Source organism: Lissotriton vulgaris, chromosome 4_1 (assembly GCF_964263255.1).
Source record: "Lissotriton vulgaris chromosome 4_1, aLisVul1.2, whole genome shotgun sequence".
Classification (NCBI taxonomy): Eukaryota; Metazoa; Chordata; class Amphibia; order Caudata; family Salamandridae; genus Lissotriton; species Lissotriton vulgaris.
The window spans coordinates 828,070,211-828,142,299 of NC_141691.1; positions in this window are offsets into that span (position 1 = coordinate 828,070,211).

Below are 72,089 nucleotides of genomic sequence, written 5' to 3' on the forward strand. Positions count from 1 at the left end.
TACAGCGTCCCGAATATATGTTGTAAAGGCTATGTTTAGAGCTGTATTTTCTGGGCACAGCGAGGTAATTATTGCCTGTCTACAGGTCCGAACTCCCAACCTGTTCCACTCTGCTTTGAGTTTTCGCCTGCGTTGGGGCCTAAGTGTAGGGCATAAGCAGACCACGTGCTCTAGCGTTTCGGTTGTCTTCCCGCACCCTCTACATGTTAGATCTTCCGTAAGTCGCAGCCATGAGGGCAGATCTTTTAAAAATCGCCAAGCTCCCAGTCTAATTGCCAGAAAACTCAGCTTTAAATGCAGTGAGTAGGTACAGGAGAGGTAAGTAGGGAGGGATATGTGCCCATAATAACTCATGACTGCCCATGCCTGGCTGCATTTGCAGAGATGCCCCTTATCCATGATTAGTGAGCACATTCTGACGCTTTTTTTAATGCAACTTTTAAATGCGGTCATGCTAGGGTTAAGGGCCCATAGGTCCCCCGCCGCCATTTTGCGAATAGAGTCAGTAAAGAGACGGCCGTACGAACCCCCGGGGTTTTTCTGGCTGATCTCCAACCAAACTACAGATTCTAAAGTACCTGTAGCTGCTTTTCTGAGTTTATGACAGAAGTTTAGATAGGTGCCAATTGTAGAAGCCTCATAATTTAGTAAGCCTAGTTCTAGCCTGATCTGAGCAGCCGAGGCAGATTTGGGGGGGTGGAGGACTTTTTTGTATATCTTAGTCACAAGTTGGTTCAGGGTTGTATTTAACTTGCCCCTGAATATTTCGATCCCATACGTTAGAGTGGGTCCGGTTTTAGCTCTCAGAATTTCCAATAGGAATGAGAGTGTTGGGAGTGAGGCAAGATGGCAGCCCTCACTACGTCTGTGTGAGGTGCATCGTCGTATCCCCGGGTCGAATTCCCTGCCCACGGTGATTGTTCCTACCTTTCTGGCTCCGGATCAACTGCGGCCTCTCATGGTTTAATCGGCAGCTATTGAAGGAGGCTGCGGTACTTTCAGCGAAGCTTCAGCGATTCCTAGGGGCTCCAGTGGTCAGTTTCAGCGGCTTCAGCTGTACCTTCCACAGGGCCGAGTCGACGCCGGTCCTGATCCCGCCCCAACGCTGCGTTGGACTGGACATACTGGCTGCTGTGCTGACACGCTGTACCGACACGAACAAGCGGAAGAGAAAAGTGGAGAGAGTAGTTTAGCTTGGCTTGGTTGCAGAACTGCTCGAAAAAGGACTTATCCGGGGTAAACTTTGTATTTACGTACCTGGCTTCACTGCTACAGTTGCTACAATTGCTCGCCTGCAATAATTTTTGAAGTCAGAACACTCGAGGTGGTATTTTGAAACACTGCCGAACTAAGGTGAGAGTGGACTATTATTTTAAAGCTTACTGCTGGCTTTATCAAAAAAATAAAAAAAAAATCGATATAAAATCTCTAAACAGGATACAAAGACTTACATTTTACAATTCAATAAGCGTTCTTGTCATACAGCTTTTGGGATGGCGCCAAAGGGAAGGGGAAACGCAAAAAATAAAGGCGGAGGAGTGTCCGGTTGGGACCCCCACAAGGAGTGTGACTGTAGAAGGAAATGATAATGGTGCAAAGACGAGGGGGGCTGCCTCTAAGTCTAAGGGTCCAGAGGTGGACAGTCGCTCGACTCAGGCGGCTATAGATGCTGGAAAGATTAACGCTTTAAGTGCAAAAGTACACTCTCCTTCTCAACCTTTACAGCCACATATACAAATTGGGCAAGGAGCCTTAGGTGATTTACAGACTAATTACAGAGATTCGGCAGCCCACCAGTCTCAAGAGACACCAGCTAAACAAAAAACAGTCGCAGTTGCAGCAATTTTCGATAAGAGGCGGGGAGCCAGGCCGAAAGAAATTATTGAACCAAATACTGAGCTGACTAATGAGTCTAATGTCAGAAGCGATGCAGATAGAGACGGAAGTGAAGTAAACACCTCTGAGACAGTTATGAGTCATGATATAATGGGGGTCGGAGATATGACTTCCCAGCCAAGCACTAAAACTGCAAAAACAGAATTGGATAAAGATCTTGAATCTGAAGCTGAAGGGAAATTCTACTCTATGTCAGACTTAACTACTTTATCTGACAAAGAACAAGAATTGGACAGTGCTAGTAATCTTGGCGATTGGGGAGATCTCCCAGAATATGAAGAAGGGGAGGACCCGGAACAGTTCCAGACCCAGGATACAGTGAGGAAGATGAGGGATATCAGCGAAACATTACAACAAGATCAAGAACAGCCATTCGTTCAGATTAACTTGGATGAAGAGTTGGAAGAGGAGGCAATTACACTTGGTCTCATATATAAGACTATTATGACTCATCGTAATGAGACAAAAATGGAGGGTCTGCGAACGCAAGGTGCGGTGAGGAAACTGCAGAATAATGTACGGCGACTTATAAAAACCTGCGCGGAAGTTACATCACGTGTGGTGGAAGTAGAGGAGAGAATCTCCTCTGTAGAAGACACTTTGGGGAAGCAAAAATCAGCTGTAGAGTCTTTACAGAATGCAAAATCCGATGTAGATTGGAAGGTTACGGATTTAGAAAACCGATCACGACGCAATAACCTGCGAATTTTGGGTATTGCAGAAACAAGAGAGGGGGCAGACCCTAGCAAGTTTGTTGTGCAGCTGTTCAAGGAGGCTTTTCCAGAACTGACTAATTGGAATTGGGAAAGGGAGGTAATTTGGGCACACAGATTTCCGTTTGCAGAACGACAGCGTGCGAGGCACAGACAGGGTGACCAAAATTCATATCCATATTGATTTGTTTGAACAATTATCTGTTGCGAGAAGCCCTTTATGATCTTGCCCGCCCGGGCAAAAAACGTACTGCTATGGGTTGTGAGTTTTTCGTACGCCCGGATTTTTGCCCAACAACTGTAAACGAACGATGGCAAATGCAGAAACTATTCACTCCCTTCCAAGCAGCAGGAGCCCAGGTTTTTCTGCTTAATCCTTCCAAATTAAAGGTTGTCTTCAACGGGCAAACAAGGTACTTTACCTCCAGCCGGTTGGCAAAAGACTACCTATCCGAACTTAAAAAAAAGAAAACAGGCTGAAATAGATGTTTTGTGCTAAAATGGACTAACGAGAGAAGTTGATTTACTTAGATTTGCTTCATAGACAATCTGAATCTGATTCTATAGCGCTTAATGTGCATTAAGCTTTTGAACCGGGGGTGATGGGTAGGGTTAATGCTTTATTTTTTGGTTGTACGTTAAAGAGTGTATCTCTCTTCATAAAAAAATATTGGTTATGTCATTGCATAAACAAAAGGGAGTAGGTCATTTGCTTGTTTAAGAGCCGGTCCCTAGGAGACAATGATGTTAATTGTATTTATTCACATGCTTCGAAAAAGTAATTTCTTTATCATTATTATTTTCATAGATTTTTAAGGATATTTGTTCAAGTATGACTCAATACCGATATTTGCAATTAGAAACAAATTTGGGAAGTGGAGAAAGAGAGTACCATATGGGTGGGGTAGGGAACTCGACGGGGTGGGGAACGGTTGACGCATCTCAACATCACTGAGGACAATGTCCTTAAGCCTCTTTTCTGGGTGGTGGGGGGGGTGTGGGAGGAGGGGGGAGGGAGCTGCTAGGGGTGGTGTGGTGAGGTGGGGGGAGAATGGGGTTGTAAAAAAAACTGAGACCTATCTTGCAGAATTGGCGGTACAAATTACTTATATAATGGCTGAGGGAAATCTCATCTGGGTTCTCCTTTTTTTTCCGGGTTTAGATGGGGGAGGACAAAATAACTATCGGCACTTGGAATATCTGTAGCCTTAATGACACCAAAAAGCGGGCTCTTTTTCGTAAAATTGTTGACTTTATGCATGTAGAAATACTTTGTATACAGGAGACACATATTCCATGGGGGAAGCGGGAATGTTTGAAGTTTCCTGGTTTTGAGTTGGTAGTCTGTTCTAAACAGACATTCATGATCAGAGGGGTCGCTATATATGCAAGGGGCGGCTTCTGTAAATGTTAAAGGTCACTGGCCGATAAAATGGGTAGGTGGGCTATAGTGGAGTTGCGCATTGGTGGGAAATTGTTAACAATCTGTAATGTGTATGGATCGAATTTAGACGATCCTGAAGTATTTGAATACTTGGATGTTGAGCTGGCAGCATGGCCTAATCCACTACTCGTTTGTGGAGATATGAACATTAATATGTCAAGCGATATGGACTTTACGAAGGTTAGTAATTATGTGGGGAGAGAAAACCAAAAGTTTTTAAAGCTCTTCAGGCTCTTCTTCAAGAGCATGGTCTTACTGACTTATGGTATCTGCATAGAAAAACAGAAGATGGCTATACGTTTTACTCCATGCCTCATAAAAAAAATGTCAGGTTAGGTTTTGTTTTTCTGTCTAAACAACTAGCAGCTATTAGCGATATTTTTTGTTTACCATGATTTCTCTCAGACCATAATCCATTGATTGCTCAATGTCCTTGGCCTCGTGCTAGAAAACCACCTAGAGATTGGACCGTTGATAAGAAACTTTTATTTGATGAGGGGTATCGCACACATATTAAAAAATGGGTAGTCCAATTTCTGAATATTAACAGAGGATCTGCTACAGATCAAGTGGTCTGGGACACAATGAAAGCTGGGCTACGTGGGGAGACTAAAAGTTTCTCTTCGTACAGGTGGAAAGTAGAGCAAGAACGGATGCGAAATGGTGCTAGAGAGCTTAGGGATGCTGAGATAGCACTAACTTTAAATATCAAGAGTGGAAACGATACAGCTCCCTGCTTACAAAAGATAGCGATTCTTAGAGCTGCTCTGTTGGAGCCTCTTGGGCAGGATCTCGCCTAAACTTTTTACAATATCGTACAGAAATGTTTGAGTTCGGGGAGAATTCTGGTAGGGTTCTGGCTAAGAGACTACGCCAGCGGAGCATTCAGAGCCAGGTGGTAAAAATTAAAGATGAACATGGAGTGGTACATGAATTACAGGAAAAGGTTAACAATGTCTTCTTGAGATTTTATTCTTCTTATATAATGAAGATACCACTCAGTTTAACACTGAGAGAGCTACCGAAGCTTACTTAGCAGATCTTGAGACTGTCACTATTTCTCCTGAACAGGCTGAGCATCTGGCCTCCCCCATTCAATGGGAGGAGGTAGAGACGGCAGTAAAATCGTTGGCTAATGGCAAGGCCTGTGGACCAGATGTAGTGCCACTGGAGTTTTATAAGATGTTTCTACCTGAAATTGGTCAGTTCTTCTTGGAGGTATTAAGAGCAGCCCAGAGGGGTACGGTCCCAGAATCATGGCAAAATACAACCATAGTTTTGTTTTTAAAAAAAGGCAAACCTGAGTTATTACCATCATCATTTCGGCCTATCTCTCTAATTAATAGCGATTCCAAAGTATATTCAAAAATAATGGCCGGCCGACTTGTACAGGTGATTACCCCCCTGGTCTCAGTATTTCAGCATGGATTTATACCTGGCCGAGATACTGCCGACCATGTTAGACGCTCCATAGCATTATTAGATTGGGCTCAAGTCACTAACTCGCCTCTCGGGTTGATCCTATTGGACGCCGAGAAGGCGTTCTACAGGGTCTCCTGGGGGTTCATGTGGGCCGTCTTGAAGTGGAAGAAATTTCCAAAAGAAGTTATACAGGCAATTTGTGCCATGTATATTTCTCCCAGGGAGCAATTCAGTATTTCTGGCCAGGAGACCCATTCTTTTCCTATTACTAGAGGCACGCGACAGGGGTGTCCCTGTTCTCCCCTGTTGTTTGCTCTGTATATAGATCCCTTCCTTTCTAAGATTATGGCTAGTCAGTGTATAAAACCTATAAGAGTTAGTAATATGTCTTACAGTTTATTAGCGTATGCAGACGATATAGTGGTTATAACTTCCGAAGTTTCGTCTGCTTTTAGTGAACTTAAGCAATTGGCAGGATATTTTGGGGCAGTGTCAGGCTACAAGCTCAATGTTTCAAAGACGCAGGTGGTTCAGACACCTACTATGGCCATCTCAGATGCCCCAGTGGTCCCCGATGCCATGTACTTAGGGGTGCGTATAACCTCTGTAGTGGATAGTATACCTGATTTAAACATCTTACCAGTCATAGACGAAGCCAATAAAAAACTGGAAAGACTAGACAGCCTACATCTTTCCTTATATGGACGATGTAGTGTCATTAAAATGCTAATACTACCTACGTTTTTATATCTATTTAGGACCATTCCCCTTTTGTTTTCTCAAATAAGCTTGGCAAAGGTAGATAGAGTTTGTTATAGATTTTTGTGGGGGTATAGACGCTCACGTAGAGCAGCTAAATGGATGTGTCTTCCCAGACATCGAGGGTGTTGGGCGGTTCCAAATCTTATTATCTATTGTTGGGCAGCAATGTTGCAGGGAATAGGTGTACTGTTATGTGGGGATAAAGCGAGCACGCCAATATGTAACTCTCCCACTATATATGAGATTGGGCTTGGTTCAGCTGCAAAAGGTATTCTACTTGAAGTCCTTGAACCTAGCTACTATAAGAGAACTCGCTTTAAGGTTTTGATAGCAGCATATACCATTTGGCGAAAGATTAGGAGGAAATTAACTATCCCAAATGTGAATTTATAAACACCTTTTAGAGCTTCCCGAATATTTCCCAGCATTTTTCAGGATTACGTTATGTACAGATGGCAAAATAAAGGTATCTATGGGTTTGGTGACATTACCGAGGATGGTGTTATTCTATCATATAGGGAAATAAGGGATACATTTCAGCTATCTCCACGTGATTTCTTTAAGTATCTACAGATCCAAAGTTTTATTCAAAAATATTTGAAGATAAATTCTTGTATTTTGGAGAAAGTGTCTGTTATTGAGCTGATAAAAAAAGAGAAGTAGAATAGGCATTCTGTATCACTCTGTGTTATCAACATTTCCGGATTACTTGACTGCTCAAAACGCCAAGTGGGAAGCAAAATTGGGTATAGCAGGTATTGATTTAAGTTCAGTGATAGAGCTTGCTAATCAGGCTATAGTATCTGGCTCCCTAAAAACTCAAAGCTATATGGCTATGCTGGACTTATATTATACGCCTGCTAAGATTGCAAAATGGGGGGCTATAAAACGTAATATATGGCCACGATGTGGGCTGATAGCAGCAGATGCAATACATATGCTTCATTCCTGCTTATCGCTCCGTACCTTTTTAGACGATATCGAGCACTTTATTAATGTTTAATTTAAGATCCGATGCATAATAACACCAGCACTTGTGATACTCGGGGTCGATGCAGGTAATACATTAGTTGGTGGTAACACCTTCAATGAATCAGCCCTTATATTTATCGCTATGTCACAGGTGCGTCTATGCATTACTTCTCAGTGGCTCTCGCAGGAAGCACCCACATTTATACAGTGGCGGGCAAGATTGTTAGCCATACATTGTTTAGAATTTTCTGCATTTTCTTGTAAAGGGGGGAGACGGCGGCAATTTGCGACCCGAGTCTGGGCGCCTGTGGCCGAATGGATTGGATAAGCAAATAGCGGTGTTTGCAATGCATTTTAGTACTAGTATTTTCTTCATATGTTTCCGATGTGTTTCTCTAAGCCTTAATCGATTGGAATGTTTTTTGCGTAACTATCTGTTTAATTTGATGAATTAATGTTTGTTTCTTTCTGTATGTATCTTGCATAACCAATTCTGTAGCTTAATTGTAAATTCGAACTGTTTAAATGTTTGGTCTCTATAAAAATAATAAAAAAATAGATTAAAAAAAAAGGAATGAGAGTGTTGGACCGGACAGCTCTTTAGCGAGCTTAGCAACAGTATTCATAATAATAGACAATTCAGCCAAATTATATTCAATATGGAGGAAACCAATAACAAAACCATGAAAGCATTTGATAATAAATAATTGGACATGGAGATATAAATAATTACAACTTGATGACGCAATAGGAATTATGAGAAGGAGGTGATAGAAGAGAAGAGTCAGGAGAAAAATGGAAAGAGAAAAGGGAAGAAATGTGTAAAAAAGGAATAAAGGAGACACAAATTTAGAGTATAAACAAGGGAAGATGAAAGAGGAAAAAATGAACAATTGAAAAAGAAGCAAAAGAAAAAGCAAAAGAAGGAAGAAAGATGAGTGATAAAAAAACAAGCAGTTGACAGAAAGCCGAGAGACTTCAGTCAAGAGAGACGGAATAAGCATCCAGAGGAAGGAAAAAGGCATAAGGAGGCGGGGAGCTGCAGAAAGAGGGAAAGACGGCGGAACCGACACAACACAGATAATTGAGACCGGTGGGAGCCAGTCAAGTAAGATAATGGATAAAAAGAGATAGAAGGAAGGGAAGAAAATATATAAGAACCAATCCAGAGGGACCATCCATGAAATAAAAATAACATAGAAGACATCACAACCAAGAAACCAATCAACTAGACAACACTTACCTAATATATGAGGTAATCGTAAACCCTAGAGTCAAAACAAAGGGGCAAGGAACATTAGGGAAATGGATCGGTACAATGTTTAAAATGCTAAAAAAGAAAAAGAAGACACATAAGAATACAAAGTGAAGTAACCACTGAAAAAGTAACAGGTCATAGTTACTAAACAAATAACAACATCTGCAGAACGTAAAACTATAACATCATAAAAGTTGAAAACTGTCAGAACATTGCAATAAGTGCAAAAAAGTCAAAGAACAAAACACAGACAATATAAGAATACAACTTAGGGCCCTCCAAATTCCATCTCGTCTCCTTTCTGTCAAGAAATAAATTATCTTAAGTCCTCAGGACGATCAAAGAAATACAACCTTTCTTTGTAGGTAACTTTAAAGAAGCAGGGATGTACTAGACCGTATCTGCCATTCATGGATCGAAGAGCTGGGCGAAGAGAGAGAAATTCTTTGCGTCGAGCTGCAGTAGCACAAGCCACATCCCGAGAGAAGAAAATTTTTGGGCCAGACCACAACATTTGCTTCCTAGACTTTGCTGATGTGAGGACCATTAAAAGTTCAGTATATTTCAAAAACAGAACAATTATCCCCCTGGGATGTTGTGCTGATGATGATGAAGGGCCAATGCGATGAGCACGCTGTAAATTAAGAGATGTACCCTCTTTGAGACCGACAATCTTAGGAATGTGTGCTTTTCAGAAAGCGAGCATATTGGACCCCTCCTCTCCTTCAGGATACTGTAAATACGGAGATTATTGCATCTATTGCGGTTTTCTAAGTCTTCTGTTAGAGTCTTGTGGAGAGCAATCGCTTTAGACATAGCTGCAACTTGAGGTGTCAGATCCTGGATATCACTGATCCTTTGTTCTACAACAGATTCCAAACTAGACCATTTCTCTTCTAGCTTCTGAAGAGTTGCATTGGTATCAATATCAAAGGGCTTAAGTAGTTTTATCTCTTCTATGATGACTTCGATCATTATGGGTAATGATGACTTGGTGGGAGAATTAGGTTCCTTCTTGTGACGCTTCTGAGGGGCGGCATGATTAGGTTCTCTACCAGAGGAAGATATACCTGCTGGGATGGATCGTTGGCCAAGTGCAGGGGAAGGCTCCATAGAGACAAAAAAACAATAAAGAAAACTGATTTCGAGTGAAAAAGTGCTGCTAGAAGTAGGTGTTTCACAGGAAGGTGGCGCAAAGTGAAAAAGTCAATGTGATAAATCGGTGAAAAATTGTCTACAATACTTAGGCAGAACCAGTTTCGAAACAAAGCCTTCCTTAAAAAAAATTGCAGCAATAAGTAAAAACTTGAAAGAACCACAAGGTGGCAGTGTCGCATCAGTCAGAAAGATATACTGACCATGTTGAAGCTGAAATCTGAAAGCTGACAAAGAAAAAATCGATACAACAACAGGAGTAGTTCTGGGTATCAAATATTCATTCCCTAATAACAAAGGGTGAAGGGAACACTGCTACAAAAGATGGTATGTAGAAGAGTTCTGAAATTCCATTCCCTGAATGAGATGAAAGAGGGCGGAAAGTAGGTGAATATATGCACGTTTTAGAGCTATGACCAGCAAAAGGTGCCCTTTCCAGAAAACCTGAAGTATTTAAATAGCATTGCAGAGAAGCGTTTAAATAGCATTGTAGAGAAGCGTTTGAATAGCATTGCAGAGAAGTGTGACATTTCTCTTCATCGGCGAGGCAAGCATTATCTATTGCGCAAGATGGTGGTCGCGGGCTCCTCAGGAAACACGCCGCATACTTTGAAGAAAAGTTTGCTAGCGAGCTTACCGCGACATGGCAGTATTAGTGGTAGACTCAGTGAGGATTCCGACGTTCACAGCGGGAGTCCAAGCCTTCAGCGTAGCTGCGTACCAGTTGCTTTATTCTCTTTTAGTAAAGTCGGACCGGAGCTGCGTCAGCCCGCCGCCATTCCCGTCAGCGCTCAAGCCACACCCCGTTTGTTTGCATATGTGTATTTGCACTGTGTGCTTTCCTCAGCTTCGTTCTTGTGAGGGGGTTTAAGGTTAAGGTCCACCCGCAAAACCAGGGTGTGTCTGATATGAGATCTGGCCAGCGGGGGCAAAGCACCCACTGGTTCTCTGGCCACCCGAAGCAGCAAATCACTACGTCTGCATATCCCTCCCCCAGTCGGGGCTCAAGTAACGGTCCACAGCAGGGGTGTGTCCACTCTTTGATCCCTGCTTCAATCACCAGACCTCAGCATGGGGATTCTCTTAGTCCTAAACAAAGACAATGAGATGATGTACAGAGCGCTGAAACCTTTCAGACACTCACCCCCAGTAACAGACCTGGGTTGAATCCATCATCGTTCTTTAGCTCACTTAGCCAACTCAGTTCAGACCAAGCTTTATGCAAATCAGTCTTGACCCTGTGCCTCATGGGAACAGTCCAGCCCGAACTGCCAAGCCAGGTCTTCCCTGCATCGGAAACCGGTATCCTGTGACCGGTTTCTGGCTAACACCCTTCATCAGCCAGGCTTGCTTGAATCCAGTGGCAAAGTGAGCAAGGGACCAAAGGCTGGTCATACTCTGCAAACTTAGGGCGAACAAAGCAAACCCAAGGAGAGGATGGACGGAGCACAAAACTTTTCAGACACTCACCCCCAAATTCTCTTAGTCTTCTTAGGTCTCGGTGGTCGGCGGCTCAGGTCTCCTCACTGCCGTGTGGCTGCCTCTCTAACTGGTCGGCTACGCAGTGTGGCTCCTTGCTCCAAGGATTAGTACCATTTTGAAAGATTCAGAAAAGGGGGTGGTGATGGACAGAGTATCTGAATTAAGCAGAACACTCCTACCCAGTCCAAAGATCAGGGCTTGATCCATAACCTTTTTTAAGCTTACTGCAACATCCCAGCTCAGAACCTGGCTACATGCAAATTAGTCTGTCCCTGGCCCAGTGCATCATGGGAACAGGGCAGACCAAACAACCAAGCCAATTCTTATACTGGGAAGGAAACAAGCTTCCGGGGACCGGTTTCTGGCATTTCAGCCGTCTTCGGCCTGGCTTGCTTGAATCCTGATGGTGCAGTGAGCAAGGGACTCACATCTGAGTATACCCTTCCACGCTTATGGTGAACAAAACGATTCAGAAAAGGGGGTGGTGATGGACAGAATATCTGAATTAAGCAGAACACTCCTACCCAGTCCAAAGATCAGGGCTTGATCCATCACCGTTTTTTAGCTCACTGCACCATCCCACCTCAGAACCTGGCTACATGCAAATTAATCTGTCCCTGGCCCAGTGCATCATGGGAACAGGGCAGACCAAACTACCAAGCCAATTCTTATACTGGGAAGGAAACAAGCTTCCGGGGACCGGTTTCTGGCATTTCAGCCATCTTCGGCCCGGCTTGCTTGAATCCTGATGGTGCAGTGAGCAAGGGACTCACATCTGAGTATACCCTTCCACGCTTATGGTGGACAAAACGATTCAGAAAAGGGGGTGGTGATGGACAGAGTATCTGAATTAAGCAGAACACTCCTACCCAGTCCAAAGATCAGGGCTTGATCCAACACCGTTTTTTAGCTCACTGCACCATCCCAGCTCAGAACCTGGCTACATGCAAATTAGTCTGTCCCTGGCCCAGTGCATCATGGGAACAGGGCAGACCAAACTACCAAGCCAATTCTAATACTGGGAAGGGAACAAGCTTCCGGGACCGGTTTCTGGCAGTTCAGCCGTCTTCGGCCCGGCTTGCTTGAATCCTGATGGTGCAGTGAGCAAGGGACTCACATCTGAGTATACCCTTCCACGCTTATGGTGGACAAAACGATTCAGAAAAGGGGGTGGTGATAGACAGAGTATCTGAATTAAGCAGAACACTCCTACCCAGTCCAAAGATCAGGGCTTGATCCATCCCCGTTTTTTAGCTCACTGCATCATGCCAGCTCAGAACCTGGCTACATGCAAATTAGTCTGTCCCTGGCCCAGTGCATCATGGGAACAGGGCAGACCAAACTACCAAGCCAATTCTTATACTGGGAAGGAAACAAGCTTCCGGGGACCGGTTTCTGGCATTTCAGCCGTCTTCGGCCCGGCTTGCTTGAATCCTGATGGTGCAGTGAGCAAGGGACTCACAGCTGCCTCTCTAACTGGTCGGCTACGCAGTGTGGCTCCTTGCTCCAAGGATTGCTGCCATTTTGAAAGGCCTGCGGCCCTGGTAGTCTGGTTGTTTTAATGGGGCCGTGTTCCCAATGGGCTCACTTCTGGGCCATTATGGCAGCCCGTAAAGGGCTGGGGCTTCGGCTATCTTCTCCGGTTAAGGGATTACATCTTGAGAGGGGTCAGGATGGTATCCAACAGCAGCCGACTGGCCGTTCGGAGCACACAAGCACCACTGCTCACTCCATCAGCGTCAGGCCACGCCCCTCCCTTAACTCATTTACCTAACTATTGCTATCAGGCATCTAACTTTTGGAAAGCTATTTGGTCTAAATGGTTAAGGATAACCCAATGTACTATACTATTAACAATTCAGAATGTTTTTCTAGGATCTATATCACCTGATTTTGAATACCTTTCTCCTAATCCTTTATGATTGGATCAATTTATTGCACTCGCTTTTAAAGTCATACTCTCCTGCTGAAAAGATGCTTCCAGGTTAGCTGAATTAACATGGTGGGATTTCATTTGTGACAAAAATAGAATCTCTATTGTCTCATCATTATCTGTACACCATAAAATCAAATCGGACTTATATTGATTGCCTTTCACTACATATTTATCTTTGCACTCACCGTTTTCATAAATTAGTTACCTTCTATCTTTTCACTCCCTTCTTCACTATTCTTTCTGACTTTATCTTCCTACCCAAATCCCTAAACCCTATTTCTACTTTCTCTCTTGCTTCCTTCTCTTCTCTCTTTTTATATACAAATCACCTTCTCTCGCATAGTTTTTATTGTTTCTTACATATTTTATGAATTGTAATATCTCTGATTCACATTATTGTATTCTAATGTTATATCTTTCATTATAATGTTTTTTTCACTCTATATATTCGCAATAAAAACTACTGAACAAAACAGAAGGAACCTCTAAAATAAAATTCTGTTGATGAGTGGCCCGTTTTACTTAAAAATAGAAAGATACGCATTTTATAAGAGAAAAAATATCTTGAACTCTATTTGTAACTGTTCAAGTGGGCAAACGTTTGATATATACATAATACTTTTTCTCCATATCATTTTTTTCTGATATTCTTTTTTTTTAATCTGACATTACATATGGTATTTTTATGGGGGTGATGAATGTGTATAATGTTTAGTTTTTGCTGACTGGTACTTGGCAAGGGTCGAGCAGTGGTGCTGTAAATCATCCAACTAAAATAGTCGCATTAAATGACATTTGGTGTGGGCACCGATCATACTACACCTGCATCAGTCTCCCTGCATGTATCACATAACAAATAAGTCCCTCTAAATTGTGATTTTTGCCAAATCATCTTCAAATCTGTAGTTGCTGAATTGCGGATTTCATTTGGCTACTTTTTTCATTTCCAAATGTACAACTGTGAACGAATGGCCACATCCAAAGTGCAGATTATATTTTATTTTTCAAATGTTTAAATGTTTCAGTGACTGGTTCTGTTTAATGGAAGTGATTACACCTTCTTTAGGATTAGTTTAGCACATTTGTGCTGCGGAACAGATTGTACATTACCTCTCAAACAAATGCTTGCTTGGCTCGCTCTACTGGCTCAGGCAGCTCCTTGCCAGCTACATGGCTTCAGCATGGAAACACTTTTAACCTGATGCTCAGGAAATCCTTGGCCATTCGCTGAATTTCGGAGCCTCAGCTCCTTTTATTCTGGCACAGAGATTTCTAATCTTGTCTTCTACGGTATTTCTTATCATTCTGTTCCCGACCTTGTGAAGTAAGTGAATCTCTGGACAAACTGCGCCACTTTCTCCAGTCAATTCACTAAGGAATATTTATGGGAATAGTGGTGCAGAGCAGCACAACAAGCTACCTTGCTTAGCTGCCCTGCGTCACAGGGAAAGGGCAGGAATGTGCTGTATCCATGCAATATGGCCCATTCCTGATTTTTTTCCCCTGCCCTAGCACCATTTCAACAGCCTAGTGCCAAGGAAGGCATCCTTGCCCCATGGTGCAAGAGTGCCTGTTTTGTAGCAAGATTGGATCTCATTTACAAGAATTGACTCATCGCTGCATTGTGTTAGCGATGCATTAAAAAGACTTGTGATTCGCGACGTAATTTTTAAGCGCCATGGCAGTGCTGCATTTACGGTATAGGGCACTATGGTGTAAAGCACAGGCTGCATCAAAAAAATGTGATGCTGCCATGGCCATGATGTCACTGCGGAAACTGATAAACCGAGAGGAAAACCATCGTAAGGCATCATTTTTAATTGTGTCAATCATAAAAAGAAATGTTTTAAACTACGTTTTGGAGAAAAAAAATTGCCATACTTCACAGACGGCACCCAAGGAGTGGGGAGAAGGGAGCAGAAGGCAGGACAATAACCCCAGCAGAAGCCAGGATGCCCTGACAGATTTCCAGGGGAAGAAGAAATGCAACTTCAGTGAGGAGGAGAATGGCATCTTGATCACTGAAATGACAGAGCACCAACATCAGCTCTTCATCACCTCAAAATTGCCATTACCAATGAAAGAGGTAATTTGACAGTCCATAGTGGCCAAGTTCAACAGTGTGGGACACGTCAAGAGGACAGTCTCTGGCTGTAACAAACGCTGGTAAGAATATAAGCTCAGGATGAAGAAGAAACTGACCAACAACCTGAAGACAGCCATGCAGACCTGAGGAGGGAGCCCAATGCCACAGGAGGAGAGTGATGCCTTAGAGGAGTGGGTGGCAGCTGTCATCCCAGAGGAGATGGTCGCAGGAGTTCTGGGACAGGACACTGCAACCCAAGAGGAACCACAGGACATACAGAGTTAACAAAGGGCAATTTGTGCTAAATTGTCATGTTGTATAGTCAAGCTACCTATGTCCCAACGCTCCACTGTGCTGTGTGCAGGGTAAAGGGCAGGAATATGGTTCAGGAGAGTGATGCCTTAGAGGAGTGGGTGGCAGCTGTCATCCCAGAGGAGATGGTCGCAGGAGTTCTGGGACAGGACACTGCAACCCAAGAGGAACCACAGGACATACAGAGTTAACAAAGGGCAATTTGTGCTAAATTGTCATGTTGTATAGTCAAGCTACCTATGTCCCAACGCTCCACTGTGCTGTGTGCAGGGTAAAGGGCAGGAATATGGTTCAGGTATCGTTAAACATCACTTAAGTGTAAGTCACTACCAAGTTGCATGTGACACAGCTCGGTTCAGTTCCGTCTTGTTTCTCACTTCCATGTGTGAAGTGCAGCACCAGCCCAGGTTCACCTTTTTATACTGATACTTGTAGTGGAACCCACAACATGACTCACCAGAACAACACGTCCCAGAATACAGAGCAAAAAACATGGACTTGAATGACACATCATGCATGGACACATGAACCCTGCCTAACCTGACTGTTACAATGCAGGCCATTTACACCATGAGGCCACTATGTCTAACTTGGGCCATGCACACAAATCTGCACTGTAAAGCAATGGAATGGAATGGGCTTGTCAGAAGAGAAACTGCACACCTGAGGGAGGGCATCAGATGTGGGGCTAATGTAAGATCAACACATTGGTAAATGCCAAGAGTCATGTGTATAGTAAACTGCATGAAACTACATAGCACAAGGTTGCCCAATGTCGGGGTGAGAGCCCAAAGGTGTCAGCTGCCATGGTAGGGACCTGCTGAACTCGTGTCATGAAGTACATCAGCCTGGGTGTGGTGGTGAATGAAAGTGATGCACAGCAGAGAACCATGTGTGTTGAAACAAAAGATGGTGTGTGGCCCTGGTGGGCCCTGGTAGTTCAGTGCAGTGTAGGCACTGACTGAGCACATTGAACTGCCACTGTGCCTGAACGGGGAGATGTTGCATAGCAAGGAGGTGAGAAGGGATGTGTGTACTGCAAGGTAGCCTGACCAAGACACATGCACTGCTGTGTGAGACAGTGCCACACTTTTGTCGCAGTTGGGAAAGGATGACAGAGAGGAGACCATTGTGGAACTACATTCTACATGTAATGGGGCCCTGGGTGAAGATATAGCACATGGCAGGAGGGAATCAGAAGGCAAATCGTCTCAGCATGCCACATATGTCAAAGTGGGTGTATATTAACAGGAATCCGCCAAGGTATAGGAGAAACTAGTTTCCATCACAAAGGACAGTAGCCAGGGTTGGTTGGAGGCTGAGGTGGATTGTCCTGGTTGTGTGGTAAACCTGGGTTGGTACTTGTCACAAATTCCAGCACTAATACCATGAGGGCTAAAGTGTGCCCTATGGCCCTCAAAAACAGCCAGCCATGTCATTCCACTGCATTTGGTCATGCATATTGTTAGTGTTGAAGGCACATGAGAGTCAAGGTATTATCTGGGTTCCATTAATATGTGGCCCTAAGTTGACTGCATGGCCCAAAATAAGGATTGCCAGAGGAGTCATGTACACGTACAAGTGAGGGGACCTGAGTCAACTGACTATCTGTAGAAATATGCAGATTACCAACTCTGGAAATGATGAAATGGGCTATGTGTCGGTGCTAGCAATCAACCTATTTGACTGGCCCAACCCCTCAGAGTTGCTATACAGTGGTCATTGTCCACAAATATGGAGACAACTGTGTCTTCAAGACAACACAACAAGGCAGAGTGCAGTGGTGTAATGTTTAGAAGGCAACTGCAGGATCGTAACTAATTCATGACCAAACCCACATCACTTTCACAGGAGCTGTGGGCTGAGTACAGGTCACAGGGAATGCTGGTACCTTGGGGAGTAGGTGCAATGTGCACAGTAGTTGTGTTAATATGTCAAAACACAACCAGTATAAGCATTATGTAAAAACTAAGCAAATCACCAAGATAGAGGTGGACCTTACATCATATCACATGTGCATGAATGGCAGAGCCAGCGAGGTATGCAACAGTGCTGCAATTTTGTCATGACAAGACAAGTCTTCCTTGTTAAACAGTGGTTGTGTGAACAATGCAGAGATACTGCGATATGAAAGGTAACTAAACTGCAACTTGGCCTCAAACCTATGAGCAACAGATGTCCTAAACAACAATGGTGACCTGAAAGTCAATTAGTTGGAACTCTGAATGTCAACCCGATTATTTATGTCACAATCTAACATAGATCAACATCAAGATATATCTATTGCATTGCAGAGGACGTACCAACAACTCTAGACAAACTGACTGTCCTGGATGACAATCCTACAGACGATGACAGCCTACTAACCCTCGATCAAGAGACACTTCAGCAAATCCTGTACTCCATTCAGACACCATCTCCAGTTGCAAGAAGGGCCGACAGCATCGCCCTGCTTCCAGAGGATCCTCCTATCACCCAACAAAGACCACCAGCGGGCCCACCCTCCGCCCTGGACTCCGAGGACCCCCAAGTAGAATTCCAAAGTCTGGCATTAGGAGCCCAGTGGGGCTGGTAGATGCAGTGCTGGCGGGGATGGAGACCGTGGAAGGCACAGATGGAGCCCGTAGGACACCGCGGAGGCTATAAGAGTTACCTACCCTGTACTCCCCGGCTTGGAACAGTCCCTGGCTGACATCTCTGTTGTCATGAGGCACAGACCTGAACAACTGCCCTGCTAAAGTGGCACCAGTGAGGTTACCAACCAGCTGGGGGTGATCCACAACATCCTTGGAGAAGACACAGGACTCTAACATAGGAACAATGAAATGAACAGAATCCAACTGTACCGCCAACCGTGATGGTGCAGACTGGCGTTAGTGTCAGCAGACTCGTAAACAGTACCTTTTGTTCTTGCCAACCACATTGGTGCGGGCCGGTCATAGAACTATTGCAGTTGCAATGTGAAGCGTAGTAGTGCAGCATGCAGTGCCCTCAAGTCGCGGTGAAGGCAACGGCTCTGTGATTGTCATTCAGTGGCATTGGTGAGACCAGGGCTGCGGTGCGGAGTGAGGCAATGCTCTTTGCAGTGCTGACAGGTCATGGTGCAAGCAACAATGCCGGTTAATGGAAGCTATTTACAAAAAGGGGGTGGTGATGAACAGAGTGTCTGAGTTAAACAGACCACTCTTACCCAGTCCAAAGATCAGGGCTTGATCCATCACCGTTATTTATCTCACTGCCCCATCCCAGCTCAGAACCTGGCTATATGCAAATCAGTCTGTCCCTGGCCCAGTGCATCATGGGAACAGGGCAGACTAAACTACCAAGCCAATTCTTCACCAGAAAGGAAACAAGCTACCGGGGACCGGTTTCTGGCATTCCAGCCTTCTTCGGCCCGGCTTGCTTGAATCCTGATGGAGCAGTGAGAAAGGGACTCATGTCTGAGTATACCCTGCCACACCTATAGTGGCCAAAAACGATTTACAAAAAGGGGGTGGTGATGAACAGAGTGTCTGAGTTAAACAGACCACTCTTACCCAGTCCAAAGATCAGGGCTTGATCCATCACCGTTATTTATCTCACTGCCCCATCCCAGCTCAGAACCTGGCTATATGCAAATCAGTCTGTCCCTGGCCCAGTGCATCATGGGAACAGGGCAGACTAAACTACCAAGCCAATTCTTCACCAGAAAGGAAACAAGCTACCGGGGACCGGTTTCTGGCATTCCAGCCTTCTTCGGCCCGGCTTGCTTGAATCCTGATGGAGCAGTGAGAAAGGGACTCATGTCTGAGTATACCCTGCCACACCTATAGTGGCCAAAAACGATTTACAAAAAGGGGGTGGTGATGAACAGAGTGTCTGAGTTAAACAGACCACTCTTACCCAGTCCAAAGATCAGGGCTTGATCCATCACCGTTATTTATCTCACTGCCCCATCCCAGCTCAGAACCTGGCTATATGCAAATCAGTCTGTCCCTGGCCCAGTGCATCATGGGAACAGGGCAGACTAAACTACCAAGCCAATTCTTCACCAGAAAGGAAACAAGCTACCGGGGACCGGTTTCTGGCATTCCAGCCTTCTTCGGCCCGGCTTGCTTGAATCCTGATGGAGCAGTGAGAAGGGGACTCATGTCTGAGTATACCCTGCCACACCTATAGTGGCCAAAAACGATTTACAAAAAGGGGGTGGTGATGAACAGAGTGTCTGAGTTAAACAGACCACTCCTACCCAGTCCAAAGATCAGGGCTTGATCCATCACCGTTATTTATCTCACTGCCCCATCCCAGCTCAGAACCTGGCTATATGCAAATCAGTCTGTCCCTGGCCCAGTGCATCATGGGAACAGGGCAGACTAAACTACCAAGCCAATTCTTCACCAGAAAGGAAACAAGCTACCGGGGACCGGTTTCTGGCATTCCAGCCTTCTTCGGCCCGGCTTGCTTGCTATAAGAGTTACCTACCCTGTACTCCCCGGCTTGGAACAGTCCCTGGCTGACATCTCTGTTGTCATGAGGCACAGGCCTGAACAACTGCCCTGCTAAAGTGGCACCAGTGAGCTTACCAACCAGCTGGGGGTGATCCACAACATCCTTGGAGAAGACACAGGACTCTAACATAGGAACAATGAAATGAACAGAATCCAACTGTACCGCCAACTGTGATGGTGCAGACTGGCGTTAGTGTCAGCAGACTCGTAAACAGTACCTTTTGTTCTTGCCAACCACATTGGTGCGGGCCGGTCATAGAACTATTGCAGTTGCAATGTGAAGCGTAGTAGTGCAGCATGCAGTGCCCTCAAGTCGCGGTGAAGGCAACGGCTCTGTGATTGTCATTCAGTGGCATTGGTGAGACCAGGGCTGCGGTGCGGAGTGAGGCAATGCTCTTTGCAGTGCTGACAGGTCATGGTGCAAGCAACAATGCCGGTTAATGGAAGCTGGCATAGGTCAGCCCACACTGCGGTGTGGGGTGTGGGCATTTGGCGATGCAGTGCACGCAACAAAATTCGTTTTATTTATTTATATGTTTACTTACCTGTATTTGGCTGTATTCAGTAGTTTTCTACCCCCCACCCTGCCCCTACCCGCCCCACGTCAGGACCCAGCAGCACTCCCACCACGGGCCGCTACTGCTATGCAGTGGCTTCAGGACATGGAACCCGAAGAGGTGGTGGTGACGGTGTTGTCGGCTTTCCCTCTCTGTGGCAACTGAAACCCATGGTTCCAGAGGCGATACCCAGAGGTAAGTGAAGTCTTTGTTGTTTCTGAGACTTCATTAACAGGAGACACGCCCTTGGAGATGTTCAGCAACAAGTGAAGAAAGTTCAGTCCAGTTCTTTCACTGCCTGAGGCAGAAGCAGCAATTGCAGGCCAACGCAGCAAGGCAAGGCGGCAATATGCCTCCTGGCAGTTCTTCCAGCTCTTCTTCTTGGCAGGTTCCTTGATCCATGTGAGTTCTAAAGTTCTGGGGTCTGGGCCCCAATATTTATACTCACTTTCTCTTTGTTCTCTTTGGCAAAAAGTGTCTGTGCTCAGTCCAAACCAGTTTTGGCCCAGCTTCCCGGCAGGAGGTGGAGATAGCATTGTCCAAGGCGGGTCAGACCCATTCAGGTGCAACAAATTCTCCTCCCACTACTCTAAATGTGATCCAGTTCTATTCAGACCTGCCCTGACTCATTCAGGAAAGGTAGGACAAGCCCAAGCTGAATTTGTCTGAGTAGTCAGCAATCACATGCATAAATTACTATTAGCATCACATGTGTCATGTCTAGCCCAAAAAATACATCTATGGAACGTATAATGAACACCAGTCATGAGAAGCATATATTTCCCCGCAATTAAAATGCTAAAATATGCAGGTTTTGGCCTTGTAGGAACAGGAAATGGCATTGTCTGGCCTCGTAAACGTAGACTCATTTGCATATGTGGAAAGATCATGAATGATGATGTTGTGTACCCACGGATTGGTACACATGGTCCCTATAGGTACATCCTAGGGATTGTCATGCAACATGCAAGAGGGTAACATCTTTGGACAAACAACAAAGTGTAATGAGTAGCAAGTACACATATTGTTTCTCAGCCTGCTTCACTGGTATAGCACATGCACAAGGCCATACACATTGCACCAGAGATTGACTCTGTCCCAGGTAGCTGAAACATAGCCAGAGTGTGGCTAGCTACCTTCAGTTTAACATACCTGATGGACAATTCTTCAAGTTTGACACATGGATATACCTGGAACACTTTAACATAGATTATGTAATGAAATTCAACCCATATCATGTGGTTATTTCTATACCCAAGGATCTGTCCATACATTTCTGTACTGATTGTTTCCTAGATGCATATCAAATCATACTTAATCCATGTGATGAGTGTGTGCATGCATGCTGTACATCTCATATATTTGAGTGTATTGTGCTGTATCTTGCAGGGGTAATTTTTGTGAAAAGGTTCAATGTTGACAATTCCTGGGAGGAACTGTATGGGTAACAGCAGCAGTTACCTATACAGTAAATGGCCTGTATGCTGACCATGTCAGTGCATACATGCCTGTGGTACTCAACACATTTGACTCATTCCTCACATAACACTGCAATGGTATGGACATGCGTATAATATAGGGCATTGGGTATATGAGGTCCTGAGTCAGGCATGTAACTGCAATGGCATGTGTCAACTAGTGACATGTCCCACATCGACTCATAACTATTCAGTCTTAACTGAGGTAGGAATCATCAAGTCCTGCGTGGACCTGTCACACAATATTGACCAACGTTTTCTATGTGCAGACATACAGGCAGATTGAAGTACATTTCTCCAATTCTATGTGCACATTGGTTGCTGTGACATCATCATTTATGTCACCATGCCATTTTTCATTCCTCCTATGTTGTCCCATCCAACATGTCACTGATATCTAGTATTCTGAGGGATGCACAGGTATCCATGATGCGGGATGACATTTGCCACATATTATGACAAATGAGGGCTAAAGGGTGTACCCAAGTAAGTAATAGGTATGGACAATGGACTTACACACTAACTGCAGCAAATGGGAATATGTAACTTGCTTGCTGGTTTTGTTATCATGAATAGTGCATTTTAAATATGGTACATCACAAATACAAATGCAGCATCTATACTACTAAGGATTCATGTTTTGGTATGCCGACCATGCTCACATGGTTATACAAGTCCATTGGAGTCCAAACCTTGGCTGAATGCTAAACTACAGGTACATGAATGGATGCCAAAACAATTTGTTGTTTGAATGCTATTGATGTCGGATATTTCTTCAATTATTTAGACGATACCAATTTTGGAAGTGTGGAGCAAGTTATTCTGCAGGCATGTGCATGTTATGATGTAAACACACAATATGATGACCAATAAATTGGCTGTTCACTGTGCACATGTCAACAATAGATGTGCTGTTGACAATTGGTAGCGTTGTCGGGGAGATATGTTACACCCTAACCACACCAGTGTCCTGCTCAAATTTGGACTTGGGCAAGCATATTGTGTCAGGAAAATCACAGCCTTTCCCATGCAACATTTCTGTCACATATTTCAGGTAGCATGTTGTCACTTTCTGTCCATATTATGGGTGAGAAAGATATTTGAACCAATGATCATCAGTTGATTTTGTGGCAGGTGATGGTACATGTGCCATAAACATCCACTTCATAGCTGGCACAACATTTGCACAGCAGATACTGAGCCACCCATCATGTGGGCCTGCATTCATTGCAAAACATTTCACATAACAATGTGGCCCTGTCAATTGCACATGCAACTTTTTCCAACTTCTGTTGCGAATCTAATGTAAGGTAAAGCTTGTTTCAACAGACTGATGATACCCCTTACACATCTCATTGCAACCAATTTACGAGAGCACACACAATCCTTACGGAGCACATAAACAGATGACAATCAGTGGTAGCACTGGGATATCTGAAGGTCACGACTTCACCATGGGTGTATGGGTTTGGTCTACCTCCAAGACAAAAAGATGGTACACTGCTCTGTTAATCCTGAACATGTACTCTGTGTACATATGAAGCACGGTACATTGACTTTCAAAATGCCTGGTATTGTCTGTATGTTGGACTTGTAGCAAAGTTGGATTATCCTAATGCTGTACATATGTAAGCCATTTTGCAGTGAATTCAGATAACACCAGGCACATCACATATCAGGTGCACAAGTAGATACAAGGTGCAAAACCAGCTTAACTTTCTACATGGTGTAAGGGTGCCTGACTTAGATGGCTATATGAACAGTCTAAAATGACTGACCACCCTCTGCATAGTATGATAATGCTGGGGCCGTCTCAAGTAAATACATGTTCGTAACAATGCTGTACACATCAGACAGTAACTATGCCCTTTTGTCTTTTTTACCACCCTCCTTACATGTGGCTAGTGCACTATGAATACAAATTGATCATTCAAGGCCTGTACAGGCTCATAAAGGATTTATTTTAAAATGTTGTAATATAAAAGTATGTGTGAACATCATGGGGGTAAACCAAACAACCTATGCAACCTGTGGCCTGATGACGTGTGAATGTGCTCCCCTGCAACATAAATGGCGGGTGGCTCCTGCATTTTGGAGTCAGTAATGACCTGGCAGGCTGGAGGACAATACTCCCTGCACAGTGCCGATTGGGTGCCACAGCACCTTTGGCATCCCTGCGATGTATGGTATGTTATGGCTATTGTAATACCTCTGTGAACAGGACCCTGTGGCATGGCCTGTTTATTCAAGTGTCATGCAATATGAACCCATATATGTAGCGACAGGGTAATTTTAGTCTATTTTCAGACTGGTTGTGACTATAATTTACAACCATTTCAGTCCTAGTTGCATTTGCGTTCATTTGTAGGGCTTAACTATGTGCTTTGACAGGGTTTAGTGCCTTTTCCGTTTTCTCGGGCCTGCAGGCCCGAAAGCTAGAGAGAAGCCATTTTGTATCTCTGCCTCGGCTGTCCGAGGCGCTTGCAGGGTAAAGGTAATGTTTAGAATTCATTCTGTTGTTCGCTAGAGAGGAACCGGTCAAGACTGGCCCTTATCGAAGGAATGTGTTTGTCTCCCCGGCTCTAGACGCAATACGCAGGTGGCCACTGCGGAGGGCGAAGGGGGCCGGGGACTGGTACAGGAATTCGGTGGGAGTCGGCCTAATGCCGGAATTTTCCATAGAGAAAGTGAGCTCTATATTATCAAGAAGCGAGTAGAGTAGAGAGAGAGAGCAACTTGTGGAGAAGACCGAAGAAGTTTGTCTGAAGGCTGGTGCATAGAGATTGATACCATCAGCTAATCGAAATCCTGAAGTGAAGAAGGAGAGTGATTGAAAGTCCTGTAGTGACATCATACAGGAGTGGCAGAGACTAAGACCAGAAGAGGGTTCGAGTGTACTGGAACCATGGCAGTGTAGACGAGGCATAGAGGTGCAGACGTGTATTCGTGAGCCATAGAGGGAGAGCAGAGTCCCAAGCGCATAGAAGAGAACGCAAGAGAGAGGGATCAGCTCCGCTGCTGAGATGGAAAGACACACGTCTAAGGTGAGGCATTCTAAGCCTAGTGTAGAATGCATTTAACTATTCATCTTTATTCCCCTTTTTAGGTTATAGGTATCAACTAACTTAGTTTATTTGCCTTTTGCTCATTCTGTCATGTTTGATTGTAGAATAAAGATTTAATGACCAATATCTTTGAATGTTGTTTTCATGAATGAGATTAACCTTTCCTTTTAACCAGGTGCTGATATACAGAAGGATGGGATATGTCCTCCTACAAAGGTAACTGATGATTGGGGGAGAGTGTGGACTTCATTTGGAAAATAACTCTTAAACTTAAAGGTGAACCCCTATTAGTTATCTCCATTAGTGTAGATCGTCGGGTGACGTTAAAGATATCGTCGGGTGACGTTAAAGAGATCGTCGGGTGACGTTAAAGATATCGTCAGGTGACGTTATAGAGATCGTTGGGTGACGTTAAAGATATCGTCGGGTGACGTTAAAGATATCGTCGGGTGACGTTAAAGATATCGTCGGGTGACGTTAAAGAGATCGTCGGGAGACTTTAAAGAATATAACACGAGGTAAATATAGGATAAGATATGGAACCCATTAGGTATTAGTGATATGTTTAACTATACAGGCATATAACTAGCTTCTTTTCACTTTCTCAGGTGAGTATTCTAGATGTCTTGTAAATAGTGTCCTGAGAAGAAGAGTGTCGTTACGTGACGACTGGGTTAGCCAGGTTGGTGAGCTGCCTGTCATGAGAATCCGGTCGTTACAATATACATATCTGGGCCTTCCTGAAGAAAAGGCCACTTAAAGATGTGTATGAAAGTCACACAGATACAAGCTCATAGCATATAGGAATTTACCAGTAGGTCTACCAACTTCAATCCTGAGGTGATGGAGGAGCACTGCCTCCCGGCTGACAGCATCTGCTCATCAGTGCTTCAGTTGATGTGCTGTCCTCTGGACATTGTAGATCTGAAAAAGCTGGAAGTACACCTTCTCCAAACGCTCCCGCCTTTCACATGTAGGACATCCTTGGCTCACCCTACCTCTACTGCTGATCATGTTTGTCAGGTACTGCACAAACAGCCACAGTAGGCCCCAAACTCCTCGCTGACATGTTCTTGAATCTGGCCCTGCCTGACAAATCACTGCCAACACTAGCCAACCTAAACCTAAAAAACACAAAAACTATCCATCCCCCTACCCCTAAAACTACTATCCCTTAAATGAGCAAACACCCAACAATACAGTGGACAAAACTTCACAAAATACAATTACAACACACAAATTACAGTTTAGGTACATAACAGGGACAGCAGAAACATCAACAGAACCAAATAACAGACCAAATCGCAAGAACTTTCCTACTAAAGCATCATGTTACCTACTAAAGTGTCACTTTTTCTACTGCAGCATCACGTTTCATAATAGAACGTCATATTTCCAATTAAAGTGTAACATTACCTACTAAAGTGTCACCTTTAAAACTGAAGCATATAGTTTCTAAAGTGAACCTTTCTGATTAAAACGTCACCTTTGAATCAATCAATAAACCTTTATTTGGCTGCAAATCAACCATAAAATATTACATTTTAAAAACATTTCATACAATTAATATACTCACATTTATGTTAAAATATTGTTTTAAGCAAAATAAAATCATTTACCCACCATGTTCCGAAGGCGCATCGCGGTGGAAATGTATTTATAATCATTAGGCAAATAAATTAATCTTTTAAGAGGAGCAAATATTGTAACACAGACCTGCACCTTCTTATATTTGAAAATCTTAACAGTGGTTTTAAAAAAGCATGTCTAGGAATAGTATAGAGTCCACAGAAAAACATAAAATGTAAAGGGCTCTGTGCTGATTCTGAGTCACAATGTCACAAATCCAATTTTGGGTCACAATGTGCATCACAAGGATAGGAAACCAATAGGTGGGCAATACCAATCCTGAATCTTATAAGATAAAACATCTTAGGGTGATTAAAAAAGAAAGAGAGATAGGGTTCAGTACCTAAAGAACAAACCAGCAATGCGTGTTCGACAACTCTTTTCTTGCTACATTCTGTACGATCTTTGAGTTCATAGCTATATGTCATAAACATTCTTTTCAATTTGACTCTTGGAATTTTGACTATATTACCAGGAGTGTCAATACAGTCTGATAGCCCCAACTTCCCTAGTAGCTTGTGTATATACATAATCCAGGGAATTTTCTTGACACAGTCCAGTTGTGGTAAATATTTGATTTACCGTCCTAATTTCTATGCAGGTAAGTACTTAATCAATAATAACTCAATCGGAAAGAAAGAGGCAGAGTCCGTGGTGTTAGAGTTCTTAGGGGTTTTATTCCTTAAAAAGGAATGGTCAGACCGGATATCATGTTCCTACCACCACTGGGGTGTAGGAAGGGATAGAGCAATATTTTATTGACAATACATAGCTTATATACTTAAGTCACATTATAGAAACCAATACAGTAGGCGTAACAGCTGAGAGAAACAAGATAACAGCATCCACGTGTTAGTAATACGTAATTAGAAGGCGTGAACTGGGCGTGAACACAGAGGTGTGTGCTAGAAACGTCACAGATAGGTGTCACAAGTGGGTGGCAACAAAGCAGAATCTTGTAATGTCAGCAGAAATCTGAGGCCTGGATGCGCGCGCAGCTGCATGACGTATGATTGACGTGAAACCGGAGGGTGCAGGGGACTTGACATTTACACTGACGGAAAAGAGACAGAAGTCTGGCATGTCAGATCAACTCGTACCTCTATCATATCTGATATCTGATGTTTGGGAACCATATTATCTAGAGGGAAAGGTCTCTGGGGCAGAAGCTATTCTATACTGACTGTGAGTGCGTGTATAAGCGCCTAAGTGTCTGCATGAGATGTGAGGGGCATGGGCCTTCCATGGTAACAGAGGCTATGAATTACTTGCACGGAGACAGTGAGGCCGGGCCCTTTGCTCTGCAGCTGGGGGAATGTTTACTTAAACTAGTAGGCAGGAATGCATTTTCGAGGAGCGGAACAGATAATTCGAAGGTTGAATACAGTGTTGGCAGGCAGCAGGCTGAGCTAAGCGCCGTTAGCCGCACAGGGAGTAAGGCAGAGGTCACGGGTACAGAGACAGCCTGGGCTGAGGCTTTCAGAGTCAGAAGGCAGGAAAAAGGCTTGATGGCAGAATTCAGGGCCTACTTCGCCAGAGCTGAAAAACGTGTAAAGTACACCACAAAAAGACGTTGGCATAGCATACTTAGAAACGGAATATTCAACCCATTCAGGGTGGGTCTGAAAGAGGACATGTTAACGTTGGACGCAAATGTATTTGCGTCTTCATAGCTGGCACAGGAGGGAAGTTACATGCACTTTAAGCTGGTACATGGAGACGGTGGGGTACACGTTAGGGAACATTACTTGACCATAAAATTTATATTTCCTCATTCCCTCCTTGTTCCCTACGGACCCTTCATGATATATCGATCCTCATGAATCGATCAGTCTGTTCTTGTAACATCATTTGCTCTTCTTTCTTCCTTTCACGTTTTGAGAGAAAACTGGAATGTTCAATGCACGATGTGGCACACAGTCCACAAATCGCTGGCCACACTGTAGGCACAGGCAGCAACTGAATAATATGACAAGGGCAATGCCTAGGAAGGATAGGATCTTCCATCCCCAAGCGGTCAACGTTGTCCAGAACCAACCGGACCAAGTCCAGGTGCCTGGATTCTGATGTATCAGATTTGCAATTTTATGAAGACGTGTAATAGCTTGGTATACCGTCGGCGCGTTTTCTGGGATGAAAACACAGCAACTTGACCCGATGACCTTCCAAGCTCCGCCTCTATCTGCCAGGATGACGTCAATAACAAGACGATTCTGAAGAACAACAACCCGCATGGCGGACTGCTCCTCTGTTAAGTTACCTAGGGCGGAGGCAGTTTCATTCACTACAGCTTCAAGTGTTCTAGTTAATCTGTGGATTAGTTTACTATTTTGGACGGGGCCTGTGAAGAAAAAGAATCCTTTATTGAAATCTGTGTATTGCTCCCATGCTGTTTCAGTATAGTCGACAATCGGGAGATCTCTTCGTAGTCTATTCTGTACTAGATTTGTATTTCTGTGATAATCAGGAGGAGCTAGAAAAACAGGTGGCAGAAGGAATGCAATGTAACAGGTACCATCCCAATCTGGAGGTAAGCGTATGTATGCGGTATGGCCACAAACAAAGTAGGAATGACGGGTAGCTCTAAAGGAAGATTTGCCTTGGTCACTGAATTCGACCACAGTAGTACATTTGCTATGACCTAAGTGTACTGAACCCTTCTTACTGACACATAAATCACCAGTGACTGGTAATACTGACATAGCAGGGAGAACTGGTGCAGCTTCGGATTCGACAGTAAGAATCATAAGGTTAATTGTATAGTTACCTAATCCATAAACTTCATTTTCTAGATCAGTTCCTATTCTAATGGGAAGTCCCTTCTTGTCAGGGTAACAGGCATTAAGCAGAACTAAGTTCAAGTTTCCCCAAACCCAGCTCCCTTTAAAAACAGCAATATCAGGATTTAAGGAATTAATTATTCTAAACCATGCACCACAGGAGCCATTGTGAGTGAACGGGTACGGGAAGAGGGGCAGAACTCCCTTGTATTTCTGGTAGGGAGGGAGTCGGCCACATATCCAACAGTTTGTAGCATTGTTAGTCTGATGGGAGTGATGTAACATACTAATGAATGTGTTGTTGCGCAGCGCAAGTCTGTAAGATAGTTCGTGGGGAGGTAATTCACTAAAAGAATGTTCGGCAGTGACATTGTAAGCAGATTGTTCATGCTTGAAGATAGGGTAATATATGGGAAGCAATATACTTGCTACAATAATCAGAAGACTTAGAAAAAACATAATCAATAATGTCACTATACAGTGACTACGGAGTGATTTGCAATATGTACGTTTCTTGAGTTGTCTCTCTCTCTCTCTATCTCGATCTAGGGGATACATGTCAGAAACTATTTAACCGATTCACCTAGGGGAGGACTTAAACAATTAAACTGTCTGACTTGCTAGATCGAAGTTTCATGCGGTACTCCTCTTGGGGAGTTTTCTCTTGTTTCGTAACTTTAAAGTCTTTAGTATCGAGGCAGTCTTTGGAGGGGGTGGACGAGTCTGTTTCTGGCAGCAGTTCGTTACATTTTTTTATATGGCTCGTATGGATCCACCCCTTTCGTCCTTCCACCTTGATAGCGGTCCGAGTTGTAAGAAGGACGGTCTTCGGTTCTTTCCAGCGGGGCTCCAGCGGACTTTTCCTGTCGAAGTTCCTAATTAGCACCGTATCGCCGGGACGGACATCATGTGGCTTTACATCTGTGTTGTCAGGAAAGGCTGCGGCAACCTGTGAACGACATGATTGGAGTGCAGACATCAAGGAGGCAAGGTAATCTGTCAGCATATTACAATCAACATCGGTAATTTTCTTAGGTATGGGCGTCCCCCACATATTTGGTGGTCTGCCAAAGACCACTTCATACGGGGATAGTCCTGATCTCGAATGGGCGACCATTCTCATGTAGAACAGTGCAACGGGCAGGGCGACTATCCAGTCGACCCCTTTCTCTTTACAGATTTTAGCAAGGCGGGTCTTTAGTGTCTGGTTATGCCTTTCTACAAGGCCAGCGGCTTCGGGATGTCGGACACAATGGAATCTCCACTGATATCCTAGCAGCAGGGAAACCTGTTTCATGAGTTCGGATGAGAATGGCTGTCCGTTATCTGAGTACACGACACGAGGCAAGCCGTATCGTGGGAAGAATTCTCGAACCAGCTGCCTGGCAGTGGTCGGAGCAGTGTAATCTGGGACTGGATATGCTTCGGTCCAACGGGAAAGTGCACAAACAATTACGAGGACATATTTGAATCCTCGACAACGGTTCATCTGGATATAATCCATCTGGAGGACTTCAAAAGGGTGATCGGGAGGATGAAATCCACCTTGCTCTACAGGGACGCTTTTACCTGGATTGAACTGACAACAGATCATGCAGGTACGCACTTTCTGTTTCGCTGCTGCTCGTAAGTGTTTGTTGTACCAGAGATTCTGTAAGCTGTCTAACATCGCTTTCTCTCCTAGATGTGCTGGACTATGTGCTGTATTGATTATGACTTGAACCATAGAGTCGGGGAGAAACCATGTAGATTTTCCCTTCGTCATCCAACCTTGATCTGTCTTGATCCCTCCTAGTTCAGTCCATTTCTTTATTTCATCTGTAGTAGCATGTGTCTGAATATCGATTACATCTAGTGTGGGATCCCTAACTGTCATACAATGTGTCGGTACTATTGTCTTTGTCACGTCAGTTGTCTGGATGTGAGTCAATGCTGTATGTTTTGCTGTTTGGTCTGCCAGGTCGTTACCCTGGGAAACGGAGTCTGTAACTTTAGTATGTGCTTTACACTTCATGATAGATATGCCTGAAGGCAGATGTATTGCTTCTAACAGTGCTTGAATGAGGGGACCGTGTTGGATCTTGGCACCGTGAGAGGTCAAGAAACCTCGTTCTTGCCATAACACTCCGAAGTCGTGTACGACTCCGAACGCATAACGGGAATCAGTGTATATGTTAACATTTCTGTTCTTGGCTAGTATACAGGCTCGGGTCAGAGCGATGAGCTCTGCCGCTTGAGCAGACAGTGTATCAATACGATACGTTTCTTTTACTTCAGTTTCAGTGGTCACTGCATACGCGGCCACTAATTCTCCTGTACTTGTTCTCATACATGAACCATCCACGTAAAGTGTCAGGTCTGGATTTGTCAATGGAACATCTGTCAAGTCTCGTCGGGGCTTTGTTACTGCATTAATGATCTCTATACAATCATGCGGGGCTGGATCTGTCATAATCGAAGGTAACAATGTTGCGGGGTTTAGAATGCTGCAGCGTCTGATTTCTATGTGTGGCTGGAATAGCGTTAATTCATAACCCGTCAGTCGTGCTATAGTCAAGTGTTGTGTCTGACGTCTGTTTAAAAGAACCTCTACAGAGTGTGGAACTTGAACTGTTAATTGATGTCCTAAAACAATTGAGTCGCTCTGTCTGATTGCTAGTGCTGTTGCTGCTACTGACTTCAAGCACACAGGGAGTGCCTGGGCTACTGAATCCAATGTACTTGAAAAATAAGCGCAAGGCTTATGTGAACCTGCTTGATCCTGAGTGAGGACAGACAATGCTGTACCATCACGTTCTGTAACAAAAAGTGTAAAAGGTTTGCTGTAACATGGTGTCGCTAAAACTGGTGCTTGGCATAAAGCTTTCTTTAATTCCTCAAAGGCCTGTGTATGTTCCTGAGTCCAGGGAAGGACAGTCGAAGTCGCTGCCTCCTGTGTTGTCAACTGAATGAGTGGTTTAGCTAGAAATGCATACTGAGGAATCCATTGTCTGCAGTACGAGGTGAGGCCTATAAAGGCTCGCACTTCCTTTTGTGTCTGGGGTTGTGGCATATTTACAATTAACTGGATACGGTCAGGAGTGAGCTGTCTCCCCACTTTGGACAGCAAGTGACCCAAGTACACAACTTGCTGAACACAGAATTGTAGCTTCGAAGGAGACACCTTGTGTCCCTTGTCGGCCAGAAAATGTAAAACTGTCAATGATGCTTGTTCACATTCGGGTTCACTTCGTGCAGTGATCAGCAGATCATCGACGTATTGCAGTAAAGCAGTGTTAACTGGCATTTGAATACAATCAAGTTGTCTTTTCAGTGCTTGACTATAGATGCTGGGGCTTTCTGTGAATCCTTGAGGTGCGCGTGAAAATTTGAAACTTCGTCCATTTAAACTGAATCCAAAGAGATATTGGCTCTCCGGATCAATAGGCACACTAAAGAAGGCGTTCTTGAGGTCAATTACAGTAAAGAACGTTGCTTCTGAATCAATGGCAGTCAATAGGGATGAGATGTCGGGAACCACAGGGTACTGTGGAACGATGCATTTATTCAGTTCTCGTAAATCAATCACCAGCCGATATACTGGCGGTGCATTGGGATCAGTACGTTTAAGAATCGGAATGATAGGGGAGTTACAGATATTGGAATCGGTCTCTACGACCACTCCTTGGGCAATGAGCTCTTCAATGATTTCCAGTAAAGCCACTACAGCATCGGGTGGTAACTTGTATTGTCTGATTCGTGGTAAAACAACACCTGGCTTCAGTGTAACACGGTATGGTGTAATGTGCATGCAGCCTACATCGGTTGGGCCTTGTGCCCACAAGTGATCCGGTACATTTTTCAATCTGACATCAAACTCTCGTAATACATAGTGACCCTTGAAATCTCGCAAAAAGAGTCTAACTCCTTCCGGAGAACAACATATCACTGCTCCTAGAGCCTTCAGTGTCTTTATTCCCAACAGGTTTTCTGGGCATGATTTCGTGAGTAACAGGTCTGTAACACGTGATAATGGACCCACAGCCAGGGGGACGGGTTGCGATACCTCATTTACAATAGGCTGTCCTGAAAAACCAAGGGAAACATTCTGTGAGCCTGAGAGGGGTGCCCCTGGGACTTCATCATGGCTGATTGTTGTGCGACTTGCCCCTGTGTCAATTAAGAACTTTCTGTCTTTTCCCAATACTTGACTGTGTACATAAGGACTCTCTTGATCTACAGGAATCTCAATAAGAGGCAAGCCAACCTCCCTCTCTAGGCTGTTTCATGTGTATCGTGGATAATCGGGGTAATCAGATTGGGCATACTGGTACATCTGTTGTGAAACTTGCTGAGTCGCGGCAATGGGCTGTGGCTGTGACTGTGGTACCGCTACTGTCTGTGCTGTATGTGGTGAAACATGCCTAGGCTGTGCATTCTGCATGGGCTGTATATTCTGTGAAGTCTGTTGCTGGGTCTGGTCTTGTCTAGGCGGATGCGGTCTTTCCTTAGTTTTACCTGTTGCTATATTGTGTTTCAGGACTGGGCATTCATGTACGTAGTGACCTGGCTGCTTGCAATAGTTGCATGTCCCTTTAACGGGAGCTGCTGCATTTCCCGTCTGGGCCGTACCCTTTCTCTGCCTGTCGGCTGGAACCGACTGGGCCACTAACATTTTCATTTTCGTGTCTTTCATGCGTTTCTGTTCATGATCCTGTTCTTCTCTGATTCTGTTCTGATGATATTGTAACATCTGTAACATCTGGGATGGCGTATTTGCTTGCCATGTACTTTCAACTTTATATACACGGTTCTTGACTGCTATCAGGGAATTTTCTACTAATTTTGATACAAAAAGATGCGGGTACGACTCGCTACTTGGTTTAAGACCACTATTAATAATGAAACATTTCTCGAATCTTGAATAGAAGTCACTAGTATCTTCGTCGTGTTTCTGTTTACAGGCTGAGATTGCGTCCCAGTCTTCCTTTCTAGTTGTCAGTAATCTTGGCAGAACCTGTACTATTAATCCTGGTAATGCTTTAGTTTTCTCCCCAAGGCCTAGCCCTGGGGTACGAAGTTTTTCCTCGTCTTCTATTTCTGCCCATATAATCTTTTTGTCTCCCACCTCCCATTCTCGTTCCTTAAGTTTCTCGTAGATGCCGGTGGGCAGCAGTACCTTTAACATTTTCATGATATCTGCATATGTGTAATCTCCCATCAGTAACATGTCTTTAAGTTCTCTGTGAAAACCTGCAGGGTCTTTGTCGTGACAGGGTACTAGTTTCTTCATTTCCAATAGTTCTAATTTGGTCAGAGGTGTGTGTACATACACACGTCTCAAGGCATTATCGGTACTCATAACTGGATGTACTTCTCGCAAAGGGTTCTGTCTTTCAAGACGCTCCATATGATACATTTTTCTTTCTGGGGGCGGAGCGGGAACGTATTGTGAGCTTAAGAAAGTGTTATATCTATGACGTTGTTCTAGAATTATTTGTATTAACTTGGTACTTAGGCCTCTCCATCTATCCATGAGTAGTGCTTCTAATGTATCGTGTAAGGGACCTGGATCAGAATGTTGGTTTCTGTATAACGTGAGGAGGTGCTGAATCATATAGGTACCTGCTAATTTCTGCTCGTCTGGGGATAGGTTCAGAAATGTCTGCGCTACTGTGTCATCATTATATATGTTTGGGTTGTCAGCCCATAGTACTGCTGACCGGGCTAGTTCTTGTTCATCCATAGAATTGAGTACATGGTACCCCATTCGTTCTCGAAGTATTTTATCAGTCTCTTGGAACTGATGTTCAGGAGAATTCGGTTTTGATATGCCAGAGAGAAAAACTATCTTGCTTTCTGGACGAATGCCTTTCCTAAGGTAAGTTCCCTTACCTACATACTCTATCGTATCTGTAGTCTTTTCTGGTTCTTCAGGTGCTTCCTCCTCCTCGGAGGAGTCATTCTCTTTTTCTTTTTCGTGTATTTCTATTACTGCTTTTCTTATTTTCTTGTACATGCTTGATATACAATTCTGTCTATCATGCTTTCCTTCAGATATATTTTGGCCCCACCTGTTTAGTGCTTCCATTTCATCCTGTTCTGTCTCAGGTCTATCTCGTTCTCTTATTAAGCAATTTATGAAAAAACGTAATATATATGCTTGAGTGTCAACTTTCTGATGTGCCAGGGCCTCCTTAATACTTTCAGGATCTTCCCCAGTCTGGACAAAATGATATATTCTATCTAGGTGCTCTTTCATTCCTGAGAATAATACTAGGTAATCTGTAGCTTGTCGCAAGCGTATTGATGCTATCAACATTCTATCGTCTTTGCCGGGTACTGGATCGTATCTGCAAACTGGAAGCTGTTCTTTGAGTATGTCGAGACGGGGTGATTGGAGCGTGGGGTGGTTCTGTATGTCCCTAAGCTGTAATCTGTGTGTTGCTGGCGGGGTCTGGTAACCCCCGGTCGCACCTCCTGAGACGGAGGCTTGGGCATTATCCCTCTGTGGAGTCTGTATATGTACTTGAACCTGTCTCTTAGTAGGATCAGGCAGAAACGGATTTGGTATCTTAACCTTAGGTGTGAGAAGTGGTGGAGCTGGAGGAGGAACGACAGGCTGTCGGATGGGGGAACTTTGTTGCGGTAATGGCGGGATATGGTCTGGAGGCGGGTTGCCATCTCCGTCACCGTCAGTAGGCGGGACGTGGGCACGTGGATTGGTGTAAGCGGGTGCTACATCGTTTAGATAGGAATTCAGAAATATGTCCTTAGTAGTCCTGTGATTTACTTTAGTTGGAACCAATGGTGGCGGTAGATCTTTCGGTATTTCTGAAGTGGCTTCAGGCGAACCCTCGGCCACAAGGTACATGCCATTTACAAGATTGTTTCGTGCGCGGTCTACTTGTTCTGATTTTACTCGGATCCCTTCAGTAACTAATTCGTTTTCTCGGGCTTTATCTGACTCTTCTCTATGTCTGTCTTCTCTACGGAGTGCCTTTTCAGCACGTTTATGTGATTCTTTACGCCAAAATTCTATGGCGTCCTTCTGAGATTGTCTGGCTTTCTTTTTCCATAGTGCTTCTTCTACCTTCATGATGCACTCGGCATCCCATGTTCCGGTAACAGGCCATCTGTGTCTCTCGTCTAGATGCTTAGTATAATCGGCCCATATATCTAGATACAATATGGCATCTAAGCCATGCTTGTGGTACATGAAATTTCCAGGAGTGTCCCTAGGGGGGATAGGAATTTCTTCCTCTAGTATCCCTTTCCTAGTTCCTATCTGCTTTAACTTATTGAAAAACGGCATCTTGTTTAGTACAGTACTGAATGCTCAATCCTTGCTACTTAATTCTGAACACAGCTAGTTACATAAAAACACAATAATGCACATTAAAAACAGTCACTCATACCACGACATTTATCACATGAAAGACATTTGAGACATATATGACTACCCCCTTATACTGGATGTACTGCTAAACAGCACAGATACACTGCTAAGAACAGTGCAAGAACTGGAATAACGGATATACTGCTAAACAGTACAGATACACTGTCTAAAACAGTGCAGACCGAATTTGTGTACCCAAACCCGTCTTTACCGGATACATAATAATGCACCCGTCTAGATACGTCCCAGTAATGGTACTCACCGGGAAGCACGGAAACAGAAGGCCTCGGAAAACTCGACTGGACTGGACCGGACTCGACTCGACTCGACACGTGGATACTTCGGAAACTGGTGGGCCTCTTGACACCTCGGACCTTGCTTCTTTCGGCTAGGCTCTGGTCGGGATCCTCCGCACTCCTCACCGCCTCGTCTGGGTGCTGATCGCAGTCTTCGTCACCTCCGTGGGCCAGAGGGAGATACAGGAAATCCTGCCAGTACGCGTAGTTCCGTCTAACTGATGGCAGGGGACAGAGCTTGCAACGCACCAACCGGCGCGTGGGGTGGGGGAGGGGTCCCTATTCGGGCGCCAGAATAATGTGGTAAATATTTGATTTACCGTCCTAATTTCTATGCAGGTAAGTACTTAATCAATAATAACTCAATCGGAAAGAAAGAGGCAGAGTCCGTGGTGTTAGAGTTCTTAGGGGTTTTATTCCTTAAAAAGGAATGGTCAGACCGGATATCATGTTCCTACCACCACTGGGGTGTAGGAAGGGATAGAGCAATATTTTATTGACAATACATAGCTTATATACTTAAGTCACATTATAGAAACCAATACAGTAGGCGTAACAGCTGAGAGAAACAAGATAACAGCATCCACGTGTTAGTAATACGTAATTAGAAGGCGTGAACTGGGCGTGAACACAGAGGTGTGTGCTAGAAACGTCACAGATAGGTGTCACAAGTGGGTGGCAACAAAGCAGAATCTTGTAATGTCAGCAGAAATCTGAGGCCTGGATGCGCGTGCAGCTGCATGACGTATGATTGACGTGAAACCGGAGGGTGCAGGGGACTTGACATTTACACTGACGGAAAAGAGACAGAAGTCTGGCATGTCAGATCAACTCGTACCTCTATCATATCTGATATCTGATGTTTGGGAACCATATTATCTAGAGGGAAAGGTCTCTGGGGCAGAAGCTATTCTATACTGACTGTGAGTGCGTGTATAAGCGCCTAAGTGTCTGCATGAGATGTGAGGGGCATGGGCCTTCCATGGTAACAGAGGCTATGAATTACTTGCACGGAGACAGTGAGGCCGGGCCCTTTGCTCTGCAGCTGGGGGAATGTTTACTTAAACTAGTAGGCAGGAATGCATTTTTGAGGAGCGGAACAGATAATTCGAAGGTTGAATACAGTGTTGGCAGGCAGCAGGCTGAGCTAAGCGCCGTTAGCCGCACAGGGAGTAAGGCAGAGGTCACGGGTACAGAGACAGCCTGGGCTGAGGCTTTCAGAGTCAGAAGGCAGGAAAAAGGCTCGATGGCAGAATTCAGGGCCTACTTCGCCAGAGCTGAAAAACGTGTAAAGTACACCACAAAAAGACGTTGGCATAGCATACTTAGAAACGGAATATTCAACCCATTCAGGGTGGGTCTGAAAGAGGACATGTTAACGTTGGACGCAAATGTATTTGCGTCTTCATAGCTGGCACAGGAGGGAAGTTACATGCACTTTAAGCTGGTACATGGAGACGGTGGGGTACACGTTAGGGAACATTACTTGACCATAAAATTTATATTTCCTCACAGTTTCAAACAATTAGTGATTATAGCACGATTTATGACAGTCTTTTCTTTCACCCAAATACTTCGCCATAACAGAAGTGGTGATAACTGAAGACGTAAAGATAGCAGGGTTACACCTAATTCATTATGACAAATAGTAATGGCAGTACTTTTAGGCACTGTTTGCAACCGTTTCAAAAACATATTTTCTACTCTCTGTAGACCAGCAATGTTACAAAACCCCTAGACACCAGTGCCATAATAGTGATGGCACAGGTGCAAGCCTTATATATGTCTGTAATGACTTTTATAGGCCTGGAGCCTAGTGTTTTTGTGAACCTAAACATAGCCTCAACATTACGATTAAAACCTCCAATTCTGGCCTCCACTAAGTGGGACCATCTATTTTTTTATTAATAAGAATGCCCAAGTAGGAAAAGGTGGGTACACAAAGTAATTTTCCATTATTAATAAAAGCTGTTTTTGTGTTCATGGGAGGTTTGCCCACCACCATAACATGGGATTTAGCACAATTTGTTTTCAGTCCAAGATCACTCATAAAACCATTAAAACTAGTTAAAAGCCTCTGCAACCCCACCCCTGTTCTGGACATTAAAACACAATCATCGGCATATAGAAGTGCTGGACGGAGTCTACAGCTTAACTGAGGTACATTCATATTCCCACCGAGCAAATTCCTCTCCAGGTTGTTGATGTAGAGGCAGAATAAAAAAGGGTCAAGAACGCAACCTTGACAGACCCCGCAATCCATCTTTATTGGGGAGGTGAGCTCGCCGTTAACACCATACCCCACTCTACCTGTTACACCCTGGTGCAATGCTGCCGAGAAGTGGACAATCAATGGGTCTATACCCATAGAGAGCCTCTTCTCCCAGAGTCTTCCCCTCTGCACCCAGTCAAAGGCAGAAGTCAGGTCCATGAACCCCAAAAAAAAGGTTCCTGGCCTGGCTAAGGTGTACTTGGCGGTGACCAAGTGCAGATTCAGACACTGTTCAACAGTGTCAAGGCCTCTCCTGAACCCATATTGAACATATAAGAATGTCCCCATCTCATCTGCCCAAGTCTCTAGCCTTTCTAATATTACCCATCCCATGATTTTACATGTGTAATCAATCAGTGATATGGGGCGGTAACATTTGGGGTCCGATCTATTACCCTTTTTGAAGATAGGACTATTATCACTGTTCTCGAGGATTCTGGGGGACCATGGGAAGCATAACATCTCAGTAAATTGTTCAGGAGAGGCAGACAGAGGGGAATATTGACTAAAACAGATCTGCTGGCATGCCATCAGGTCCTGAGGCCTTATTCTTGACTGTCTGGGATAAGGCTCTCAACACCTCTTCCAATGACGGCGGTGCCAGAGAAATACCCCCAGATTGATAACTAAGCCTCACATCAGCATTATTACAACTCCGGTACAGGCCAGAAAAATGGTCTACCTAATCCTCAGGCATAATTGTTACATTAATATTATCATTGATAGAGCCATTAAAGTAATCTTGATTTACGGTATGCCAAAAAAGTCTGGAATCTCTATTTTGACATGCCATGTGAAGTTGACCCCAAGCTTCTTGCCTAAACTCGGCCTTGCGTTTCTCCAATGCATGTTTGTAATTATGGTGTACGTTTTTTATCTTGACAGTATCTCTGGGTTTTTCTTTTAAGGCTTTAATAAATTTACTGTGATGAAAGGTGCAATTACAGTTGAACTACCGTTGTTTGAATCTTGCTTCCTGGTTATTTTAACATTTGTTGTCTCAGTTATTGACATAAATGATGTTGCAAAGGACTCAAAATGTATATCGTCAGCTAGACAGTCTAAAATTTCTCTTAAATTGACTTCTCTGATCTGCTTCAGGACGTGGTCAGGATTTATAACTGACCATTTCCTAAGTAACTTCTTGTTTCTAACAAGATTCAAAGGGGTATTCTAACAGGATCGTAGTTATCATCAATTATAATTACCAGTTCTAGTGAAAGGGGATAATGTTCATGTTGTGAATGAAGATGAACTCTGAAGCAAGGTAAGTTCAAACGTCTTTATTCTGTCATCCACTCTCCGTACATGACAAGCTGTCAACATTCCACTGTGAACTCCTAACTGGAATGTACCAACAGGTTCCAGGGGGAGGGGGAGGAAGGAAAGTACCAAGGGGAAAGGATGGAGAAAACAGCAGGGTGGAAAAAGGGGAAAGGAGGAAGATTACAACACATCTCCCTGCGGAGGGGGAAAAAAGCGAAAAGATAACAGGGGGGAAACAATACAGGGGAAATAGTAACACGGGAACCCTGGCCAAGGGGGAAGAGGGCACCCAGATAAGGATGGAGAGAAAACCGGGAAGGATTATGATGAAGACACTTTAAGTACAGACTTCATGCAAGACAGATCCGGAGATACAGAGTTGGCAATCGGATGACTTCCCCTGATGGAAGCAAAAGGGGTTACTCCTGTTATCAAATTGGAAGAGGTGTGATGTGCCCAAATGTTTTCTCTTAACATTATATCTACATCCACATTGTTTGTGGAGGAGAGTAGGGTCTGCTTTCTATGGTCACCCCTACTTTTTGCTGTGATTCTCTGATTTTTCGACTTTAGTGTGGCTGTGGGCCTGCTGATTAGACCCACATCCCAACTGTTCTCTCTCTAAATTGATACCATGAACTTTAGGTTCATACCAGATTGGTTACTGGGTCACTCTGGTGAGCCCCTGTATAGTGTACCATAGGTACCCAGGGCACAGGTGTACCCTAGGCCTACCAGGGGCTGCAGCATCTATTGTGCCACCCCTGGTTTGCCTTCCAAATTGACACCACAGGTCTGCTCACACAGCCTGGGTAAGGAGGTGTAATCACCCCTTACTTAGATATAGTATACCTATATCTACTTTTATATATAGACACATATACACCTATAAGCCACTCCTATAGTAGGCCTCAACAATCCTGGAGGCAGAGTGCTTGGTTTTATGTGAGAAGGTGCCCTAGCATGAGCTGAGCCTCTCTGCAGCTTTCGGAACCATCTCCTCATAGCTGTTCTATGATATATCATACCATATACTCTTAAGTGCATTAGAATCCTCACGGTTAATGCTAACTTTGGTTTAGATTGATCAAAACATGTTGTGTAATGTGTCAAACACTTTCGAATACTACCCCCTCCCGCCAATTCTGGTGGTGGGGGTAGCATTCCACCCTTCTAGAGGGAAAAGACATGTACGTTACTGCTTTACCCGGTTAAAGTTAAACAGAGCCTCAGCATCACAAAATGGATGCTGCTGCCACAGACAGGAGTCTGACCTCCTGCTGCTGGATGAAACTCTGGCAGGGGAGGCCTGGACAATAGGTTTCCTGTCCAGGGAGGTGCTGGCACCTCCCCAGACAGGGGTTTTGAGTATTGGGGCAGGGAGGGCTGCATTCAGTGAATGCATCTAGACATTGCCTGGGGCACACAAGGTGCTCCATGCATAGCCCGGTTCAAACCAGTTGCTGGGGCACTCCAGCCCCAGCTCTGGTGCAAAACTGGACAAAGGGAAAGGGGTGTAACCACCCTCTTCTCAGGTCCACCAATAGGAGGGACCTAGTCAGGTAATCCAGCCCCCATCCTTAGTATAAGTATAAGAGCTGTGTCCCAAGGACTTTAGATTATCCTGGAATGAAACTTTGATACAGAACTCTTGGACCTTCGACATTCTATTCTGACTAGAAGATGGAAGACATCTCCCTTGTGGTCAAACAGGCACCAACAGCAACTTCGCCGGTCTGCAGTTTCAAGGTTCCCATTGGAACCCGAAGACTCTGCGACTCAAGAACTGGACTTCCAGTCTTCTCCGACCCCGACCCATTTGTGGTATTGGGTTCTCCAGGCCTACATACTCCGCAGAATACCCTCTACACCATAAAAGATGTTGGCACGGAAACTAGAAAATGCAAAAAACAAGTTTATTAAGACCCCATGGGGTGGTGGTACATTCCTACAACACCCTTCGGTAATGCACAAAGTATCACACCGAACACCGGTGCAAATTCTTCTTTTATACAGTTTTACAGTAATAAAAATGTAGGCGGAATACAATTACAGAGTTTTAGGTACATATATGGTCATTTTTGGAACACAGCCAACTCATGGGAGGAGCTATACCACCACTGGTCAGTTTGGCGAAACATTCCTAAGTGATGATTGTTCAATCTAAACTGCGCATGTGTGAGCTTGACCAATACTAAAAATAGCCTGTTGCTGGGCAAACTCGAGTGGTCAGTGGTACAGAGGAAGGACAAAAGGGCATGCTGACCACGAGGCAGCGCATTCAACTAAAATGGCCGCCGATACATACAAAATGGCTTCCGACAACCATAGGCAAGATAAGGGAAATACGTGTAGCAAAGCTTAACGCTAACCCGATCACCGTCAAATTACGACAGACGACCCTTTTAGCGTTTAGCTGAAGCTACCTCATAGTGGACGTAATCAGGGTACTCATCTTCAATATCGATAGACATAATTTGTGCTACTTCTTTATGAACCATTTGTTCATTTTTAGCAAATGCTCGTTTGGATGGAATACAAACAGAAAGGCACATAGAACACAATACAGGGCCACACTGGATACAGAGGCATACAAAGAATAATATCCCAATTATTACACATAGAATTGTCAGCAACTTCCAACCCCAAGTACTAAGTAGTGACCAAAACCACCCCGAGAATGTCCATGTACCATTATCAGGATGTATCTCAGCAGCAATTTTATGTAATTTAGATATTGCATCATACACAGAAGGTGAATTATCTGGCACGTATACACAACAACTACTTACGATAATACGGCATGCTCCTCCACGATCAGCTAATACTACATCTAATACCATACGGTTTTGGAGCGTTACAATTCTGGTAATCTGAAGCTCCTCTGTTAAGTTTCCTTAAAGCGAAAGCTGTATCATTAGCAACAGCTTCTACAACACGAGTCAACCGTCTTATTTTTCGACTGTTCAATGCAGCTCCAACAAATGAAAAGAGGCCTAAATTAAAATCAACATGTTGTTGTAACGCAGTGTCGGTCTGGTCAATATCTTCAAGGACTAATGCTCTCTTCGCCCTATGCAGTATAAAGTCATGATACAGAATATAGATATTATGATACATAGGTGGGGCAATAAACACTGGGGGTAATACAAAAGATATATAACATGTTCCTAACCATCCTATAGGAAGACGGTAATAGCCTTTATTTCCACATATAAAATACGTATTTCGGGAGGCCACAAATGAAATGCCATTTGGAGTGTCAAAGGTAAGAGTGGTGTTACATTCACTTCTGACTACTGGGATTGTACCTTTATTACGAACACAAAGATCAGCTTTGGTATCGATAACAGTAATCACATGTGAGCTGGACATATTTACATTCCTCTGATTATTATAAACTCGTGGCACTGACACGTTGTCGGGCGGTATTCCTCCCATTCAAACTTAGTTCCTTCAGCTTGCGGATAACCATCTCGATCGTTGAAGCAGATTTTGTTGAGTCGAAAAAGCAGCCCACCTTTCGTTGGCCATCGCAAAGTGAATAAAAGTGTGTACCAGGCATTGCAAGAGCGATTATGGGAGAACGGGAGTGGGATAAGTGGTGTGCCCCCTTTCTTTTGATGTCCAGGCAACATCCCACATACCCAGCAGTTCGAAGTGTTAGTCATATTGTGGGTGTGATGCAGAATCTGAATAAAGCTGTTATTCAAATAAGTCTGTCTATGTCGTTCTTCATGATAAGGCAGAGTAAAATGGAAATGTTCAGATGGAATCGGGGTAGTTGGCAATAAATGTTCTCTTACTGGCACCAAAAGTTCTACTACCCAAGCTGTCACAGCTATTGTCAAAACAAATAGTACTGCACCAAGAATTCTCTTGTCTCGCACTGCAGAAGATGCCATAGTTCAAAGTTCAAAATGTCTCAAAAAACACAACTAAAAAAATAAAAATATGAGTGCTGAGCTCCGGGGTAGCCGTTGGTTTCTTCTCCGAGATTCAAGACGGGAGTCGCTACACTTGGCAGAACAGATCCCCCCCCTTGATATTCCCGGCTTCCGTTTCACAAACCCCAGGGCGGTAACTCAACCAGTCTCGGACAAAAACAACTGCTTATCGTGGTCGTAGGTTGTATCTCTCTCTTCCAGAGACGGTGTGGTCCGGGAAGGCTCCCTCCGATTCGACAGACGTTACAGCTGGGCTCTTCTCCTCATCCAAGATGTCTCGATAATCAGACAGCACAGTTGGGCTCACCAGATCCGGAGAGACACGGCGGCAGTGAGTGGAGTGCACCCACCGCTTCCTGTTGGTGACTCGCACAGCCGTTCGAGTTGCGAGCAACACCTGCTCGGGGCCACGCCACCTCGGCTCCAAGCTGCTTGTTCTCTCAAAGGACCTGATCATCACATGGCCCCCAGGACGAAGATTGTGAGCCTCTCCAATAGAATTGTCGGGGAGCGCTTCTCGAACCTGTTGATGAATAGAAAGTAAATCATTTGTTAATCGTGCCAAATAATCGTTCATCATTATACAAGGCACATCATGTAACAATCGAGGCTTAGAAACTCCCCATATATTCATAGGCCTTCCAAACACCACTTCATAAGGTGTGGGGCCAGTTCGGGAATGGGGCACTGATCTGATAGATAGTAATGCCAAAGGCAGGGCATCCGGCCATTTCAAAGACGTGGATGCCACAATCTTTGCTAACTTCAATTTCAGAGTAGCATTATACCTTTCCACAAGACCTGCTGACTGCGGATGGAATACAGCATGGAATTTCTGCTGAATTCCCAATCCCTTCATCACGTATTCCACAATTTTCCCAACAAAATGAGGACCATTATCACTCCACAAAAATTTGCAAACACCGTATTGAGGGAAGTACTCTTTGAGCAAAACCTTAGCTGTTGTCAGCGCTGTATTATCCTTCGTGGGGAAGGCCTCAATCCATTTACTGAAAGCACACACCACCACTAAGACATACTTAAGGTTATTACAACGCTCAAGCTGGATATAATCTATTTGCAGTACTTCAAACGGTGCAGTAGGTGGAACAAACCCTCCTTTCGGAGTATGCGTCCCTTTTGCAGGATTGTGCTGCAAGCATATCAGACAGGTCTGCACTACTCTTTTGGCCGTATTGGCAATCTCAGGATGCTCCCAAACTCGCGTTAGCAATCGAGTAATTGCAAGAGCTCCAACATGTGCCAATCCATGTGTCATTTGGACCATCGCTTGCAAGTAAGCTGCAGGCAATTTCCATCTTTCCATATCTTTGCTTCACCAGCAACCCTCATCATCCAGAACTCCCTCTGCTGCCCAGGTTGCGTGTTCTGCTTCAGACGCTGATCTCTGAATGCCTAGTATCTCCTCTCTAGCATCGTGCCATCGCTCAGCCTGTGATTTCACTACATACATTGGCGAAGCATTTCGTAACATAGCCGTTTCTCTTGCTATGCTATCTGCAAAAGCGTTACCTTGTCCCACTTTGTCAGTGACCTTTTTATGTGCACTGCATTTGATTATAGCCACTTTCTTTGGACAAAGTAACGCATTCAAAAGATCACGCACTAGTTCTCCATGCATGATGTGTACTCCATGTGAAGTCAAAAACCCACGCTCTCTCCAGAGTAGACCAAAGTCATGCGCTACTCCGAGGGCGTACCGGCTGTGTGTGTAGATGTTCACACATAAGCCAGCACTCAATTCGCAGGCTCTTGTCAAGGCTATTAGTTCCGCTGCTTGGGCCGATTTCTGTGGTATTCGTGCTGCTTCTACCACTGTCTTAAGTGTCGTGATCGCATATGCTGCAGAAGTTGTGCCATCTGGCAGCCTTAAACACGATCCATCAACCCACAGTTCCCCATCCACATCTGGAAGTGGCGTATCCTGTAAGTCGACACAACCCTTTGTTTGTTCTTCGGTCAGGAAAACACAATCATGGTGTTCTTCCTCTTGGTCCTCAGCAACTGGATATGGCAATAAAGTGGCAGGGTTCAGGGTAGCACATCTCTTTAGTGTGATGTGTGGCGCCAACAGTGTGAGCTCATATCCTGTTAAACGTGCACTCGTAAGATACTGAGTTTTTGTTTGGTTTAACAAAGCATCTACCGCATGGGGAACTAACACCAGCATTTTGTGTGACAAAACTATTCCCTCACTCTGACGTATGGCCACTGCTGTTGCTGCAACTGCTCGAAAGCACCCAGGTAATCCTCGTGCCACAGGATCAAGTATTGCCGAAAAGTATGCGCAGGGTCTCTGCTTATCCCCGTGTGTCTGCACTAACACTGACAATGCACACCCATCTTTCTCATGTACGTACAACGTAAAAATCTTCGTGTAATCCGGTGTACCTAACACTGGTGCAGAACAAAGGGCTTGTCTCAATTGTTCAAAAGCAGTCTGACATTCATGTGTCCATTCAAGAGGCATTGGTGTAGTTTTGGACAATAATGCTAACAAAGGTTTTATAATGTGCGAAAACCACATTATCCACTGTCTACAAAAGGACGTTAAACCTATGAAGGCACGCACATCTCTCTGAGTACGGGGGACTGGTGTATCTAAAATTGCTTGAATTCGATCAGATGTTAATGCACGTCCCTCCTTAGACAAAAGATGACCGAGGTAGCTCACCTTTGGTCTACAGTATTGTAGTTTTTTCCTAGACACTTTGTGATTATTCTGAGCAAGAAAAGAGAGCAAAGCAAGAGTACTCTCCTCACACTGTTCATACGTGTCTACAGCTAATAAAATATCATCAACATACTGGATGAGAGCTACTCCGGACTGCAAATCAAAAGAATCAAGCTGTCTTTTTAAAGCCTGGCTATAGATGCTAGGACTTTCTGTATAGCCTTGAGGAACTCGACAAAATCTATAAGATTTATTATTTAATGTGAAACCAAATAGATATCTGCTATCAGGATGGATGGGAATGGAAAAGAAGGCGTTCTTGAGATCTATTACAGAAAACGTGGTAGCAGTGGGTGGAATCAAAGTAAGCAAGGTGGTGATATCAGACACCACCGGGTACTGGGGCACTACAATTTTGTTAATTTCCCTCAAATCAATAATAAATCGATAGACTTTGTCATCAGTATCTTTCTTTAAAATCGGAAGAATCGGGCTGTTACAGACATTGTAGGGAACTTCCTCCACTACTCCTGCGATAATCAAATCCTGAACAATGTGAGTCAAGGCAATTTCACCTTCCCTAGAGATTTTGTATTGTGGTACACGTGGTAAAGACACACCCTCCTTAACAGTTATTCAAAAAGGTGGAATGAGCATCTGTCCCACATCCGTGTCCGATGTAGCCCATAACGTGTGTGGGAGAGAGGCTAATGCTTCAATTTCTTGCATAGTACATAGTCTTCCTACATCCGGATAATTGTCATTCAAAATAACCCGCACTCCTTCAGGAGCGCAACGTATTGTTGCTCAAAAATATTTAAGCAAATCTATGCCCATAATATTGTCTGTGGTATTCGGCGACAATAAAAATGGGCACGGGCCAAAGAATCTATCAATGTAAAACGTAAGAGGTTGTGACAATGGGCTAAGAGAGGGTGTTCCATCGAACCCTATGGATGTAATCATTTCGCCAGACAGGGGAGCACTTGGAACCAAGTTTTTAGGCAGAGCACTACGAGTAGCTCCTGTATCAACCAAAAACTGATCAGTAGAACTCAAAACGCCCGCTGATACATATGGATCTCTTTGATCTACTGCAGTATAAAGTCATGATACAGAATATAAATATTATGATACATAGGTGGGGCAATAAACACTGGGGGTAATACAAAAGATATATAACATGTTCCTAACCATCCTATAGGAAGACGGTAATAGCCTTTATTTCCACATATAAAATACGTATTTCGGGAGGCCACAAATGAAATGCCATTTAGAGTGTCAAAGGTAAGAGTGGTGTTACATTCACTTCTGACTACTGGGATTGTACCTTTATTACGAACACAAAGATCAGCTTTGGTATCGATAACAGTAATCACATGTGAGCTGGACATATTTACATTCCTCTGATTATTATAAACTCGTGGCGCTGACACGTTGTCGGGCGGTATTCCTCCCATTCAAACTTAGTTCCTTCAGCTTGCGGATAACCATCTCGATCGTTGAAGCAGATTTTGTTGAGTCGAAAAAGCAGCCCACCTTTCGTTGGCCATCGCAAAGTGAATAAAAGTGTGTACCAGGCATTGCAAGAGCGATTATGGGAGAACGGGAGTGGGATAAGTGGTGTGCCCCCTTTCTTTTGATGTCCAGGCAACATCCCACATACCCAGCAGTTCGAAGTGTTAGTCATATTGTGGGTGTGATGCAGAATCTGAATAAAGCTGTTATTCAAATAAGTCTGTCTATGTCGTTCTTCATGATAAGGCAGAGTAAAATGGAAATGTTCAGATGGAATCGGGGTAGTTGGCAATAAATGTTCTCTTACTGGCACCAAAAGTTCTACTACCCAAGCTGTCACAGCTATTGTCAAAACAAATAGTACTGCACCAAGAATTCTCTTGTCTCGCACTGCAGAAGATGCCATAGTTCAAAGTTCAAAATGTCTCAAAAAACACAACTAAAAAAATAAAAATATGAGTGCTGAGCTCCGAGGTAGCCGTTGGTTTCTTCTCCGAGATTCAAGACGGGTGTCGCTACACTTGGCAGAACAGATCCCCCCCCTTGATATTCCCGGCTTCCGTTTCACAAACCCCAGGGCGGTAACTCAACCAGTCTCGGACAAAAACAACTGCTTATCGTGGTCGTAGGTTGTATCTCTCTCTTCCAGAGACGGTGTGGTCCGGGAAGGCTCCCTCCGATTCGACAGACGTTACAGCTGGGCTCTTCTCCTCATCCAAGATGTCTCGATAATCAGACAGCACAGTTGGGCTCACCAGATCCGGAGAGACACGGCGGCAGTGAGTGGAGTGCACCCACCGCTTCCTGTTGGTGACTCGCACAGCCGTTCGAGTTGCGAGCAACACCTGCTCGGGGCCACGCCACCTCGGCTCCAAGCTGCTTGTTCTCTCAAAGGACCTGATCATCACATGGCCCCCAGGACGAAGATTGTGAGCCTCTCCAATAGAATTGTCGGGGAGCGCTTCTCGAACCTGTTGATGAATAGAAAGTAAATCATTTGTTAATCGTGCCAAATAATCGTTCATCATTATACAAGGCACATCATGTAACAATCGAGGCTTAGAAACTCCCCATATATTCATAGGCCTTCCAAACACCACTTCATAAGGTGTGAGGCCAGTTCGGGAATGGGGCACTGATCTGATAGATAGTAATGCCAAAGGCAGGGCATCCGGCCATTTCAAAGACGTGGATGCCACAATCTTTGCTAACTTCAATTTCAGAGTAGCATTATACCTTTCCACAAGACCTGCTGACTGCGGATGGAATACAGCATGGAATTTCTGCTGAATTCCCAATCCCTTCATCACGTATTCCACAATTTTCCCAACAAAATGAGGACCATTATCACTCCACAAAAATTTGCAAACACCGTATTGAGGGAAGTACTCTTTGAGCAAAACCTTAGCTGTTGTCAGCGCTGTATTATCCTTCGTGGGGGAGGCCTCAATCCATTTACTGAAAGCACACACCACCACTAAGACATACTTAAGGTTATTACAACGCTCAAGCTGGATATAATCTATTTGCAGTACTTCAAACGGTGCAGTAGGTGGAACAAACCCTCCTTTCGGAGTATGCGTCCCTTTTGCAGGATTGTGCTGCAAGCATATCAGACAGGTCTGCACTACTCTTTTGGCCGTATTGGCAATCTCAGGATGCTCCCAAACTCGCGTTAGCAATCGAGTAATTGCAAGAGCTCCAACATGTGCCAATCCATGTGTCATTTGGACCATCGCTTGCAAGTAAGCTGCAGGCAATTTCCATCTTTCCATATCTTTGCTTCACCAGCAACCCTCATCATCCAGAACTCCCTCTGCTGCCCAGGTTGCGTGTTCTGCTTCAGACGCTGATCTCTGAATGCCTAGTATCTCCTCTCTAGCATCGTGCCATCGCTCAGCCTGTGATTTCACTACATACATTGGCGAAGCATTTCGTAACATAGCCGTTTCTCTTGCTATGCTATCTGCAAAAGCGTTACCTTGTCCCACTTTGTCAGTGACCTTTTTATGTGCAATGCATTTGATTATAGCCACTTTCTTTGGACAAAGTAACGCATTCAAAAGATCACGCACTAGTTCTCCATGCATGATGTGTACTCCATGTGAAGTCAAAAACCCACGCTCTCTCCAGAGTAGACCAAAGTCATGCGCTACTCCGAGGGCGTACCGGCTGTCTGTGTAGATGTTCACACATAAGCCAGCACTCAATTCGCAGGCTCTTGTCAAGGCTATTAGTTCCGCTGCTTGGGCCGATTTCTGTGGTATTCGTGCTGCTTCTACCACTGTCTTAAGTGTCGTGATCGCATATGCTGCAGAAGTTGTGCCATCTGGCAGCCTTAAACACGATCCATCAACCCACAGTTCCCCATCCACATCTGGAAGTGGCGTATCCTGTAAGTCGACACAACCCTTTGTTTGTTCTTCGGTCAGGAAAACACAATCATGGTGTTCTTCCTCTTGGTCCTCAGCAACTGGATATGGCAATAAAGTGGCAGGGTTCAGGGTAGCACATCTCTTTAGTGTGATGTGTGGCGCCAACAGTGTGAGCTCATATCCTGTTAAACGTGCACTCGTAAGATACTGAGTTTTTGTTTGGTTTAACAAAGCATCTACCGCATGGGGAACTAACACCAGCATTTTGTGTGACAAAACTATTCCCTCACTCTGACGTATGGCCACTGCTGTTGCTGCAACTGCTCGAAAGCACCCAGGTAATCCTCGTGCCACAGGATCAAGTATTGCCGAAAAGTATGCGCAGGGTCTCTGCTTATCCCCGTGTGTCTGCACTAACACTGACAATGCACACCCATCTTTCTCATGTACGTACAACGTAAAAATCTTCGTGTAATCCGGTGTACCTAACACTGGTGCAGAACAAAGGGCTTGTCTCAATTGTTCAAAAGCAGTCTGACATTCATGTGTCCATTCAAGAGGCATTGGTGTAGTTTTGGACAATAATGCTAACAAAGGTTTTATAATGTGCGAAAACCGCATTATCCACTGTCTACAAAAGGACGTTAAACCTATGAAGGCACGCACATCTCTCTGAGTACGGGGGACTGGTGTATCTAAAATTGCTTGAATTCGATCAGATGTTAATGCACGTCCCTCCTTAGACAAAAGATGACCGAGGTAGCTCACCTTTGGTCTACAGTATTGTAGTTTTTTCCTAGACACTTTGTGATTATTCTGAGCAAGAAAAGAGAGCAAAGCAAGAGTACTCTCCTCACACTGTTCATACGTGTCTACAGCTAATAAAATATCATCAACATACTGGATGAGAGCTACTCCGGACTGCAAATCAAAAGAATCAAGCTGTCTTTTTAAAGCCTGGCTATAGATGCTAGGACTTTCTGTATAGCCTTGAGGAACTCGACAAAATCTATAAGATTTATTATTTAATGTGAAACCAAATAGATATCTGCTATCAGGATGGATGGGAATGGAAAAGAAGGCGTTCTTGAGATCTATCACAGAAAACGTGGTAGCAGTGGGTGGAATCAAAGTAAGCAAGGTGGTGATATCAGACACCACCGGGTACTGGGGCACTACAATTTTGTTAATTTCCCTCAAATCAATAATAAATCGATAGACTTTGTCATCAGTATCTTTCTTTAAAATCGGAAGAATCGGGCTGTTACAGACATTGTAGGGAACTTCCTCCACTACTCCTGCGATAATCAAATCCTGAACAATGTGAGTCAAGGCAATTTCACCTTCCCTAGAGATTTTGTATTGTGGTACACGTGGTAAAGACACACCCTCCTTAACAGTTATTCAAAAAGGTGGAATGAGCATCTGTCCCACATCCGTGTCCGATGTAGCCCATAACGTGTGTGGGAGAGAGGCTAATGCTTCAATTTCTTGCATAGTACATAGTCTTCCTACATCCGGATAATTGTCATTCAAAATAACCCGCACTCCTTCAGGAGCGCAACGTATTGTTGCTCAAAAATATTTAAGCAAATCTATGCCCATAATATTGTCTGTGGTATTCGGCGACAATAAAAATGGGCACGGGCCAAAGAATCTATCAATGTAAAACGTAAGAGGTTGTGACAATGGGCTAAGAGAGGGTGTTCCATCGAACCCTATGGATGTAATCATTTCGCCAGACAGGGGAGCACTTGGAACCAAGTTTTTAGGCAGAGCACTACGAGTAGCTCCTGTATCAACCAAAAACTGATCAGTAGAACCCAAAACGCCCGCTGATACATATGGATCTCTTTGATCTACTGGCACTTCAACCGATTCCACACCCCATCCTACGCAATCCTATGCATGTACATAGTCCTGAGACTCCGCATTCTCACCCTCCGATGTCTGGTACTGATTCCGTTGATCAAAAGTATTATGATCATCCTGCCAACGACCCCTCGCCTCAAACCTGCCACGATCACTTGCTCCACCTCTTGCTCCCGAATAACTATTCCGTGTCCTTCCACTTCCTCGACCACGCTGATTACATTGTTCACGAATCACCGGACAATCTGAAGCCCAATGTCCAAACTCTTTACAATATGCCCATTGATCCTCAGCAATGTCGGTACGACCATAAGACGTACCATACCCTCCTAGCCTGCCTCTATCATTCCCTCTTGGCTGTGTAGCACGAACCTGAGCCAACATCACCTTCGTCTTTAACTCCTTCGCCTTCTTATCAGTACTTTCTTTAGCCTCTAATTCCTGTCGCTCGTAATACTGAGCCATAGTCAACAAGGATGCAGGGGTCGCCGTGGTCCAGGAACTTTCACTAGTTTTCAAACGTTTGGCAATCTCCGGCAGGAGATGAGCCACATACTTATCAACAAACAAATGCCTACCCGTATCATCCGTTAATAATTGCCCACTGTAATCATGAAACGCTTCTTCGAAACGTGAGAAGAAGTCAGACACCGACTCATCCTGCTTCTGTTTGCAAGAGGCTAACATAGTCCAATCAATCTTTTTAGGGGGAACAAGCGTTTTTAATTTATTCAAAATAGCTGTCGGAAGATCTAGAATTAAATGGCAAGGCTTACATGCAGGCTCTCTTTCTAAATCAGCTTGGGCTATAACTTTCCAATCCGCTCCCAAAATCGCTTGGTCGTCAAACTTACGAATCGCTCTCCACATATCAGGGGGCAATATTAACCCAAAGAAAAGATCGATATCAACTAGTGTCATAACAGATGAAGAAATAGCCCCCTCCACTCCTTCATAGAAAGCTGCCGGATTTTTACGGGGATCGGGTAAAGCATTTTTCAATGCAATAACATCTGCTCTATTCCAAGGCGTATATACCCAATTATATACAAAATAACCCTTTGCATCCCCGGACGATTTATCATCACTTGTACCTTGCCTTTGGGGGGGACATACAAAGGTGCGGCTTCACGCATAGGCATAACATGAACTGTAGAACGCTTATCTGCCCCAAAGATAGAACACTCTTTGGATTGCTCTGTCGACCCCGGCGCAGGCACGTCTGATGCTTTTCGTGCTTCTCGTAATCTGGACGCCTCATCCCGTAGCTGGACCAACCGTCCGAAAAATTCATCCGCATCTGCAATAACAAATAATCCTTTACTCATATTCTCACTATGAACTGATATATCCTTAGGCTCTAAATCAGTTGAATGTTTCCTAAATCGTTCTACAACTTCATCTCCAAAAGCGCTTAAAAAATACAACTGTTCTCGCTCTGACCACTTACTCATTTCATCTTTAATCTCTGATATAGTTATTTTGTTCAAATTAAGTTTACGAGAAAAACTGCGCAATTCCGCAGTTACACTAGCAGATAACCTCATACTCTTACTCCCTCGACCATCGTCGTCCTAGTCCTCGTCCGGAGCCGTAGGTAAAACATACGGAGGTGGGCACCGATCTAATAATGAAAAATCATCAACTTCATTAGTTGACCACTCGTTTGCAAATTACGTTCCCGTGCCTCCCTCTCTTTCTTCTCCTGCAACTCCTTCTCTTCCAGCTGTAAAGCCTTATCTCGAACAGCCTTACGCTGCTCTTTTTCCGCCAAGGCTATTTCACGCTTCATACGTTCACGCACTGCTTTCTCCCACATTCGTACACAATCAAACATATCTTGTCTAGACCTGCGCTGAAACAAACATTGCTTCACAAACTGAACCTTTCGTAAATCAAACGACCCATGTAGTGGCCATTGCAACTCGGGATCAGATCTGGTGTACTTATTCCATAATTTACTGTATAATATAGGGGGAAGGCCAAATTTCACATACATCTCCCGATTGGGAGTCCCCTCTGGGGGAGCCGGCTGAGATTCATTTAATCGATAAGTGGTACCATTTCCAAGACAGCACATTCCTCAAAGTGTGCTTAAAACAGGCATGCTCAAAAAGTATCACGGAAACGTGATACCACAAAAATGGCACTTAATATACTCCACACAAATGTGCCGTTCAAACAAAAACAAATTTAGAGAAATATCTCTACATGCCTGCCTATGTGTAGTGCACTGCACATATAGTTCAAATCATAGGATCAAATGCTAGCTAACTCAAAACATATTCAAAGAACCACAGTAAGCGTCCGTAGACTACCTTACCAATCACAAGCTTACCAAATTCTCAGATATCAAGATTCCAACTGCCAAGGTCTTTGATCAAATCAGCCAAACCGGCACTGTACGACAACTCGAACGAACAGGATCTCAGTCGAGGACCGGCGCCACCTGGAAGGTCAGATCAGAAGGAAAGGAAGAAAACACCGTGGGTGCCAGGACTCGGGTCACTCAGTGGCAGCATACGCGTCCTTGGCGAGTTTCCAATCCTTCGTCACGACCTCTCCTTCGGGCATCCGAGTCGCCGATGAGTCCCTTCGTGGTCGCCAATTTGTGGTATTGGGTTCTCCAGGCCTACATACTCCGCAGAATACCCTCTACACCATAAAAGATGTTGGCACGGAAACTAGAAAATACAAAAAACAAGTTTATTAAGACCCCATGGGGTGGTGGTACATTCCTACAACACCCTTCGGTAATGCAAGAAGTATCACACCGAACATTGGTGCAAATCCTTCTTATATACAGTTTTACAGTAATAAAAATGTAGGCGGAATACAATTACAGAGTTTTAGGTACATATATGGTCATTTTTGGAACACAGCCAACTCATGGGACGAGCTATAACACCACTGGTCAGTTTGGCGAAACATTCCTAAGTGATGACTGTTCAATCTAAACTGCGCATGTGTGAGCTTGACCAATACTAAAAATAGCCTGTTGCTGGGCAAACTCGAGTGGTCAGTGGTACAGAGGAAGGACAAAAGGGCATGCTGACCACGAGGCAGCGCATTCAACTAAAATGGCCGCCGATCGTCAAATTACGACACATATCCACAGCAGAGCTGAGACCCGTGGCGGACACGAGAGACGTGGGACCAGACATCTTGGATATCCTGCATTTTGCTACCTGCACTCCTTTCCTGAAGCCTCAGTAAGTTGTTCATTGGGATACAAGAAGCCCCAGCCCCGAGCATCATTTGAACTGAAGCTCAGGCCCTTACACTCCGCGAGTGTCCCGTGGGCCCTGCCTTCACATTTGTGCTTGATGCGTCTTCCCGGTTCCTTGCCCATTGCCTAGTGAGCCCCCTGAAGAGGCCATCTTGAATCAAACTTGTGATCCTGATTGCTCCAGGCTTGCTTCAGCTTCCCTAAAAAGGAAAAGCACCACAGACCTTGCTGGTCTGCAACAGAGCCCATCTTGACATCTTACGTGGGTTGTGGTTGCCAAGGATTGTTGGGTTCAATCCGGATACCAATACTGCAGTCATCTAGATCCATTGTAGAAAAGCTTGAATCCAGCTCATGGTCATTGTCGATGCCTCCTGTACCTCGTGGCTGAAGAGACAAACTCACCTTCTTCACCTTAAAGCACCCAACATCGCCTGGTTCCTTCCTGGTCACTGGCTAGTGACCCAGAATCTGTCCCCTCTGCTTTCAGGTTCTTCACATCTCTGATCCACCCTTGGATCCACCCGGACACTTTTCCTCTGGTCGCCGGCAGCACTTCTTTGCAGCTCTCCATAGAAAACGACGATGAAACCCGACATCAAAAGACACCTATGCACCCAGCTTCCGTGGGTGAGGTAACACAACAAGTACTCTGGTAGTCTCGAGGGTAGTGGCCCTCCTAGTGTATAAGTCTAAAAGGGTTCCGTCCTAGTCCGTCCGGAAGTGTCCTTAAACTGTAACTTTGTAACTTTTACGAACTCCATAGAAAGTCAATGGGAACCTGTGCCTGTGTTTAGACACTGCACGCGACCCCCGTGGTTCTCCTACTTCTTAAACTTTGGTTGCTTAGTGCAGCCCCAGCGATTCTACAGGCCTAGGCCTGCTTTCAAACTCTCACATGGTACTTTTACCATTTTCTTAGTATATGGTTAGTGAGGCCCCTAGGGTATAACGTACACTGTGCAACTTATTGTGTATTAACTGTGTGACTTGTATTGTATTTTTACCTCTGACCTCATAAAGAGTGCAGAGGGGTTGTGTTTAGATTAAATACATATATATTTGATATATACCTTGTGTTGTGTCCTTTCATTTGGTATCCAAGGGATTACATATGGTAAAACAACTTGCTTAACTCACCTACTGAAGTCTTAGCCTGAAGACTGCTGGTTCATGCTACCACTAGGATAGCTTTCTATAAGGTTGACTTTACAACCACCATCAATAAGGGTCGGTTAGACTGGTACAAGGTGCCCACTAGAACTAGTGGACATCATATGCCAGGCTAACTTCTCACAGTTGGTACAAGCTTGATGAATTATATTTTTGATCCAGAGTATTGACATCCAAATAGGGTTATTGTCTCCCTGCTTAGTACAGTAGATTCCTCCTGCTTGATTCCCACTTTAAAAAGGAATGACTTAATTTCCATAGCTGAGAATTGGATATCCTTGTCAGTGACTATGCAAGTTGGCACACCTTCACATGCGAACTAATCTTTTAAGAAGTCAATGAGAGTCTCTGTTGAGACATGTGAGACCCACAAGTATTTGATCCAGAAAGAAGTGTGGTCCATGAGTACCATCAAAAACCTCTTCTGGACTCCTAATTGTCCCGTGGTACCAACTATCGCTAAAGCTGACTTAGTCCATGGAGTTTTAGGAATTGCTATGGGATTATTAGACAGGTCACAATTTTTCTTAGCAGGCCAACTTTAACAACATAAGATCCAGATACAGCATGAACTTTCTCTGGTACCCCTTCTTCTACAGGGTTTATGGCCAATTGTTCAGAAATGATGTTCTCTCCCGTAGGAGGTACGTCACAGGTTTTGCTACTTACATTTTGGCTTAATTTAGTGAACAACTCAGAACAATCCTTGCTGGTTTCCTCCACCCGCTCAGCTACAAGAACTTAATCTTTATTGTTAGGGTCGAGAATAATCCCCAGCTCTCTTTGATGGTGCCACCTTAACAGTTTAGACCCGTTGTTTCCCACATATACTTTGCCCCATGTGGTTTGACCTTTGAATTTAATACACACACTCATCATCCCTACTAAAGGAATGTTCTCATCAGCATACCCTACAACTGAAATGTCAGGTTCTAGCAATTCGGAGTGGAGGTATCAAAAATATTATTTATGACATCGATATTGAATAAGGTAACCAGGGCACATGAATCAGCCAACAAATCTATGGGCTTGCAATTCACAAAGATGGTACACTTCGGATGTTCAATGGGACTGTGGTCTTTGAATTGCCATTGAGAACTAGGGGAAACTAAACAGTCCCTAGCTTTCACTTGGAAAACGTATTTAGGGGCCAAGTCCCCTTCACTATGTACTACTTTCACTTGATAGTTTTCACTATTGTTACACACTCTAACTAGGTGTCCCTTCTTATTACATTTTACACATGTGACATTGCGGGCAGTACAACGTACATCGTTGGCCAGATGGTTACTATTGTCACATCTATAGAATTTCAACCTTTCATTTTCCTTGGCAGATAGGTTAACCTTGACTTCTCCTGGTCTAACCTTGAACACTCAAAACATCAGATCTAAAACAAAAAATGGGGACGGTAAACCCGAGGTTGAAAGCCATCAACACGAATGGCTATTAGAAAATGGTATCTATTCGAACTGGCTGAGCTGTAAGCAATACTCACGAGGAAAGTTTGGATGTGGTAGCGTGGGCTCCGCTTTAGTTTGAAATTCCACTGTCTGTGTGCAGTTGGTTGCGCGAAGGTAGCTGTCCGAGTAGTGGAAATCGGTTAAGGTAAAAGGAAACGGGGTAGCGTGAGTTACGTGAATAAGTCACCTGAATTGAATGATTCAAGGGAATGTAACATTGCGCGCAGTACAACGTACATCATTGGCCAGATGGTTACTACTGCCACATCTATAGCATTTCAACCTTTCCTTTTCCTTGGCAGATTGGTTAACCATGACTTCTCCTGGTCTAACCTTGAACACCTCAGTATCATTGGAACTGACCTGTGCAACATTGCTATTGTGAACATTGGCAACAAGCTCACTAGGAGTCTTCATCTCTTTGATACACATAGCAGTGTGTTCTACAGAGACTGCTATATTGACTGCTTCTTTTAAGGTGAGGTTTTTGACAGGTGCTTTTCTTGGATGCGACTATTGTTAGTGTACTTGATTAGTTAGTTCCTGATGAGTGAATCGGTGAGTTCACCAAGGTCACATAGTTGTGTCAGTCCTCTAAGTACTGCCATATAATTGATGACAGATTCCTGTTTACCTTGGATGCGGGTAAAGAACTTATGTCGCTCCAAAACTACATTAACCCCGTCACCAAAATGTGCCTCTAATTTTAAAAGTGTAATTTTGAACTCGTCTGTATCATCCTCATCCTCTTCTAACTCAGGTTCAGGTAAGGTGTCATAAATCTTCCTACCTTCTATACCTAGGTTATGCAACAATATATGTTGTTTGCGGACTGCCGAATATCTTTCACCACATATGGCAATGAGGTGAGAGGCAAATAAATGTATCCATTCCTTCCAGTGAATTTCTGGTTCTCCGATCTCATTTAGGAATGGAGGAGGTTGGCTCATACCTTGTCCCGCCATGGAGGAGGGGAAAGTTATGCCAGACACTGCACTGGAGAGGCAATAAGGACTCAGACTAAACAATGAAGGTAATATCAATATAGAAGTTATGAATACATGCAAAAGCAAGAACTTACATATGAAGCAGTATTACGTGCCCCACTACTATGATTTAACATAATAAAAACTCTACGGTGAAAGTATGTAGAGGGGAATGTAGTGAGGTAGTGAGGGGTGAAGATTGTGGAAACGCACAACAGTCCGAAGATGGAGGTGTGCGTGTCACCGTATAAGGTGCACACACTGTGCTTTGAACGGAGCAGGATGTGTAAAAAGGCAGTTATGGGAAAGGTAAAATTCTACAGTACCTGGGGCTCTCACAATTGAGATGGATATGGTCCGTAATAAAGTTTAACTTGAGGAGGAGCAGCACGCAGGCAAGAATGGTGCTCAAATGGGAATAACAACCTCAGATTGTGTGCTCACACGCTGCAAGTTGGAATTAATATTAGCGTAACATTTAGTGAGCTCCTTAGCAATGGGTTAGAGTCAGGGTGAGCTTGTAGTACTGAAATAGCCCCGAATTGAGTCAGCTAAGCAGAGCAGAGGTGGGAGCACTTGCAAAAGACTTAAGTGGTGGAATAACGTATGTGTATCACTGTGGAAGGGGCAGTGACAGACAGGGTGAATGTGTCACCGTAAAATAGACGCTGTTTAAGTAGTAGGATAAGGTGTGTGTATCACCGTAAGAAACGTAATGACACACAAAGGTGAGTGTGTCACTGTAGAATTAAACACAGGAGAATGTTAGGGTTAGGGTGTGTGTATCACCGTAGAATTAGTAGTGGCACACAGGAGGTGAGTGTGTCACCGAGGAAAGACAGCAGGAGAAACTCTAGATAGGTGTGTGTATCACCGTAGTACATGCAATGTAAGTCACAATGCAAATTTGATCGAGGATGAAGGAGTTAAATGAGCAAGTCACCCCAGGAGAAAAATAAAAAGTCTTACTTGGATATATGAAGGTGTGCCTGAGACGTATGGTGAAGGCACTTGCTAAGTCCAGCAATGGCAGGTACATGCGAGGTTCAGGAAAAGGAAGTTTTTCCTGGGGTTGCAGGCAGCAGGGAATGCCGAAAATCCTATCTTGACGAACGGCTGTGGAGTGGTTGGAGCGCCGCTGACGAAGTGCAGGGGGACCGGCTGAGAGGGATGTGATGCGTCAGCAGAAGATCGAAGCGCCGACCCTGTGAGGATGGCGCGCCGGAACGAAAATGAAGAAGCTAATGCTCGGTGAAAACTGGAGGAGGAGGGTCTCAGTCAGTCAACAGAGCCCCACAAGTGGCAGCGAGTCGACCCAGCCAACCCGCACCACCGCAAAGAGGAAAGTGCCACGCAGGGAGGGCAGGCTGTAAAGGGTTCAGTCCACCACGTATCGGTAAGGTAGGAGGCGGCAGCAATCAAAACTGTGAGGTGACGACGGCACCAGGGGTTCACAACAAGTAAATTGTGAGGAGTGCCAGGGACTGAAGAATGCAGCCAACCTGCGTACCTGAGGAATTCAGATTTCACACCCACTCAAGAGGAAAAATTCATGGACGACACCCTACAGAAGGGTCAAGAGTCCGAAGAATCTTCTCAGGTGAGCAGAATGCGGGGACACACGAAGGCAGCAAACTGGGGAGACCGAACAGCAGATCCGATCATGTGATACTCAGTAAGGCACACGAACCATGGAAGTACGGGAAGCAGACCCCGTGAGGGAACCACGTAGCAACCCAAGTGACGCACTGTAATCGTTGGTAACATCAGACTCTTCTCAACACGCAGAGTTCCAGAGGTCAAGACGGAGTTCAAGACGATCATGATTACTGTGACACACTGGAGCTCAATAAAGTCTTCCACACAATGAAGGTGTGTGAGCAGGATTCCGTTCAAGGCAAGGAGGCCAGTTTTAGGAAAGCAGCATTGACGCAGGTAACTCAGATGCTCTGTAGGTTGTCACAGTAACCCAGCGAAAGAAAGTTCATCCAGAGAACATTACAGCAATACCTTCAATAAGACTTCATGGGATGTGAAGACAATCCTTGGGAAGGCGCTGGAGTCTTCTACCTCGGAAAAAGAGAAACTCTCTGGAAATATTCACTTCAGAACCATGTAGAAACACAGGAAGGATAGAGTAATGAAAGGGGAGATGACAGAGATGGCCCCGTTCGCCAATTCGTTGCCAGTGTTGTAAATGAAGATGAACTCTGAAGCAAGGTATGTTCAAACATCTTTATTCTGTCATCCACTCTACGCACATGACAAGCTGTCAAAATTCAACTGTGAACTCCTAACTGGAACGTACCAACAGGGTACAGGGGGCGGGGGAGGAAGGAGAAAACAGCAGGGAGGAAAAAGGGGAAAGGAGAAAGATTACAACAGATCACTTAGTCCTTTTTTGCATATATATATAAAAGATAACAGAATGCAAGCTAAAATATTCAGATAAGACAATAACATCAATCAGAGTACCCTGGCCTCTTCCTACATATGTTGCCAAGTCAGGGCCCATGTCTTCTAGGAGATCAATAGTCATATAGAGAGAATGTTTTAACAAAAGGGAGTTAAATATATTCCCACATGGGTTATGATACAATAATATAAGGGGTGTGTGCTGGCTCCCACCCTGTTTTCTTTATTTATAAACGGGGTGGTCCAGTACTTTGTAAACTTCCCGACTGACGCTGCAATACTAGCCGGCATGAAAGTCCCCCTGCTCATGTTCGCGGACGACACCTTGCTTATATCCAAAATGAGACAGGGATTTCAACTGGCACTGTCTCGTTTTGAGGTGTTCTGCCAAGAACATGAGCTGGAGGTCAATGTAGGGAAAACCAAGTTCACGGTGCTCCATGGGTCGAAGTCTGTTGGAGCACGTGTTTACATGGGTGGCGACCCCTTGGAGAATACATATAAATAAGGGGGTTTACCCAAACATAGTCACTGGGACCTGGGTTCTGAAAGTACTAGAAGGAGGGGTCCCAGTGTGAACAAGGAATAATATATACAAATCAAAAAGATTCTTCTTCAAAACAATGAGTTGATCCACACTGTTTTATTCACAATGGGATGCAGTATACGGAATATACAATCAAATTAGTAAACACAGTTTCACGGTTGTACAGTGCCCCAAAGAGGGTGGGGGGGGGAGTGGTGATAAAGTGAGGATGTGATAGTAAAGGGTATTGGTGACAGTAAAATCAGTCAATCAGAGTGAATATATTGACAGTTTGATACAAAACAAAATAGCCATGAACTCAGCGAATTTAATCAAAACAGCATACTTCACATGGTACAATCAATGTGAAAATGATGGCGTGAAGTTGTCAAACGGAAGGGGGTTGTCGACGTTTCGACCCTCTAACCGACGCAGGGTTTGATCATGCCCTTGCTGTGGGGTCTTCTTCAGGACAGACGGGGAGGGGCGGGCAACCTGGTTAAGCGGTATAAATGAAAGTGTTAATATCATATCGAAGGGATAGTACCCTTGGAGCAGACAGCTGTTTTTACTTACCTGGGGGTCACATACAGTGATAGATTGAGCTGGAAGCCCCAAATTGATATGCTAGCATTAAAGCACACCCAACTAGCTGGTGCATTGATTAAAGGGCACAGGTTGTCCCTAACTAAGTGTACGCAAATCAAGAGAGAGAGAGGACTAGTTACGTAGTCCAAGTCCCCGTGGGATTATATGTATCATCAAGAAGACTAGCTACATGTGACTTAATGGGTTAGACTCTGACCTGTATTGTCAGGTACCACCTTGTCGGTGTGGTCATGAAGCCCTCACCCACCAACCTAGTTGGTGGCATGCTTCATCACTGGGCCCACCCAGTGACACCTAATGTGTCCCGGGTGTGCTAGGACGCCTGATTACAGCGGAGCTGGTATTTTTCTGAGAGTGCAGTGTTGGGATTTAGTGAAGTGACAGATAAAAATGGCTTGGCGGGGGTTCCAGTACCCAAGGGTAAATTAAACTTTAATGACTGGGCCACCGTCAGTGGTTAAAATTAGGCAGAAGGATGTATGGTGGTTAGTTACGACCTCCTACATCCATTGTGGGTCGACAAGTTTCAGCCAGTGCCTTAAAATTAATCTGGCTTTCCTCAGGACCTTTGTGAAAACGTGCTGGTGTTAATTAAAAATGGGGAGTGTTATACAGACTATGTGTTACACTCGCTAAGGTGTTTTTCTAGCTGTGAGATGGGGATTCCCTTCTCATGCATATGCTGGGGATTAGCAGCCGATGCTTCCTGGAGTGAAGCGGCAAAGGGTTGACCAGCCGTTCTGGTCAAAGCCTGCCATGTACCTGTGACGCTGTCCCCGCACTATGGTACCCAGGATGATTGTAGTGCACGAGCACCGGCAATCAGCAGGTCCCAGATCCCACGTTCCGGGGCTCTACCGGCGTTGCCGTCTGAAAATGATGCACCACCATAAATTTGATGCAACGAAGTTCCAGGACTCAGATTTCCTTCAGATTTCCCTCTTCTGGATCCTGGATCCTAACAGCAACAGAGAGCTTAATATGACCTCTTGGGTTCTTAACAGCATCAATGCCAGGCCCCATCAGGGAAGAGGCAGTGAGGAGAAGTGCTGGGGAGTACTGGTGAGTGCTGCCAAGAGGCGCAGGTCACAAGGCCACAGCACCTCAATCTCTCTCAATTTCTCCTGCTCCTGACTCCTTTTTTTGCTCCCTTCTTTCACTCAGTGGCTGTGGGCTAATGAGCTACGAGGCCACTTCCCCACCACTCTCGCCTCACTCCAACCCCTCTGTACTCGGAGCTGTCTGTGGTAACCCAATGACAAAAGGCGATGGTAATGTCAATGTCAATTTCAATACTAGAAGCCCCTGGAAACGACTGAAGACCACTGGACACAGCAGCCACACAGACTACCACACCATACAGGTAGTGCTCCACCTGTAACCAAGGTCGTTAGCTCTCAGCACCATCGATGCGCACTAGAGAAATGAGCAATGCATTTGTTTTTATTGACGCAACTAGCCCTTTGTGTGCAGTACAGTGTATTGATTGTTGCAATACAGGAGAACACTCCTAGGGATGAATTTTCTTGCTCAAAATAACTTTGCTGACATGCTTGTAGACTTGGGATGTACCACATGTGTATGTTAATAGTGTGTATATGTGTGAGTCCTTGTGTCCATGGTGCTGGCACTAGGACAGACAATATATTTTTGGGAAATACACATACATATTGTCAAGTGTGCATATTTTGACTTGATCTATATGCATTACAGTTTGTATTATGCTTGCCTTGATGTAGGTGTCAGCCTAGTAGGTATTTGTGGATCAAAGATATTGCACTCCTATGAAAATGATATCCACATTGTCATACTAGATGATGCGCATACTTGAGGATTTTACTATCTGTCTGCATTACTGACAAAGGATGTTTTATGGACACAATACACACTCTGGAAATTACATACACTGGCTACTTCTGCCTGTCTACAGTGTATTTGGCTTCGAGCTCAGAGATTAGCTATAGGTATGTTGCTATGCCAATAAGTCACCTGTTCATATGTGCATCACATCATATAGCACAATATGTTACCCAACAACCACCATATGATATAGGGGTACACACACATCTGCTGTCTGGCCTTGGTGTCTGGCACTATATGTGTGACACATGCACACTAAACATGCAGCATAAGCTAAAATGGTTAGCAAATTTCTTGTTCTTCAAGAGTCATGCTTGAGTAGGCCTGATAGGTGTGGTGACTTCTAGGTAGGGATATGTTTAGCATTTCCATGCATAACAATATTTGGCAACTGAGTGGGTTTACATGAACTTAGAACGTGGGTAGGCATTCACTCCAGGTGGACATATATGCATTTATTGACAGGTTACGCCACTCTAACATTGGATGTGTCAGTGCATGTTACCTTACCAGGAAAGACATCACATGTATACCTTGACAAGTATTTGAACATAAAATTTCCTTTGGTTCTTAAAAAAATTAGCCCACATAGATGGAGCTGTAGGAGTCACAGTATTGTTTGTTTCAGAGTAAGACAGAGCTACACAGTCACCTCCATTCCTGCATGTAACAGTTGCATCCTTCCTAGTAGGTCAAGTGTGGCTGCATTGTGACAAGGTAGCTAATCCAGCATCGGCACAGGGTAGGAGTCCACATTTATATGTGTTAGGTGAGATGCCATACTGATTTTGGTATGTGCTTGCAAACTTTTGTGTAACATGTGTAGAGTAATTGGATTACACTGTGTGTCCATGCAAAGCATATGGGCCTCTGTTTACAGTCATATAACATTAAGGTAATTATACTGGCCTCCACAAGTGTAAAGCATTGAAAAATGTAATGACTTACAACACACACACTTATTCATTGCACATTGTTCACATTTGCACTACCATTGGCTTGTTGTAGGATGTCTGACAGTCAGAACACATTTGAACCACGCATACTCACAACATGTGCACACTTTTCCACATTACTACCTTTGCTTTGTTTACATCTTCCAAATACACCTGCATTTGGCACATTTTGGAGTCCTGGAATGAGAGCAACACCTAGCTACAAAGCTGTGTGATGGACCAAATACAATTATTTAAGATGTGAGTGCATTTAATTTTTACAGTGACTGTTTAATAAAAGTGCTTACAAAAAGCAAGTGTTCGGTCATTTATTTACATTTTTTTACTCTATTGAAAAACAAAAAAAGGATGTACGGCCATCCAAATGTTTCAGCCATCAGTGGAAATGTTCTGTACAGTAGTGTGCCTTCCCAGAGTGCCTGCAATTGTCCCAACATTTTCGCCTCTGTCCTCATCCTCCTCCACTGCTTCCCGGGTCTTATGTTACTGGTCCCATGGAACATTTTCCCACACACATATGTTCTGCAATATTCAACAGACCACTTTGATTTTGCAAACCAAAGGGGGGAGTGCAACAATGGGCCCCTAGATATATCCAAGGAGCGAAAGTGGGAATTCAGAAGGCCGAAAGTGTGCTTCATGATATCCCTGGTCTTGCACAATGCTTGCTTGTAGATGTGTTCTGCCTCTGTCTGGGGGTGTGCTAAGGACGTTATGACACAGGACTGCAAATCATATCCTTGGTTATGTTCAGGCGGCTGAAATCTTCTTCATTATCTCTTGATAACTTCACTTGTCTCCTCCCTAGACCTGCATGGCACTTCAGGAAACTACTTCCTGAGGGGCAGTTTACTTCTCTTTCTGGTATTATCCTTATTCCTACTTCAGTTATCTCCCTAGATGCTTTTATTATTGCCATTTTTAACAGGTCTAAGTGAAGTAAAACATTTGTTATTTCCTTGCCATTTTTTTTCTTTGTGAAGCCCGCCTGCCTCAGATCTTTTGTACCGATCCCATTCAGGCTACTACATTTGGCAAAGGAAATCAAAATCAGTTCCCTGTTTAGTGGATTCATTTTTCTCAGTTTCTTTCCCCTTTGACCTGCTTGTACCGATTCCAGATATACCCATTTATTGTTCTCTCCCTCTTGTAATATCCCTGTTTCGGGCTTTATCTGACTATTTTTTGGTCTCCTAGGGGGTCTCATTTTGCTTCCCACTCCTGCTAGAGCTTGCAGTTGTGAGTTGTCTAGTCTTTGATTGAGGTGGGGTTGTTCTCCTGAGGATGCATACACTCTCGCATTTGCAAAATGGATTTTTGGGGGTTTCTCATTTATACCCTTACTACTCTGGCTCTTCCTTGGTACCTTTGGGGTGTTTGTTGTTTTAATCCCTGATTGCGGGGGTCTAATCGGTACATAGGTCAGGGCAGAGGCATTTAAGCTCAGTTGTGCCTCATTCTCTGATTTCTTCCCTTTTCTCTTTATTGTTGTATGAGGGGCCCGCTTCTTACTTGCCCTGTTTTTTGTGGATGCCCTCACATATTCACGACACCTTCTTATTAGCATTGGGTATTTGGAAATATATACATTTTCTACTGCCTCAGCAGGTTCACTCGCTATACTTTGTTCTGTGGGCTGGGGGGTAACTGCTGGTCTTATCATATTTGGCATTTGGCTCTTAATCCCCCCCAACTCCTCTTCAATCTTTTTTGAGTACAGTTTTTGTGCTTTTAAAACTCCATTGTTCAATAATATTACTTCTAAGATTCCTTGCAATGTTTTCTGTAACATCAGAAGTAAGTCCATCATGGAGAATGTTGGTGTTACGAAGAGATCCGAATCCTGTGGATTGTTTCTTTCTGAAGTAACTTGACTTCCAGTTCTTACTGCGTCCTGCTGGGTTATATTTTTTCGGCCAATTAGATGCTGAAAAACTTGGTCGGGTGCTGCCCCCCATACAGGATTTGGGCTCTGACTTTCATTTCCCATATGCCCTTCATTCTCTAAAGTTTGTTGTGAAAACATTTTCGGGGATGATGAGAGACGAGGTGCTGCTATTTGGAGATTTTGGCTCAGAAGGGTAAGGTTTATCAATATGGGGTCCCCCGTTTCTTCTTCAATCTCTTCTTCTCTTGGTCCTCCCATACCCTTCCCTATCAGGCTCTCCTCCTCCGCCCCCGTGTTTTCTCCGTTCACGGCGTCCTCATTTTCCAGATTTATTATTGGCGTCTCCGTGGCTTTGTAGTGTTTCCCTACAAAGGCCTTTATAGATCTAGAGGCTATCGCACTATCTTTCCGATTGGATGTTGAGGTGCAACCCCTTTTGGCTAGCGGGACCTGTTTGGCGGCCCTTTTTATTACTTTCCTCTTCTTACGTTGTCCCATACTAATGTTCGTGACGGAAACCTGACTTTCTTGGCTCTCTTCCAAGGTCCTAGACCCCTCCGTTAACTCGCTCCTCTCTGGGCTTTCTTCGGGAGCTTCTTTAAGTGATTTTTGCCTTCTTTTCGGGCCCATCTTTCTTAAGTTATACTACTTTTGCTCAGGAGTTGCCGCAGTTATTCCTTATATAGTCCCAGTTCACTATATTATATCATTATCTGGGTGTTGGCTGTGGTTTATTGTTATCAGGGTGTTGGGTTTGCTATATATATACTACTCCGTTCCCTTATACATTCACTTACCTCTGTTGTGCCTCTTGTCTGCCAGCCTGCCTTGCCGTCCTTTTTGTGAACTTTTCCTGAGCACCTTCCCGGTGACGCTTTTCCTTGGACTCCGGGGTCTTGGCAATTCACCTCCTTTCCGCAATGTTGATGAACTCAGGATTTGCCCAGGGCGAAATTGCCCTCAGTACTGCCCTTGGCTCCTGGGCTCCACAGGCGCCTTCTTGCTGTTATGCACCAGTGCCGCCCCCCCCCTGCTGTACCGCTGTTGCACGCCGGATTAGGTCGGGCTGCGCAGGCAGTTCTTTGCAGGTTCTGAGTGGGCTCTGTGCTTCTTAGGAGCTTGTGCGGGTTTTTTTAAAATTTATTTTTTTTAAACTGTCTTTCAGGTTTGTACCACGGGCTTCATTCGCGGTCTTGTAGCCGTTATACTTGCGGTCTCCTTCACTGCTTGTTGCACGCGCTATTGCAGTGATCCGCTGCTTGTGCTCGATTCTCTGTCCTGCGTCCTCACGCTTGCTGGGCTGGCTAGGCTTGGCTAGGCTTGGCTAGGCGACAACAGAGAAATCATTGTCTTGTACAGTAGGACGGTGGCCAAACTGAGCAGGCACAGCATGTGGGGGGTCTCCACCTGTCCATAGTCTCTCAGTCTCATGAAACTGACTTTCTTACCGCTGCAGACCGTGGACGCCACTGGCCCGCCGCAGCTCTGTTTGCCGCAGCTCTACTTGCAGCAATCTCCGATCTCCCAGCCTCTTGTGCGGCTGGCAGTTCCCGGCGTGGCTCGCAATTCAGGGCTCGCGGCTCGGCTCACTCGGCTCGGCTCGCGGATTTGCAACCCGCGGCTCAGCTCCCGCGGCTCGGCTCGCGGCTCGGCTCCCGTGGCTTGGCTCACGGCTCCTAGCTCCCGTGGCTCGGCTCGCGGCTCCTAGCTCCTACGGCTAGGATCGCGGCTCCTGACTCCTGCGGCTCCCTGCGGTTCCGCTGCTGCCGCTTCTCGTGCTTGCTCTCCTCTCAGTCAGCTGACACAGCTAGTGAAACCCGGACTGGATTTCACACACTGGTCCCATGGACCATTTTCCCACACACATATGTTCTGCAATATTCAACATTCAATATTCACTCAATGCTCATGGAAATTGATCAACCCACATTCAAGCACATATAGATTATGCGTACAGAATCACTTGTACACTGTCCAACCACAATTGTATACTATTGGTACTATTGAGGTCATCACATTTAAACCCACATGTCCAGTCCTATTCTCTGTGTCAGTTTGAAACGTGCGTGGGATGCTACTTTTGACTGTGCCAAAATGGGAAAAACACATTTTGACTTTAGCTTCGTGAGATAATTGTTTTCTAGGTCCATTGCCACTGGAAGTGGCAGTATGTTGATCACAATTTGGGGTTTATTGTCCTCCATAGGTAGGCTGTACCCATACAAACCTGTTTCCCCCACACACATACATGTGTTCCTGTGGAACCACTGATGATGTAGCAGCACAATCTACCAATGACGGAACCTTCAAATCATTTACTACCTTTGGTAAGTGTAATCTGGTGAGTACATGTTTGTCTTTCTACACAGGTTAGCTGGTGTGGGATACATGACATAATGCATGTGCCATGGGAATTATATGTGGAAACACAGACAGCAGCCATGGCAGACTTTCCTTGTGCACAGTGTTGCAATATGGGATTTTTCCTATCGTAGCATTGCTTAAGTTCTTACCACTATTGAAAGACAGTCCCAATGGCTTAGCATATCGTAACATGTGTGACTTGCAGGTTTGCATTGCAGATGTACCCTGATGAATGTTGCAAGTATGAGGTTCATGCCTCCTAGATATGCTCTGTCTCAGGTAGCACACAAGGATATGTCTATTGGGTTATTCAATATTTGCTGTTATTATGTGTGTCATGCACTTTAGATGTACTTACCAAGTAAGAGGCCCTTCCCATATTGGCTATTCAGGAAGCACTCATTGATCATGGAGTGTCTGAATATGTATGCGTCATGCACACTCTTGGGGTATTTGGCCAACACGTTGTTGAACATGACCTGATGATCCACGATGGCCGGGAAATTCATTGAGCATGTGTGCTTTCGGTTCCTGTAGAGATGGGATGTAGCTGCAAGGGGAACCAGTTCACATGTGTGCAGCCCACGGCACTCAGCAGATTGGGGACTCCGGCGATGGCATAGAAGTCTTGCTTGATCTCCAGCTGCAGTTGTTATGTGTTGAGGAAGCTGAGGTACTGTGGTATTAGGCTGATGATCCCATCCAGGACAGAGAGTAGGAAAGCAGAGAAAGAGGGCTGGGAGATACCTGCCAGTCTAGCTGTTAGAATCTGGAATGACCTAGAAGACAACATATGGAGGACAGTCATGAGCTTGACCTTATGGAGGGTTGGTGGACCTGCCAGTTGGTGGCTGGAGCCTTGGTGTTATCAGGTGTAGCAGTTGGATGATAGACTCTGTCCTGAGCCAGTAGTAGGTGATGACATCATCCTCTCTGAGATCAATGAGGGTATTCCACTGCCAATAAATGTGCTCCCTTGTCCTGCGCTGCCTTTGCAGTGGTGAGGTGGGGGGGTGTGGGCACTTGGGCAAGTGGTACTTGTGGTTTTCTCCTTGCAACTCCCAGCTGCAAAATCAGGAGGTCCATGTTGTAGTTGTGCTTGCCACACTGTTCTGTCTAGCTTCTCATATATATCAAAGCCAATGAGTCATTTCCTACATGTGGGTTTCCAAAGCACAGACATTTGGACTTATTTGGACTTTAGTGCAACATTCCCTGGCAATGCATCAGTTTTCCTAGAACTTGTACATATCCATGCATGGGGTGTCTGATGGATATTATGCTGGAACTCTTACCTTGTATATATTAATACTTGTGTGAGACAGCCAGTTATGGCGCAGGTAGATTTTGAGGCTGGTCTACTAAAAGAAACGCATCAACCCAGATGTGACATTTTGTAAATTAAAAAATTACGACGCCTTTGCAGCGCAAGCTCCTTGCAAATATGCCCCATTGGTTTTTTCGCAGAAATGGGCACCTTCCTGCACAAAAACAATCCATAGAGGGGTTTTACTCTTTTTATGTGTGCTGCAGAATGCAAATATTTCTTCTTTATATGCCTGACCTG